Source organism: Triturus cristatus, chromosome 2_1 (assembly GCF_964204655.1).
Source record: "Triturus cristatus chromosome 2_1, aTriCri1.1, whole genome shotgun sequence".
NCBI classification, from domain to species: domain Eukaryota; kingdom Metazoa; phylum Chordata; class Amphibia; order Caudata; family Salamandridae; genus Triturus; species Triturus cristatus.
In genome coordinates this window covers 395,719,132-395,791,220 of record NC_140581.1, presented here as the reverse complement: position 1 = coordinate 395,791,220, position 72,089 = coordinate 395,719,132, and positions in this window count along the sequence as shown.

Genomic DNA, 72,089 nt, shown 5'->3' with positions numbered 1-72,089 from the left:
TTTTAATGCTTTCTTTGGCCCTGAGGGTCCTTCTGTGACCCCCTGAGCAGGCCTAGAGGGTCAGGGTGTTTCTACCCTGCCCGCTTCTCTTGTTTTATACCTTTGTTTCTCTTGTGACTCGCTTCTACCGAGTCACAAGATGGCTGCCAACACTTCCTGGTTTGGAGTGTTGACAGCCAATCACAGTGAAGCTCGTGCACGGGACTTAGGCTCCGCCCAGATATCGAAACTTTTAGTTTTCTAATTTCTCAGCAACTACTGAACGGATTTCCACTATTTATAAAAAGGTCGCTTTCTGATCCAAGCACTACCTTTTTGCCAAATTTGGGGTAATTCCATTCAGTAGTTTCGGCTCTAGCCTTGCACAAAGTTTCCTATGGGAAATTGATTTTTTGACTCTTATTCCTTGAATTTCTTATAAACTACTGAACAGATTTACACCATTTAAAAAAAAGCTCGCTTTCTGAATTAAGCTCTACCTTTCTGCCAAATTTGGGGTAATTCCGTTCAGCAGATCGGGCTGCAGCTCGTCGCAAAGTTTCCTAAAGAAATTAACATGGGGAAAACGTGTTTTGGTTCCCATCTTTTTTCTCAGCCCCCGCTTGATGAATCACCCCCAAACTTTCAGGATAGGAGCTGACCTGGATAGACTTTTTTTGGGCAGAATGTCGGAAAGATTGGTCAAACGACGCCAAAGTTATTAGCAAATCAGAAAATGTTTTTCCTATGGAAACTAGGTTGTAACTATAACTACATACTGGCAACCCCCAGTAGGTAATACATATATATATATATACATCCAAGTATCACCAACTCTTCTTTGAAAAAGACAACGGAGCACGGACCTCAGGTAAGGTGCAGATTTTCAGTTTATTGAGTTCACCAACAGCACTAGCAGCATTACGCGTTTCGGCATATATATATATGAGGAGTTAAGTACATTAAATCCATTAAATCTATGCATATATATTTACATTTACAATAATTTGGTGCTTGATATTCTGGCTATGATAGAATACTGGCATAGTTACGATATGGGCGTTTTAAAGTTATTCCCGTTGTCAGAAAATTAACTGTTCTCTTTCATGCATTTGAAGGTGTAAAATATTGTATTTATTTTAACGTGAACTAAGTACATTAAGTTTTATTCTTCAGATTTTATGCACAATTTTCTCAGAGACATATTTTGGAAAAGAATAGCTTATCCTTAGTATATAAGCCTATTTAATTTATTGGTATTTACTAATATAAAATATGCTTTCCTATTGGGTTGTAGATATACTGAAATATCAAAGACTGACATCTCTGAATCAAAATTCCTGACAATTAAATGGAGAGTTTTTGTTAACTTTTCATTCACACATTCAGTCAACAGCAATACAGTCCAGTTAAGAGGTAACTGGCTCTTCTGTCAAAATGAAGGGCATTATACCTTACATTAATGTTGCGCAAAGTGGGATTACAGTGGTGCACAAGCAATTCTATTGATTACAAGGCTCACTTATTATCTTGACAGTACTTACCATGAGTCAAGGTTTAGGGACCTATTTATAACCAAATATATTAGGGGATCGAGATAGGTGTCTATCACAAAATCTTTACCCTAGGACCACCTGCATGAACTATTCTCAGGGAAACTGGTGACAGATCCCTCAGACCTCTACTGCAGTCGGTCAGTAACCCTGGAAAGGGCCATAAAGACCTACGAAAACCATGACACCGGCACAAGTGTGTGGCTACTGTGGAGGCCCAGTCCATCGCCCAGCAGAGTGTCCGGCGAAAGGCAAATGGTGCGTCGGTGTGGAAAGTTCAAGCACTTTGCAAAAGTATGCCACTCCTGCAAAAGTCGAATGCCCCGCATGATGGTCAATGCAATACCGGAAGCACAGGAAAGCCACAGTAACATGGACGATGATGAGAGTGTGGCACACACGGTGTACTCTGTCTTCACAATGGGCAATGCAGTCAAGCCACAATGCCACTTCCCACAGTGTCAAATAGAAGTGGGAGGGCACCCACTCTTAGCCATTGTGGATACTGGTGTGGCTATAAACATTACGTCAGCCAAAGCATTCAAATCCATACTGCCAGCTCCATCCATTCAGAAGGCAGCAGTCTGTGATCGCATATGGGCAGGATACACCACTGCTTATGCTAGGAAAATCCAACCCGTCTATCACCCATGGATCCCAGACAGTTGACTCATACATTTACGTCACCGAAGGTGGCAATGACATGCTGCTTGGTTGTCGCACAGCCAAGGCACTAAAACTCGTCACCTTTAGATTTGGGGTTCATCTAGAAAGAGTGTCCCAAATACTGGCCGGCTTCCCAAAAATATTCGATGGCATTAGATGCTACAATTACAGGAGTACAACTGTGAGGTGGAGCATCGCCCAGGGACCACCAACGCTGCAGACTATTTGTCGCACCATCCATGAGCAGCAACTCCATAGGAAGAAGAGGAAGCCAATGAGGCCAAGGAATACATCAGGTACATAGCAGACAGCTCCTGCCCTCTACTCATGTCCATGGACACCATATGCCCAGCTACCGCACAAGATGATTGTCTTCAGAGAGTTCTGCAAGCTCTCCGATCTGATCAGTGGATTCACTTCAAGGCTCACTGGGCTCAACGTATGCCTGTTGCACAGTGCATCCTGGACAATCTGTACCACGTCTGCAATGAACTGGCTGCGGATCCAGGTGGCTGTCTCTTGCAAGGCCCTTGGCTTGTCACTCCTAGAAGTCTCACCAGTCAAGTAGTGCAGATAGCACAACCTGGCATTAAGGGATGGTTAAAACAAAGGGTTGTCTATGCACTAAGGTGTGGTTCTCGCTAATGGATAAACTGTTCGAGACAGTGGTGTGCTCATGCCCGTGGTGCCAAGCCTTAGGAGAGCTCTCCTCCATTGGCACCAGTTATAACCGAATGAGGGTCTCAGCTGCCCTGGGTGTGCCCCAGTTTGGACTTTGGGAGGCTCCCAGACAGGAGGCATGCATTGGTCTTCATCGATGACTACTTGAAGTATCTAGAGGTGGAGATACTAAACTGCCAAGGAGCGCATGAAGTGCTTCTCAAGTTGGAAAAGATGATGGCCACACATGGCATACTAAGGGCAGATAATGGCCCGCCCTTCCATGGACAAGAAATGGCAGCATACCTGCAATCTCTGAATATCAGAGACAGGAAAGTCACTCCTTGTTGATCACAAGCCAACGGGAAATCGGAATGCTTCATGAGGACGCTGAACAAAGTCATCAGCATCGCACAAGCCACTCAGCAGTAACTTGAATGGGCCATCTACTGTTTTTATGAGAGTATCGCCAGACATCACACTTCACCACCAGGCAAGCACCTGGCCATCTTGTCATGGGGCGAGTGGTCCAGGACTCCCTTCCCCCACCCCGGAGTGGACACCACTCCTCATGATGATCAACATGTACTGGAGAAACGATGTACCAGCAACAACCGGACCAGCAGGAGAGCCAGAGTCCACACTGAGAGTTGGAGACATGGTACTCGTTTGATCCCCCAGGAGCATGTTTCGTCTTCTATTAGAACATCATCTCTGGATGATCACTCATATGCATGGTACCAAAGTGATTGCCCGGTGGGATGAAGAAGAGGTCACAAGAAACATTTCTTTTTTAAGCGCTATCATCCATGTGTCTACCCTGTCAGATAAGGAAGAAGGTCCAAGGGGAACCTGGGTAGCCAGGATGACACATAGGTAAGCGCTGGTTCCTCAACTGACATCCCAGAACTGGTGGGTGCAAGAGGTAGTGAAATCACCCCTACTGTACCTCCAAGGTCCAACAGTGAACCCGTCCAGCCCGAAAGGGTGGGGAATTGGAGTACCCAAAAAAGGTTTGGACTGAGAGGAATTTTCTGCTCCTTCCACTCGGTTGAGCGACATGTAATGAGACTTCCACGTTCCAATTAAAGCATCTGATAAAAGTGGGAGAGTAGGAGGAATATGTTCATTTTTGAGAAGTTCTTGAACAGCCCAGTCAAGGTGAGCTATAGTATCGGTATTGCTCGACGCAGAGAAGGCATTCAACTCCTTGGAATGGCCTTTCCTCGTCGAAGTGATGCAGCGCATGGGACTGCCTTACGGCTTTATTGCCACGGTGACCCTGCTCTATCGTAGCCCCTCGGCACGCCTCCGCTTGAATGGTACCCTTTCTAGACCATTTCAGCTCTCTCGAGGGACTAGACAAGGCTGCCCATTGTCCCCGCTCTTGTTCATCTTAGCCATGGGCCCACTAATCAGGCATTTTCAAGAACGTCACTTGCACCAAGGCCTGCAGTTTAATACAGGCCCACTCCTGGCCTCCCTATATGTGGACGATACCATCCTCTACGTCCAGGAGCCCGAGCTCAACCTGTCACCTCTCATCCGGGAAATTATCAGTTTTGGTAGATTCTCAGGGCTGGGCATCAATTGGCACAAGTCCATCATATTCCCGCTAACCGCAGGCACAGCCTAATGGGACTGCGAGTTCCCCCTCTCATGTGGTGCCACGATTCTGTGAAGTATCTGGGAATACACATTCATCTGGATACCGCTCACATCATCCGCTTAAATTATGGACACGCCGTCCAAAATCTAGAAGATCAGTTCGACAGATGGCTGAGGTTGCCATTGTCCCTGACAGGCCGAGTGGCACTACTGAAAATGGTGGTCCTTCCCAAATTTCTGTACCTTTTCAACAATATCCCAATACACCTCACGGATGTTTTTTTTCATACCTTCCAAATATACATGGGCTGCTTGGTCTGGAGCAATAAAAGGCAGCGCATTCGCTGGCCCATTCTGACCTTACCTTATGACAAAGTGGGGTACAATGTCCCGGATTTCCAGCTGTAATATTTAGTAGCGCAATGCCGTTATGCATTCGCTTGGTTTCATCCAGACGCACGTATTCCGTTTTTGCGGCCTGCGGCCGACCTGGTTCTCACTGACAAATTGTCCGAGGTACTACCCGGGGGCTTCCCGCGAGATAGACGCGACATCCAGACAGTGTCCACTACTTCCTGGGTGTGGGGAAAATTGAGGAAGCGCACGGGCGCCTCGGCCCTATATTCTTCTGCTCTGCCACTACCTAATGCCAGATGGCTTCCAATCACTGGGGAGGGCCTAGTATAGCGCACTTTGACCACATTAGACATTGTCAAGATAGGGGATTTATTCCCGTGAAGGCATATTGTTTCACTGGATGATGACGCTAGGTTCGCTGACTGCAGCTTCATGACCCGTTTCCTCATGACCCGCATGCGATCGGCGCTGCGGGCTGCGATCCCCAAATTCCCCGTTGAACCTGATTCTTTCCCCCCGCTCACTCTGGTTATAGAGAACCCGAATGGAGCACGCCTCATTTCCAAAATGTACAAGGCTAGCGCCAATATGCAACCTGTGAACGATTCCAAACTCCGACAAGCGTGGGAAGCGGATATAGGCGGGCCTATAACAGACGATCAATAGGCAAAATGTTGCGAAGCCAGCAAGGAAATTTCACTCAACAGCCGCCACAAACTGCTTCATTTTAAATTTCTTCGCCGCGACTACTTCACACCAGCCTTGGCACATAGGATAGACGCTGCTAGGCCTCATGCCTGTTTAAAATGTGCTGCCCCGCATGCCGGCTTTCTGCACTTGGTGTGTTCCTGCCCCCATTTACATGCCTACTGGTCGGCTGTGCACAAGACGCTGGGGAAATTAATCGGCCTTTTACTTGATCCTCTCCCGGAGATTGCATAGTTAGGCTACACTGTACAGATCCCCAAAAAAGTCAGGAGGCTGGCATCGCTGGGGCTACTTCTAGCTAAGAGAAAAATTGCATCCACTGGGGCAGGAAAACCGCTCCTAAAGTACAGGACTGGCTAAACAGCTTAGTGTACTGTAACATCAATGCTGAGACATATGCCAGTTTTGTGCCATCGACACCACGTCCCAGGGATATATGGGGGCCACTGAGGGACTATTTAGCTGCCGCTCGGCAAGATCCTAACCCTCAGGCAGATAACGGCATAGTGCCGGAAGGAGTGGGATGAGAGGGCGGGTCTTAGGCCCTGAAGCCTCTTCTGCATACACTACTGGGGGGGATGTGTACTTGAGCAGCTCTCCTAGTGATGTAAAGTTAGTTGTAATATCTATTAGTATGAAAGGGGGTGGGGGATGGGTCAGGGTTAGGGTGAAGTAACATACGAAACCACATTACTGACTGTGAACGAAAATACTGCTGTTATGGAACTGTCAGGGGCAACATTCTCTGTTTGGAAACGAATTGTTTGCAATGCTATGTGACTCATATTCTCGATTTGAAAATAAAGTGTAAAAAAAAAAGGTGAGCTATAGTATGACAATCATAAGTGGGGCAGGGCGTTATTTCGGCTGTTGCTATGTTTTGTTTGTTCTCTGTTGAAATAAAGGAGGATTGTAATGGCCTACCAGTGACGTAACTCGTACGCCGTGTTGGTGGGACACGCCCATTGAGTTAGAAGGGTGTACTGAATATGTTACCCATCATGCCAGTCTGTTGGTGTGGTCCCATGTCTCATGTGGTTCGAAAATAATAAATATCAGAGCAGGCAAGCAGGTTAGGGAGACCACCTAATCCACGATCGAATGATACAGTGATTCCACAGTCACCTGTGTGGCTTATTCCTATGCCCGCCTTTTCGCTTACAATCGCCGCCTAGCAACCTTTGGTTGGAGCTCATGGTACCGCCAACATACCAGGCACCGGCACTTATTCTTTTACAATTTAAACACTGATAGGGCTAGTAATATTTGGTACCTCATTTAAGGGTATTCAGTTGTGGATCGAAGGCAGATATAGGGCTGATTGGCCCAGCCATGCCAGATACCAATATCAAATGCAAAACCACCTTGCTAGCTGTAACATAGGGGCATCTCTGAGTGACGTAACCTGTCGCGAGCACACAGCACATGCCCTTTTTCTCTTTTTTACTTTATAAAGCACACAGCTACCCCTGGGGATTTCCTGGTGCTAAACGTCAGGCAAGGGACCCTCAGGACCAGCAACTCAGTCATAAATTCAGCTGTGTTCTGTGGATAGTGAGGATATTGTCTTAGCTCTTTAGTGAGGGAGTTCCATAGCTTGCAGCCCTCCCAAACAGGACTGTTTTACTGATGGGATTGCACACAGTGGCAACCCATTAGAGTGAAGAGGCCGGGATGGCTGGCATGATTTAACAAAATCCTGCAGGTAGCATGGACCAACCCCTGCTCTTCCTCTGTGCATGTAACAAAAGGTTTTGAACTGGATTCGCTTCTCAACTGGGAGCCAGTGCAGCTCCCATAACAGACCATCCAGCTTGGTCCGCCTCAGAAGCCTGTAGAACATCCTAGTCACAGAGTTTTGGACCACCAGCATCCGTCTAATAGAGGGTTTGTTCCCCCCCAAATAGAGCACATTGCCATAGTCCAATCTCGACATAAGTGCCTGTATCACTGTCCTTTGAGGTGAGAATGGCAATAGTCAAATGATCTTCCTCAGCCACTTCAAAACCGCAAAACATGGGGCAGCCACATTTATCACCAGAGTCTTCATTGACAACTTATTGTCGAGCCAGAACCCCAAGTTCTTGACCGTAGGGGTTGGATCTGGAAAATAACCTTAATTTCTGGGCCAAGAACGGGGTCCCCACAGCGAAGAATTCGTTACCAGCATTAACATGTCTGTCTTATCTCCATTCACTTTTATTGAGTGGTACTTCATCCACTCTGCCACCTCACTGAGGCAGGTGTTCAAGGCTTCCAAGTTGTGGTGCTGTGCAGTTGACAGGGAGAAGGTGATTTGTGTGTCATCTGCATAAGAGAATAACATGAGACCACAACTTTCCACTAAGTCCACCAACGGGTGCACAAAGATATCAAAGAGTGCTAGACTTAAGGAGGATCCTTGAGGAACTCCTGAATTAGGCACATACTGCTCTTGAGGAGTCTGTGGCAGATATCACCTGGAAAGACTGATCTTCTAGAAAATATATCAACAAATCAAGGGCCATTCCCTGTATGCCTATCTGGACCAGTCTCTCAATAAGTTAAACATGGGGCACAGTATCAAAGGTCACGCTAAGATCAAGAAGGGTCAGCGCAGCTGTCTCGCCCACATCCAGGAGCCATCCAAGATGTTCCATGACTCCTAGCAGGGTGGATTCAGAACTGTGTCCCATCCTGAACCCTGACTGAGAGGGATGAAAATGCTCTTGAGATTCTACAAAGTGGCAGAATTGTCTGTTGACTTGCTTCTGCAATACTTTCACCAAAATGGGAAGCATTGAGACTGGTCTGTAATTAGACCCATTTTTAGGGTTAAGATTCTCCTTCTACAAGAGGAGTTTAACCAAGGCATGTTTTTATTCCTGTGGAATCTTACCTTGCATAAGGAAGGTGTTAAGGAGTGCCACTAGAACTTGCAAAATCTCACGCTCAAGAGAACTACATTTTTCTTGAGTGAGAGGATCTCCTGGTAAGCCTCACCTAACTAAGGTCGGTAACACCAAGAACGTAGGCAGATACAGTGTCCCAGCAATTCAGGATTGGCCCATCTTGTTCCAAGATCATTCCAGTCTTGTACTTGATCCCAGAAGGACAGTCAGTATAATTGGCGGCCCAGCATTCTTCTGTCCGATCTTAAGAGAAGCCTGAATATTTGTCACACTGAGCCACAGGTCAATTTGTCACACTGAGCCTGAGGCAAAACTGGTGTTGATATGATTTTCTTGGGGGTCAGAGAATTCTTTCACTACTCTAAAAGGTTTTTTTGGTAGTTTGGGGCAAAGCCTGTGATACTTTCTGAGGGCCATTTTATATATGGTCTTTCTCTCCTCATTATAGGCCAATCTCCAGGATCTCTCTAAGGCTTTACACCTTGACTTCTCTGCCCATAATTTCCTGGTAAACCAAGGAGCTGGTGGGTGAGATCTGACTAAGCGACTAACTTAGGCTGACAAATCTAAGTCCAGCGCTTCCCTCAGCCAGACGTCCACCCTAGGTTGGTCTAATTCAATCCCTTGATTTGGTTCCAGCAGTGTATTCCTCAATTGGCTATTGAGGCCTGGTATATTTATTCATGACCATGACCTGACCTTAGTGTTGGACGCCCTCCCTACACTGGTCAGAACTTGACCTGTATGGACCAAAAACTGTACCGCATAGCGGTCTGACCATGCTAATGGCAGAGGAGGGGCTGATTCCAGTGAATTAATACTGGAAAAGATTGGGTCCAACAGATGTCCTTCTTTGTGCGTGGGTGATGAATTGGCTACATTCAAAATTAATGAGCACTCTCAGGTCCTCGGTTAAGGTGTGGTCACACCGCCCGCACTACCCTCACACTGGATGTTCAGGTCACCCAGTAATACAAAATTAGAGGATCTCAGAATATGTGGAGCCAATAAGTCTGGAAACAAAGAGCACCATTTTACGGCATATTCTGGGGAGCGAGATATCAAAGCGCCTGAGAGGGGTAAAGTTATCTGAAAGTTTCAGTGCAAAACTAATCGCTTCATAGGCTGGGATTGTAAACTCACAGATACAACATATCAAAGTTTTCAGTACTATGGCGATTCCACCACCCTGTTTCCCCACTATGTCCATCCTCACTATCGAATAGTTAGATGGCAGGGCGACAACGACGTCCGGGGTGACGCCTCGTGCAGCCATGTCTCTATCAAAAATACTGCATCAGGTGCGTGGTCAAAAACAAAGTTTAAAAATGTTTTCCTGTTGGTGGCGTGGAAGCGAGCGAACGTTGGTACAGAAAGAGCGACACGTTGTACCTGTCTTTTTCCCAAAGCCTGTAGATGTCCGGCTCCCTATAGATAGATGGGATACCCAGACTCACTTGTGTCAGCGGCCTTCGTGTAAACAAAAGAAATATTGGAACGTTCAAGTTTCTGTCCAGAGAATCGCTTTGTAAATTGAAAATGAGGAGTGCAGAGGAACTCCACTTTGCAGTACTTTAATGGGAAATGTGTCACACTATTGCAGGAAGATAACAGTAAGTCAATAGAAAGTGTGTTCAGAATGTACCACAGGATATCACTCGCTCCCTTTTTCAAAGACGAAGACAAGCACTTTGTGGCTTAAAAAGAATCTGAGCTAAAAATGGTGCTGGCGCTTTAATTCCAATTTAATCAGAGTAATGAAACATCGCCATCAAACGTCCATTTGGCGCAGTGCAGTGGGTTTGGATAACTAGGTTTCTGCGCGAGAGGAATAAGAAGAAAGCAATCAATGGCCCGTGATAATGTAATATGTAAAACGCTTATTTTCGGCAATACAAAACACTGCCAACAAATGGGGCAGTAAATGTGAAATCCTCTGTAAAATGCACACATCTTGATATCTTGATAATGCGTTTTGAACTGAAGTGACTCTAGTAAACTCAGCACATATGTTGAAAACCCTTTGAGCAAAACGTGCTGGAGCAAGAATGTTTGACAGTCTCACATCTACAGTAAAAAAAACAAAATAAAACTGCAATGCATTTAACTACCTATTTTAGAAATGTGATCGCCATCTGCGTTGTGCATGTGGAGGTTGATCGGTATTGTTTAATCCTGTTTTGCTTGGTTTACTGTAAGCCTGCAAAGTTGGAGGTTCTCACCAGAAATAGTTTAGAGCTCAACTGCCTTGTAGCTCAAACATGATCCAAGCATTTAAACCAAATGTTACGCGGAGACTGTCCTGAAATCATGTATTCTGCTTGCAAGATACAGCAGTATGTTAGCACTGTATGTGTGAGGAGGAATGGGGAACAGACGATAGAACATTCGGATTTCGACTATATATTGTACGTGTGGCTATGGCAAAAATATTGTCAACATTTTGGCAATCAAAATAAGTTGATGCATAATTAAAAAACAGCAATGTTAATGTGTATTAGCCCCTATCCCTTCCAGTCCCGGCACATCCCCATCCCCACGGACGAAAATTAATAATACATATGGAAACTCGCTCCCTGCAAGCTCGATGGCATCAAAGTACCTGAAATGCACACAAAACCCGGCCCTGCTGCCCCCTAGAGCCCGTGCAAGTCTAGTCCGTATATGTAAGTGTTGGACAGGCCTCACAGACGGCTTGCTCCCCCCCCGCACGACAGGGCCCGAACTCCGGCCCACCTGGCATATCCCCGCGACCAGCACCCGTACTCCGTCTCCCGACGGACCCTCTGCCCTCGGACCCCTACTCATCACGGGGCCCAGCCCCACCGGCTTCCCCGGCCGAGTCAAGCCGCCCTCTTGGGCCCTGCACCACGCGGCCGCATGGCCTCACCTCGACCCTAACCCCGGGCCTGGCCGGCCCCGACATCCCGGCACCACCATCCACCCAGGAGGTGAGCGGACCACTTGGCAGGTCAATGGGAGAACGAAGTATCAAGGACTCTCCCCCGCCAGGTGCCGATCGCCCCCAGCTCCCCCAGGCACTGGCTCCACCCCCTGCTGGGTGTCTGGACACCTTCATCCCGGACCCTCCGACCTCCCAGTGCGAGGGTCCGGACATCAAAGGGCACCAGCCCTATAACTGAGGCAGCTCCGGAGCAGGAAGGCAGTTGTATCCTGGAGTCGAGAGACACCGAGTGAACTCAACCTTGACGGTCTACTGGCGCTGCCGTAGCCGCTCTTGTGAACCATCGTCCTGCCTGCTGGCGCTGCCGCGGCCTTCTGCAACCTTCGTCTTCCTGGGACCTGCTGGCGCTGCCGCGGCCCGTTGTAACGACCATCCTCACCGGGACCTGCTGGCGCTGCCGCGGCCTTCTGCAACCTTCATCTTCCTGGGACCTGCTGGCGCTGCCGCGGCCCGTTGTAACGACCATCCGCACCGGGACCTGCTGGCGCTGCCGCGGACCGTACATCTTCCGGGGACCTGCTGGCGCTGCCGCGGCCCGTTGTATCGACCACCCGCACCGGGACCTGCTGGCGCTGCCGCGGTCCGTACCACCTAACCACCAAGCTCGAGGATTGTGAGCTCGTCATCATCTCATCCGAACTACCTGATTGGTAAATAGACTGTCACGCTACCCCCTTCCCTACCTTGCGAGACTCTAATCGAGGGGACCCCTGAGTCCAGACCTCCTTGTACCATTCCACCGTATCTTAAATAAGTGCTTATAAAGAACACTGAACCTTATCCGTGTGTGATACCTGTCTGTGGGGGGGAAGTTACTTGTCTGTACGATCGCTGGAGACGGCTCTCCCCGGAGACCTCTCCCCCTGACCCCGGCCGGCCCTCCCGGTCCGTCTACCTTTTCTAACATTGGTGGCCAGCGGCGCGATCCGAATCAACGCGTAATCGTACAGAGAGTAGCTCACCCCACGACATAAGCACGATGTCGACCAAAGATAGCAGCTCCACCGAGAAATTCCAAATGGAGAAATTAGAAGAATACAACCACCGCGAACTGAGACAATTTTGCATAGAACTTGGCATTGCTACCACCGGCCTGAGTACCAAGGATGATCTAAAGCGCGCTCTTGAGTCATGGACAGAAACTGGGGTCACAGGGCCCTCCGACCAAAGCAGCGTCACACCAGACCAAAACAGCAGCACACCAGAAGGGAACGCCACGGCTCCCGAGGAGCGGGGAACGGGCCTCTCGCAAGAGGAGATCCGAGAAAGAGACAGAGTCAGATTACACGAGTTGGAGATGGCACGACTCAAGATGGATGGGGAACTCAAGTTAGCTGAACAGAAACTCAACCTCGAGCATATGCGGCTTCGAGAGGAACGAGAAGAAAAGCAGAGACAGAGAGAGCTGGAAGAGAAGAAAATAACGCTCGAGCACGAGCGCCGACTAGCGGAAATAGAACTGCGCAAACAGAATAAGGAACTGGGGGTGCCTGAGCGACCACACACCCCGGGGCCAAGTGAGAAAAAAGTTCACATCCCCAAGGATGTTGTCCGCGAATATGTCCGAGAAGATGACATACAACAGTGGTTTAAAGCCTATGAGATCGCAATGACCTCCCACCGGATCGACCGGAGTGATTGGGGAGCCGGACTTTGGGGGAGATTTATCAACGAGGGTCGCGATGCCCTGCTGCAGCTCCCTGATCACCAAATGTCGTCCTACGACCACATGAAGGCTGCCCTCCTCACCCGCTACGGCCTCACGCCCGAGATGTACCGCCAGAGGTTCAGAGATTGCACCCGGATCCCAGGTACAACTTGGGTAGAATACGTGAACTATTTCAGCCGGGCCTTCGAGGGTTGGATCAAGGGAAGTCAGGTCACCACCTACGAACAACTCTTCAACCTTATGGTATGGGAGCACCTGTCAAACAACTGTTTCGTCGAGCTCAGGCAGCACCTACTCGACAGTAAGCTGACTGACCCCCGGCAGCTCGCCGCCGAAGCTGACCGGTGGGAAAGCACCCGAGTGGGCCGGAGAGGGCCACACGACCAGAACAGAAGCAACCAAGGCCAGCACCGTCCTCGGGGAGGAGGAGGGGGCCAGGGGCGAGGGAGAGACGCCTTACCAGCAACACCCGTGGCCAGCACCCCGCCTCCGGCCGGCCGGGGCAACCCCCCGTTGCGGCCTGGTTACCGAGCCAACGTCACGTGCCACCGATGCCAGCGACTCGGCCACTACGCCAATGACCCGAACTGCCCGCTAAACCAAACACCCAAGCCCCGCCAGGTAGCTGCCGCTGCCCTAGGGGAAGAGCAATCATCGGAGGGACCCGAAGAGTACGAGCCGGCCCAGCAAGGGTGGGAACCGGCCGCCATGGTCCTGGCGTGCTTAGGGGGAAGAGACATGGTTCCGCGGGCTCCCCTACCCGCCAACACCAGAAAATACGGTCAGTGGGTGACCATTAATGGACAGAGAGCCGAGGCCTTGCGTGACACCGGCGCCAGCGTGACGGCCGTCCGCTGTCATCTGGTGAAGCCCGAGCAGATCCTGCCGAACATTCTCTGCCCCGTCCGCTCGGCAGATAACTCTGAGAGTATGTGTAAGATGGCCTGCGTCCCGTTTGAATGGGGAGGGGTCTCCGGCCTACTGAAGGTGACGGTCCGGGACGATGCCCCCGTGGACTGCCTCCTGGGGAATGACCTCGAGAGTTCCCCGTGGGCCACCGTCGAGAAAAGAGAGCACCTGGGGATGCTGGGCCTCCCGGACTGGGCCTGCATAACCACCCGATCCATGGCCGCCCGGGCCGCCCCCCGATCAGAAGAAACCGAATGGCCAGCACCTCCGCCCCCGGTTGCCCCCGTAGAGGACAACGGCGAGTCCGACCTCCCGGACCCGACTACCGAGGAAGACGCGCAACCCCAGGACCTTCCGGATCTGGCCCAGTGGCGTCAAGAAGGGGGGCCCACCCAAGAACAGTTCCGCCAGGAACAAAAGACCTGTCCCTCCCTCGAGGGACTCCGCCAACAAGCCAGTACCCAAAACGCCGGGGACACCACCGGATCCCACTGGGTCTACTGGGATAACGACCTGCTCTACAGCGAGCAAAGAATCGCCGAGCTGGGGGCCGGTCGAGTTCTGGTGGTACCGCTCCGCTTCCGAGACTTTCTGCTCCACCTGGCCCACGATGTCCCCCTGGCTGGACACCTGGGCCAGGACAAAACGTACAGTCGCCTGGTGACCCACTTTTTCTGGCCGAAAATGAGGAATGACGTCCTGAACCACTGCCGATCTTGCCCCACATGCCAAGCCAGCGGGAAGAGTGGTCGGAAGCTGAAGGCCCCTCTGCAACCCTTCCCGGTGGTCACCACCCCGTTCGAGAGGGTGGGGATAGACATTGTGGGGCCTCTGGACCCCCGCACGGCACAAGGACACAGGTTCATCTTGGTACTAGTGGACCATGCCACCCGCTACCCCGAGGCGGTGCCCCTACGGACAGTGACAGCTCCGGTGGTTGGCCGGGCCCTGATGGGGATCTTCTCCCGGGTAGGCTTCCCCCGAGAAGTCGTCAGCGACCGAGGTACGAATTTCATATCTAAATACATGAAGTCCCTCTGGCAACAATGCGGGGTCACCTACAGATTCACGACCCCCTATCACCCCCAAGGGAACGGACTAGTGGAGCGTTTTAACCGCACTCTCAAGGGGATGATTGGGGGATTGGAAGAGCCTCTCCGTCGCCAGTGGGATGTACTGCTCCCGTGCCTCCTCTTCGCCTACCGGGAAGTTCCCCAGAAGTCCCTCGGTTTTAGCCCCTTCGAACTCCTGTACGGGCACCCTGTGCGAGGGCCCCTCAGCCTAGTCAAGGAAGGTTGGGAGATGGCCCCCTTAACGACCCCTCCAGACGTCGTCAAATACATCCTGGCCTTACGAAACCAGACCCGGCGCTTCCGGGAGATGGCCAAGGCGAACCTCGAGGCCAGCCAGGAGGACATGAAGAGGTGGTATGACCACAATGCCTCCTCCGTTGAATTCGAGCCTGGGCAGCAAGTATGGGTGATGTCCCCCACCGAACCATGTGCCCTGCAAGATAAGTGGACGGGGCCCTTCAAAGTGGTCGAGCGTAAAAGCCCCGTCACTTACCTCATCGACATGGGGTCCTCCCGGAACCCCCTTCGGGTCCTCCACACCAACCGGCTCAAACCACACTTTGTGCGCTCCGAACTAAGCCTCTTGATGGCTACAGACAGTGGTACAGAAGAAGACTCCGAGCCCCTCCCGGATCTCCTGAAGACTCAGGAGAAGGACGGCTCCGTGGACGGGGTCCGGCTCTCTGACGCCCTCACCTCGGAGCAACGCCAGGACTGCCGGGACCTCCTGCTGCAGTTCGCTGCCCTGTTCTCCCTCACCCCCGGGGTCACCCCTTGGTGTTTGCACGACGTAGACACCGGGGACAGTCCCCCTGTCCGGCACCGGGCCTACCGCGTACCAGATCGGGTACGGGCCTGCATACAGGAGGAAGTGGCCAAGATGCTCACGATCGGGGTCATCGAGCCCTCAGACAGTCCCTGGGCCAGTCCGGTTGTATTAGTTCCCAAGGCCGCTGCCCCCGGCACCGCACCTGAACTGAGATTCTGCGTCGACTACCGGGGCTTGAACGCTGTCACCCGGACCGACGCTCATCCCATCCCCCGAGCAGACGAGCTGATCGACCGGCTGGGGGCCGCCCGCTACCTTAGTATCTTCGACCTAACGGCGGGCTACTGGCAGATCGGCCTCACCCCCAGGGCTCAGGAACGGTCAGCCTTCTCCACCCCCGATGGCCACTATCAATTTAAGGTCATGCCCTTTGGCATGAAGAATGCCCCCGCCACGTTCCAACGCCTTGTGAACCAGGTCTTGGCGGGGCTCGAAGAATTCAGCGCTGCCTACCTGGACGATATCGCTGTATACAGCCGCCACTGGTCCGACCACCTCCGTCACCTCCAAGAGGTCCTACAAGCCCTCCAGCGGGCCGGCCTCACCATTAAGGCCGGCAAGTGCCAAATTGGCCAAGGGTCTGTGACCTACCTTGGGCACCAAGTGGGAAGCGGACTGGTGGCCCCACTACAACTTAAGATTGCGGCCATCCAGTCCTGGCTGCCCCCCGTCACCCAGACCGAGGTCCGAGCCTTCTTGGGGCTCACCGGCTACTACCGGCGGTTCGTGAAGGACTACGGCAGCATCGTGGGGCCCCTCACGGGTCTCACATCCAAGAACCAACCGAAGCGGGTCAATTGGACTCCTGATTGTCAAGCGGCCTTCGAGGAGCTGAAGGCCGCCCTGTGCACCGCCCCTGTGCTCCAGGCCCCCGATTACAGTCGGGAATTTGTGGTGCAGACCGACGCCTCCGACCACGGCATCGGAGCCGTCCTCTCTCAGTTGAACCCCGAAGGTCATGACCAGCCGGTGGCCTTCATCAGTCGACGTCTCCTGGCCCGAGAGCAGCGTTGGAGCACCATCGAGAGGGAGGCATTTGCAGTAGTGTGGGCCCTCAAAAAGCTCCGACCCTATCTCTTCGGTACCCACTTCCGGGTACAAACCGACCATCGACCCCTGCAATGGCTGATGCAGATGCGGGGGGAGAACCCGAAACTCTTGCGCTGGTCCATTTCCCTGCAGGGAATGGACTTCACCGTGGAGCACCGACCAGGCCAAGACCACGCCAACGCGGATGGCCTGTCCCGCTTTTTCCGCCTCGACGAAGAGAGTCCCCAAGGAGATGGGTGACTCTCCCCGCCTTCAGCTGGGGGGGACGCATGTTGGACAGGCCTCACAGACGGCTTGCTCCCCCCCCGCACGACAGGGCCCGAACTCCGGCCCACCTGGCATATCCCCGCGACCAGCACCCGTACTCCGTCTCCCGACGGACCCTCTGCCCTCGGACCCCTACTCATCACGGGGCCCAGCCCCACCGGCTTCCCCGGCCGAGTCAAGCCGCCCTCTTGGGCCCTGCACCACGCGGCCGCATGGCCTCACCTCGACCCTAACCCCGGGCCTGGCCGGCCCCGACATCCCGGCACCACCATCCACCCAGGAGGTGAGCGGACCACTTGGCAGGTCAATGGGAGAACGAAGTATCAAGGACTCTCCCCCGCCAGGTGCCGATCGCCCCCAGCTCCCCCAGGCACTGGCTCCACCCCCTGCTGGGTGTCTGGACACCTTCATCCCGGACCCTCCGACCTCCCAGTGCGAGGGTCCGGACATCAAAGGGCACCAGCCCTATAACTGAGGCAGCTCCGGAGCAGGAAGGCAGTTGTATCCTGGAGTCGAGAGACACCGAGTGAACTCAACCTTGACGGTCTACTGGCGCTGCCGTAGCCGCTCTTGTGAACCATCGTCCTGCCTGCTGGCGCTGCCGCGGCCTTCTGCAACCTTCGTCTTCCTGGGACCTGCTGGCGCTGCCGCGGCCCGTTGTAACGACCATCCTCACCGGGACCTGCTGGCGCTGCCGCGGCCTTCTGCAACCTTCATCTTCCTGGGACCTGCTGGCGCTGCCGCGGCCCGTTGTAACGACCATCCGCACCGGGACCTGCTGGCGCTGCCGCGGACCGTACATCTTCCGGGGACCTGCTGGCGCTGCCGCGGCCCGTTGTATCGACCACCCGCACCGGGACCTGCTGGCGCTGCCGCGGTCCGTACCACCTAACCACCAAGCTCGAGGATTGTGAGCTCGTCATCATCTCATCCGAACTACCTGATTGGTAAATAGACTGTCACGCTACCCCCTTCCCTACCTTGCGAGACTCTAATCGAGGGGACCCCTGAGTCCAGACCTCCTTGTACCATTCCACCGTATCTTAAATAAGTGCTTATAAAGAACACTGAACCTTATCCGTGTGTGATACCTGTCTGTGGGGGGGAAGTTACTTGTCTGTACGATCGCTGGAGACGGCTCTCCCCGGAGACCTCTCCCCCTGACCCCGGCCGGCCCTCCCGGTCCGTCTACCTTTTCTAACAGTAAGGTCCTATCCTCTTAAGACTCTGCAAATGCCTCTCGGCATGATTCATACTGTTACACATCCACCTCACAACATCCACATTGTATCACGTCAGGGTCGTAAACCCCACTACGGCGAAACCTTTCCAGAGATCGTCTCCGATCTCATTGAATTCAGGCCCATGTCCAACACTGACTACGCTGACCCTGATGTGTTTTACCTTCCTGACTCCTTCAACCTCAAAGTTATTGGCGACTCTCTCCTGAACATCCCATCTGTAGAGTGCCAATATCGGCAACTGTAGTCACATAACACACATAATACATCAATAAACCACACGACACTTTTATAAGTGGAGAAATATTGCTGCAGGTTTATTAGCATAACCAATATGCAAACATGGTGGGTTATTTTACGGGCGATCCGATCCCAGGGCAGGCCAACCCCTATGCAGCCTGCCCGTCTGATAACCCTAAATTACACCGTGGCAGTCGCCAATTGGTGCATACCAAATCTTGGGAGGGGCCACCCCTCCCATCCGTGGACCACCAGTCCACTCGCTTACTCACGCCCCCCCCGAAAGAGGTGGGCGGAGCGTCTTATGGCAGCCCCCGGTTGCTCAGACCCACAACCGCCCGTAGGACTAACGGGGCGCCGTAGTTCTTCCAGGGGACAACGCTAAACATCCCTGGGTATCCTGGCTTAGCACAACGCTGTGCTGCTGCATGAAGTACCCCTTGGTATCTGCAGACTCTGGATCGCCCTGTAACTCCTCCACAGCCTTGGGAGTGGCCACCGTCACTACCAGGGCCCCCCACCAAGGTAGGCCTTTTAAATTACAACATGCTGATAACCGGGCTTCCCCAGGTCCAGCCAAAACAAATCTTAGCCCCTACAGGACCGGAGGCAGCATGCCCCATCAGGACAGGTGCCCCCATTCTTTCAAAACTCCCCGTGGATTTTGACTGATATGACCTGAACCTATAAATAGGCGTTGGTCCAATGTTACCTTTGCATGGCTGAAAAACAATACCTATGACAGGCCACTCCTGCCAGGAAGTGCCAATGCGGGTGGAGGTAAGAGTTGACAAGCCCGCTCTACTTCCTCTTTCCTCAGTTATCTGAGTCTAGCACTACTTTTAGTATGACCATCACCTTCCGACAGTCACCACCCTATGTGAAGCATTGCCCTCCCAAACTTCTGCTCGCATACCAGGGAGCAGACAGGACAGCGTGACCCAGGGGGGAACCAAAGCATAAAATACCTCTCTGTGTTGAATACTGGGAATGCCAATAGTTCTCCTGCTACTTTGTAGCCCAAATATGTTTCCCAGGAGTTTCCCCCAATCATATGGACCAAATCGCACCCGTTGAAAGGCCACTTCCACAAACTGCACAGCTGCCAGCCAGTGCTGGAGGGCGGGAGACATTACCCGTTACCGTTACTCACATCAATGGTACCGTTTCGTCAAACTCAAGGACGGGCTACTAAGTGAGCTTACCAGGCTCTGCCCTTGAAACCAGAGGTCAGACCCAAGCCCCTCTAAGTTCTGCTGCTTCACCTGCCTGTTAACACGAATCCCAGGGCAGACCACCGGCCTCTAACCCATGCTTGGCCATGCCTGAGCTAAAACACCTCTGAAAAGCATGACAACAGGCTAACCACCAACATTGCATTCTGAATGTTCCTGACACTGCCAAGGAACATGCGCATAACTGAAGCAACTGGCACCATGCCATAAAAGTATCAATTTAGCCTTATATGAATGCAAAATGTGCTCTTGTGGCTATCCGTATTAGTGCTCCCTCCCAACAAGCAGCCCTAACCAGGCAACCCGCACCCTCTTGGCACTGGCACACTCCCGCCCCAGCTGCCCTAGAGTGCCTGTTCGTGTGTAGCCACAACCTTACGTTTTATCACTGACGGATACCAGGGTATGAAGAGACTCAGCTGACTCTACTGCTGAGTGCCCGTTGCACCATCGCAAGTATGTCTTTGCCTATTCAGTGTCTGGCTGCAAAGATGATGACATTGCCTCGTTGGATGACCACTTCCACAACCTGCATAGCTGCCAGCCAACGCTGAAGGGCGGGAGAAATTACACGTTATCGTTACTCAAATCAATGGTACCTGTTTAAATAGAACTCAGGGACGGGATACTAAGTGAACCTACCAGGATCTGCACCTGAACCAGAGTAACCAGAATCCCAGGGCAAACCACAGGCATCTAACCCATGCTTGCCATGCCTGAGCTAAAACACCTCTGGGAGGTAAAACACAGGCTAACCACCAAAAATGCATTCTGAATGTTCGCCGACAACTGCCAGGAAAACGCGCATAACTGAAGCACTGTTGCCCTGCCATCAAATATCAATTCCCCCTTATATGACTGCAAAATGTGCTCTTGTGGTTGACCGGATTAGTGCAATATGGCGCCGCTGCAGATGCTGATGATGGGGAAACGAGCACCGCTAAACAGACAGGGAGTGGTCCTGAGAAAGAAAAGGTTGGACCACAACCACCCCCATGCCCCGCCTGTAATCAGTAAGGTTTACTTTGCCATCTGCAACAGTGCAGCCACAAATTGGCCGGCATCCAACCTGTGCAGTATCCCGTTCTGGGCAGCCCCTTACATTCTTCCACTGGGCATCTCTGCCTGATGTAAGTGACCTAGGTACAAAGTCTCCCTGCCTGGCAGCCTGCCAGTGAAAAATACATCACATACACCATGAGTACCCTACCTGCCTTTGCGATTTCGCTGAATTCTTGCCTGGATTCCTAAATTCCCAGATGTATCCAGCAAACTTTGCTGTACTCGGTCGATTGACCTGACCAAACATCCAACCCACCAGTTTGGGCCACATGACCTGCCCCCAGACTCTGCTGCAACAACCAATAGGCAGGATATGACAGAAGGGAAGGGGCTCCTGGTAGTACTTTAAAGTTTCATACTGCCCAACCAGATGTGCCCCTCGGAAGGCTACCACAATCGCTTTGGATTTGAGCTTCACTCAGCACAACCCTTTCATCCTCGACCTACCTCCAACATGATGTGTAATTGAGCGCGCTGAACCTTAGGGGTCAGCATCCCATCTGACCAACAGTGGTGGGACCACTCCTGTCTATTCTAGTACTCGTCGTCCCTGTTAACCTGGCACTGCCTGATGTGTGCCTAGGTACATGGTCCCCTTGCATGGCGGCCTGCCAACTAGACAAACATCCAATACACGATGAGTACCACTCCCTGCCTTCACTAGAATCCTGCCTGGCATTCCTGCATGCCCAGATATACCAAGCGATGACGGCTCTTCTCATTCAATTGACCCGACCACAGGAGCTTGTTGACACCCCCCCCCCGCATAAAACCAAGGTGATAAACAGGGAGATTACAGTCAGGCTAACCCCAATCTGTCGAAGAAGGACCCACCACACGGCTGTGCCCCAATAACAACCATCCCGCAGCAAACCGACACTGTGGATGACAACAGGAGTCTCACACTCTACACCCGCGGAAAACACCGCAAGTAACTGCTCGTCTACGATCGAATAAATAACAACGGACATCCTTTCAGCATCTGACGCGAACGCGGTTTCAGAAGCGAACTGGGACCCCAAGGCCTCTAGCATCGGTGCAGACCTTGGCCCTTACGGTGTGTGTGATCTTTGCCCCCTTAGTGTGAGCCTGGCCCCGCGATGCATACTTTCTTCAAGACGATAAGCCCACGTAGACCACCTTAGCTGCACCTTGCTGCTGGGACATCCTACAGCGCACCGTAAATTTGCTAGGTGTCCCGCTCGATGAAAGGCCTGACTGATCACCATTCATAGCGTTAATCTAACGCGCATTGAGAATTACATCTCAGTTATACAAATGTAAATGTGTGTGAACACAAAGGTGTAGAGACGTTAAACATGAGCGCCAGATGCATGCCATACTGAGCACATGTCGCTGCATCCCTATATTTACTACAAATAGCACCACCTACAAGGCCAACTATTGACTAACCAGCTGACCAGCAGAAGCGAATAAAGCACAGGGTCACAGTGCGCATGCCCGGACTGGAAAGCAGCAGCAATACTGGAGCCGAACCTGCGATGTGCACCTAGCGCTGGCGATGACGCCGACCACCTTCTAGCCGGCTGCCGCTAAGAGCCCCTTCCTTGCCTGGGGGACCCTGAAGCACCGCCTACCTTACACCACAAAGATCCAGACAGGCTGTGCGTTACTGCACACCGGAAAGAACATACACCGCGGCTTCGTTGCCGGGTTGAACGGTCACCAGCCCCTCCCCCTCCAGTCCATAATTAAAGCAGGATAACCGTAGCAGGCTGGAAATGAGCAAAAACAAGGAGTCTGGGCGACGCGACAGCAACGTATTCGTGCATGTTCAAATCTGACGCGCAGACACGGGCACCAAGCTCATAACGACAGATAAAACCAATTAAACGAAGAGCCCACCTCTTTGCTGACACTAAATTATGTCAAAATTCCCCTAAGACGGGTGCTGACCCAAGCAGATTAAACCTCCGGCCTCACCTATGAGGACCGCACAGCCAATCCACTCCCGCTGTGCTGACCAGAGTACGCAGATGACATTCTCAGCAAGGCACTCGACCATATATGTACGCACACCCCTTCACATTAATCTGGGATTGGCCGTAAATGACAGAACAACCACAATACCAATATTCTAGTCGAATTCCCCGCCGACTGTGACGAGAAACGCACGCGGCCTGCCAATGGACAAAGCACGCCTCAAGTAATTCCAAAACCGCGAAGCATGACCGGGTGCAGGGCAGGAACATTATACCCCCGCTGCTCATGCTCAATGTATGTGAAGGGAACACAACATTAAGTACAATGTTCCAACCGGGTGGGTAACTGTGCCGAAACACCCAAGGCTTACCCCCCGGACAGAGCACCTAACCATTCCCGTTACCGTGCGGCACGCCAAACTGCATACGCGGGCCATCTAGCTGGTCCTGACAGGAATCGGTGGGCGCCCCAACAATGCACCGCCAGCCGAGCGCATCCACGCTCCCATGGCCCAGCGAGCTGCACTGCGCAATGTCCTTGGAAACTACATGCACTGCAGGCTGACATTGCCCCCCAAACTTACTATGCACAGCGCGGAGAGTGATAGCCGTGTCTTGTGCTCCTCCCCTGCGTAACAAAGCCCCCACGTAGTCAAAGCCCACTTAATCACAGAACAATCAAGCCTCAACCGTCGGTGCCTTGGCGCACAGGGCTACAACACGGCGTCTCTGAACGTTGGTGCTATGTATCAGCCAATAAACCAAATAAAAAAGTGCGCAGGCAGGCCTAACTCGCCCCCTCCGACAAGAACCTCAGCAACCCATGAATGTGCAGGAGTTGGCGGTACCCACATCACCTAGGTTTGGCATCTGGAACACCTAACCCGATTTCAAATAGTCCGCTGGCCCTTACCTGCGTAACCCCCGGCCACAATAACCCGGGGAACCTGATATGCGCCTACATGTCTGGCTGCTGAACATCGTGTCTGGCCAAGAACGCACTTACAATGAGGTAGATGAACACAAATACGGCCGCCGGCTGCAGCCACCTACATGGCTTCACTTCATGCAAGGGGAGGGATAAAATCAGCACAACAATGTGTCGACGGTCTAAGTTTCCGCTGACAAATATAATCATCTCTGCCGATCACATCTTTTGTCTCCACTGTGGAACACACACCTGTGAAAAGTAGAGACTCGACAACTCAATAGAACGGTAAGCGCCGAAAGAACACAATGTGGCAGTGCCACCCGGTGGCCAGTACACCACTAGCCTCAATCCTACCAGTCAGAACTATAGACTTCGTCAAAGGTTGTTCGTGCATGAGAAAATTAAGCAGCAACGAAGGCTTGAGTATACTAGAGGAAAGCTTACAACTTGGCCGCAACAACCCTGATATTCCCGAGGCCAGGAACCAGACAGCCTGAGATCAGGTCAGAATTGAAAGAAAGAGAAAAAGTTAGATCCCGCGCCCACAGGCGAGCTTACGCCTGTGCCTGAAGGCCGTTGGCTTGCTCTCCGTGTCCCCCACTGTTCCCACCGAGCCAACTCACTCTCCTGTTCACTAGCGATATTCTTTAAAAAAAATTCCCTAGAATTCTGTGGCGTGCACCTGCCGCATTTAAAAGATAATGGTGAACCACCGGAGAACCACGTGGCCATACAGTCATTAGCCCCAGCCTAAGGCGTACCACTCCCCCAGCTAGAGCTCTAACCGGTACCCCCTGCGGGGTCGGCCGGCCACGCCGCTCGACTGGGTCATCTCAGGGGGGTACCCCCCTCCCCAACCTGCTGCTCCATCACCTCTGCCGATGGTTACATGGGGCCCCACAGACCCCCTACCGGTGGAATCAGGGGGGGGTAACATTCTATACTTTTGCACCCTATTGTGTCACAAGAGCAAGATTTCTACAGGTGTAGTAGGTAGCAGTCAGGTTGCCCATAAGTTGTGAACTGAGCCCCCCAAAGACAGACCGGCCCCCCAGCGTGTCAGACAGTCCCACAACTGCGAGTGGGGGTAGCCCAGAAAGGCCTGGAGGGCAGAGGCGGCCTCGAGCCTCACCGCAATCCCCGTTCCCGGCAATAGGTGGCGCTCTCGTGCCGCCGGTATACTCCCAAGCCTCGTTCTCGGGGGAGCCGGGTACTCTTTGTTGCATCGATGGACGCGCTGACTCGACCTTAGGGTGTTGGGGCGCTTCAATGGCACTGAAAGTAAGTTTGATGCCTTATTGGTTTCGGACCCCGAACCAAAAAGCCAGAATTTAGAGCTAGTCCTTTCGGGCAAGTTGTTTTCTTTTTTTTTTTTTATTATTGAAATGGCGCAAACTCGACCCGAAGGAAAAGGGCATGGTGCCGGATTTGCATTACACCTGGACGCAGAGATCAGAGATTTGCCCAGGATCACAGGGTGAGTACGCGGCCTCGAGGCTCGAGCCCTGGTTTCCCGCACCAGAGGCGGCAGCGCAGGCGGCGGACCTCGATCTCCCCCGGAGGAGTGGAGACAGGCGACACCCAATAATACACATGCCAGACGTGGGGGCGGGGGGGGGTGGATGAGGCCCAGATCCCAGGATGTGGCTCGAACCCTGGATCCTAGCTACTGAGGCAGCAGCGCAGTCGAAGCCCCACCGGAGCGCTGAACGAGGGGTCCGAGCAGCACTGGCGAAAACCCGAGGGCGCAGCGAAGGGAAGCTGAATCCCACGACAGAGCCACACGTTGCACGGGCACCTGCAACTGCGTGTGGCCTGCCGCTGACGCCGGCTCAGTGTCGCACCTCGCCCCCCCAGCGCAGTCGCCATGCCGGGCTAGCGACCAAGTGCACGCCGGCCGAGCGCTGTCCCCCCCCCTGGTATTATGACCAGCATCGCGGGAGGAGAAGACGACACCGGGACCCGAACCCAGATCCCCGCGGACGATGGAGAGCCGTGCCGCGTGACGACCGCAGCGTGGACAGGGAAGGACCCCGGGCCTTCCCCACAGGCGCCCGCTGGGCGGAGCCCACCAGGGGGTTGAGAGGGATCGAGCAAAATGGAATTCAAGGGTTGTCAGAAGTGGGATCGAACCCACGCCTCCAGGAGAGACTGCACTGTAAACGCAGCGCCTTAGACAACTCGGCACGCACGAAAACCTGGGGACGACCCCAAGCCCCATCCCGGACACCGAGTCGCTGCCGGCGGCCCAACCGCCCACCCGGAGCACAGGGACAGCGTCCCGGAGGGCTAAGATGAGAGGGCCTGCGTGAACCCTGATAGCCGCAAAGCTCGCCTGTTCGACCTCTGCCCTATCCCACACCCGCTCCCACCCGGGCGCAACGGCGCCGGCATGCTCCGATCGAGGTGCTGACCAGTGCCATACACCTATCATATTCCGCGGAGGCACCCACAGCCGGGAGCGGTGAGAGAGGGGGGGTAAGCATTCCCGGGAGGCCACGCAAGCGAGCTACCAGCATAAAAACAGTTACCCCCCACCACACCCGCAACCGCATGTCCGATGCCTTGAGCCTGGCTCCGAGCACGGCACCCCCCCGCACCCGTGGTACTCCGACCACAGGGCCCCGTCGCCTGGAACTGCCCAAGGACAGGGGGGTAGTCACCGGCAAACTCACCGCAAAGGATGAGCAGAGGCAGCTGGGCGCACAACGATCAGCTGCGACCTGCGATCAAGGCGAGACGTCGAGGGACAAGAGGGCGAACATCGCGGGGGGACAACCTAAATACCCTTGTCCCCTCCCCCTTTCCCGGAAGTGGGTCAACCGGACGTCCTCCCTGGCCGTGGCCCAGGGACTAGACCGGTGCCGCCCGTGCCTTCCTGTGGCACTAAGGTGGCCGCCCTTTTAGGGGGTCTACTGCGCAACCCCCTCCGGGCAGCCTTGCAGAGTGCCCCCACGTCTGGCATGTGTATTATTGGGTGTCGCCTGTCTCCACTCCACCCGGCCGATACTCTACATTGTAGTACCACACCACACCAGGAAGCTTGTTTCCGGTCCAGGGAAGACATGGCTTGGCAGTTCGGGCTGGACTCTTCCCATGAGGCACAGGGTCAGACTGATTTGCATATGGCCATGTCTGAACTGGGGTGGCAGAGTGGGCTAAAGAACGGTGATGGATTAAACCCAGATCAGTTGACTGGGGGTGAGTGCTTGCAATGTTCAACACTCCGTCCATCATTTCCTTTGGTTTTTGCTTTGTTCGCCATAAGTTGGCAGGGTATGCTCAGACGTGAGTCCCTTGCTCACTTTGCCACTGGATTCAAGCAAGCCTGGCTGTAGACGGCTGAAATGCCAGAAACCGGTCCTAGGAAGCTTGTTTCCGGTCCAGGGAAGACATGGCTTGGCTGTTCGGGCTGGACTGTTCCCATGAGGCACAGGGTCAGACTGATTTGCATATGGCCATGTCTGAACTGGGGTGGCAGAGTGGGCTAAAGAACGGTGATGGATTAAACCCAGATCAGTTGACTGGGGGTGAGTGCTTGCAATGTTCAACACTCCGTCCATCATTTCCTTTGGTTTTTGCTTTGAGTGACAAAAGACCTTTGCAACGCTACGATGAGGTTGACACCATGAAAAGAGTGAAGGAGGCCCTGGAAAAGGGGCAGTGGCATTGGTTCCTGGATGAAGTCTCTCTGCTAACCGCAGAGGAACAGAACTCCTGATGCCAACTCTGGAGGGTGCGACACGACCTCAGCGTCAGTGGGTCCAGACTAATCCTGAGGGGACAGCAAATTATTGTGCCGAAGAACTTATGCCAGCGAATGGTCGTACTCATCCATCAAGGCCATCAAGGCACTGCCAAGACCAAGTCCAGACTCCAGACGAAGGTGTGGTTCCCCAGCATGGACAACATGATGGATGAGGAATCCCGGCGCTGCCACCCATGCACCATCACCGGAGGCAAAACTGCTCCAGCGCCCATAATCACTGAAGAACCGTGTTGCACACCCTGGACGGAGGTCAGTGTCAACTTTGGGAGCTTCGCGGATGGGCGGCACACCATGGTCATCATGGACTCCTTCTCAAAGTTCCCAGTGTTAGAGCTGGTGCCATACACAGCGTTCACACATGTTCAACTAGCCTTGGAAAAGATATTTGCCATGTACGGGCAGGCTGAAGAAGTAAAATCGGACCACGATCGGATCCATGATTTCCTGGAGCGTAGAGCCATTTGACACCGCCGCATAACACCGCAGTGGCCTCTAGCCAATGGTGAGGTAGAGCGGTACATGAGGACCCTCAACAGAGCCCTCATAATTGGGGTGGACCAACACCAAGATCCCAAGGCCTGTCTGCATCAATTCCGGCCCGCATATCGGCAAACGTCCCACTTAACAACCGGGTGCACCCCAGCCTTGCTCCTGCTAAAGCGCTCACCATGAGATCTGTTCCCCGAGGACCCCGAGTGGGTGCTGCCATGCCTGGATATCAAAAGAGCGCAGCAGAAGTGGAAGATAACCAACAAGAAGGCGACCGCAAGCCGGGGAGCCAAAGCTCCAGCCTTGCGCGTAGGATCCAAGGTGGTCCTCAAAGATCGTCACCGGGGCTGGAAGTTTCACACACCGTATGAACCGGAGGTGTAGACAGTTACTCGAGTGGATGGCCCCATGGTCACGGCTCAATGAGGCCGACACGCAGTGGTGAGAAATGTATCCTGGTTCAAAGAAGCACCAGGTGTCCCGACCGTTGACCACTCGTCTCAGGAAGAAGGCGACGAACTGGCGAGCATGCCTGTGGGAACCACCGCAGGCACCAACCCAGGGCACGCGCCCGCTTCTGTGCCAGACAGAGCGAGTGCCCCAGGGGGCAGCCCCAAAGATCAGTCGCTGCCTGGGTCTTCAGCGAGGCCACCGGAGAACACCGCAGGTGACACAAGGGAAGTGCCCACCCAAAATCAACAGTACCTGCTCCAACTCAAACCAGCACCCAGCCCAAGGCTGAAAGACTTTGTGTGCTGAATGAGCAGTGCACCCGCTGGCTCTTTGTTAAGGACTGCACCACTATGATATTTCAATGTGTGATTTACTTTTCTTCTTATGTTCCTCTACTCTCCTCTCCTTCCTTCCATTTTCCTTTCCCGTTAACATTACATCTAAAAGAAAGGAGGGATGTAAAGTGCCACCCAGGAAAATACTCTACATTGTAGCACCGCACCACTCCTCATGAACGGGCTCGGTCCAAGGGTATAATAAATGGGCACCAGGTCGCACGTGACCTTCGGCTGAGAGATATCCTCGTGCCTGTGCGTATGTATTTATAGCGCGATGGCTAGGCCCTGCTGCATATCTGCACCAACGCGCCACACCATCTCACTCCTCAACTGAATACTTTGACCACCGGTTCCTCCAAAATGATCCACTTATCCTTATCAGTGCTTCACCCCTGTCCAACAGGTGACATTGGCAGTATCTGGAGACCTCTCTCTACTCTCACAGCCACAGGCTATTTAATACGATAAGTGGTTCACAAAATTCACCAGTAGTATGGAAGTCAAGGACATAAATGCCATATGCAGTGTATATTTACATTACCAAACTATATGACTAAAGTGTTTGGCATCAAACAATTCCCTTGTTACCTGGTGTGGCTGTATTTTGTAAACCACTGCAGTGACATATGGCAAGGAAAAGTGCATTGTCCATTACAAAATATTTTTTTAGAAAAATTGGTACGTCACCTTTAAGTGACCTGTCCAAGCATGAGCCACAATCCTAGTCAGGGTAAGCAAGATACACACCTTAAAATAACCTGTGCTCACCCTCTGGTAGCTTGGCACATAGCAACACCTATCCTTAATTTCCTCACTGATGTATCCCATTAGGCAGACAGTACCACCATGTCCAACAAGGTGACGTGGCCATTTTACCCCTTGGGTCTGACATCTGTTCCCAACCCAGGGAAAACTCTGTCCACAAGGACAGCAACCAACAGAGGCCACTGATAGCTGTCATTGGCCAGAACCAGGCCCGAGGCCATCCCGGGGTGTCTGACCTCTGTAGTTTCTTAGCATGGGGGGTGGTAGCCCCTGGTGCCTTGCACCCTTTTGCTACTCCACCTCCCACCAGTTATGGGGTGGTATCCTGAAGCTGGTCCTTCAACCCAGAGTCTGTATCCTTAGGCTGAACATGTGTTTGTGTAGCCAGGACTTCCAGGGGAGTGCCACTACCCCCCTCAAGGGGAACACACTTTGTGTGTGAATGAAAGCATTTGCCTGGCGCAGGACCCCAACCCTCGATCCCTGTGACAGTGTATGGAGCCCCCGCTGCCAGAAGTGGCCTCACCAGGGTCAGTCTTGTGGTGCTCTGTTCTCAGAGCAGCAACCCCTGACCCACTGGTACTCCCACTGTGGACTGTTCCCACCTCCTGCCCCTCAATCTGGGCCTCTATAACATCCACTGTGAAGTGGTACCCGCATAAACTAGATATGGTAAGGTGCTTGTGGCAGCAACCCAGCCCAGCTCCCCTGACACTGTGGCACTCCCATCAGTGGATGGTCTCTTGGTACAGACCAGGTCCCCCAACTGAGAACAATCCACCCACCATAACCCCCCCTCCTGTCTGCATCACTGCATACCTCCCCCACAATCTGATGGGGGGAACCTGAGCCCCTCTCCTTGAGATCACTTCCTAATGCCTTCTCAGACACTCTGGTACTCACCCAGAGGTCTGCCTCCTTTGCAAGCTCCCTGGGGTCAGCAAACTTGCAATCTACCAGGTGTTGGTGTAGCTTTGGAAAACTGTGACTGAACATGTGCTCTCTACCAATTAAATTGTACAGCCCCACAAAAGTGTGTACCTTACTACCCTTCACCCAACCATCCAATGCCTTGCAGACGTACCCCACAAAATCCCCCCTGGACTTGTGAGAGTTTCTGACTGCCCCTGAATCACCCCAGAATCTGCACTGTTCTGGGGTGGATCCATAACTTGACTACGGTCTCCTTCAGGGTTAGATACCTCAGCCTGTCCCCCGCCTCTAAGGCCAGTAGGGATTCCCTACCACCACTAGGCATATGGCAGCTCCCCAATCCTCCTTAGGGAACCTGTGTAGTCTCATATGCGTCAAACACCCTGTCTATGTCACCCCCCTCTTTGAAGTCAGGCACCAAGCCCATGAGTGTGTGGATCCTTCCTCCACCTCTGAACACTGTAGTTTTGCTGCTACCATTCCTGCTAGACTCTACCCGCTGTTTGGCTTTCATGTCCAGCTCTCTCAGACTCAGTTCATGAGCCAGCAAGATCTTTTTTTCTTCTAAGGTTCTTTCGGCCCAGCTGCCTTCATGGCACGTTTTTCTCTGGCTAAGCCCTCTCAGCCCTCCTCTCTTCTGCCAGGCCTTTGCCAGCCTCAGCCCCTTCTCTCTTCTGCAGCCAGTTGGGCCAGCTGCAGCCTAAGATCCCTCTCAGCCTGTCTGTCCTTTAACTTTTCATGAGACAGGTTTTAGGAAGAGACACTGTGGCCTGCTTTGGATCCAGCAGGGTACTCCCTCTCGGTTGGCTCCCCTTTCTCCTCTGTAACCTTTGCCAAGTCATTTTCCTTCTCCTCCTTATCCTTCTTAGGGCAACTGCCCTCTTGGGCCTCTGGTGGTGAGCCCAGTCATAACCAAGACTCTGCATTCTCTAATCCTAGAGCTGCAAAGGGGTGCTCCTCCTCAGACTCCTCCCAGAGTCATTTTTTGGAGCCTCATAAGCATACAGGGCTGTCTGGAGATCCTGCCTTGTGGACTTCCTCATCACAGCCAGCCCCCTTTCATTGCAGAAATCATTCAGCTCTTTCATGTTTTAGAATGATAGGCAGTTGAGATCCAGGGTTACCCCCATTCTGTCAAGGTATCACTGGTGCAACAACAAGGTTCTCAGATGTATGTGGATTAAGCAGGACTCAAATTTAGAAAAATGACCAACTGAGAAAAAATAAGAGAATTTAAAAACTCGGAATGGTCTCAGGTATGGGATGGTAGTGTATATTAATTACTGTATGGCACTGCACAGACACACACCCTATCCCACCACTGCCACCAATGTTAGACATTAGGTTCCTAGTTGGCACCCTGTCCAAACAGCAACCACAAAACTAGTCAGGGTAAGTCAGATACACACTCTAAATTAACCTGTGCTCTCCTTCTGGTAGCTTAGCACAGAACAGGCAGGTCTATATTAAGAGGCAATTTATTATGATCAAAGCTCTGAAACGTACATGTTAGACCTGGCACCATTGGCGTGGGTCTCTCTTCCATTTTGTTCGCTGTTGACTTCTATGTTTTGCTATGTTTTTGCTGGTTTAGATGCTTTGGGCATTTTGCCACTGCTGTTCAGTGCCAAAGTGCAAGTGCTCACTATTGTAAATTGTTGTAATGTTAGTGACTCCATGATTGGCTATTTGATTTACTTGTCAGACCCTAGTACAGTGCACCATGTGTGCCCAGGGCCTGTAAATCAAATGCTGCTGGTGGGCGTGCAACACTGGTTGTGCCACCCACAGAAGCAGCTTATAAAATATGGCTCAGGCCTGCCATTGCAGATCCTGTGTGAAGTCTGGGAATGCCATGTCGACTTGGCAAGTGCACCCACTTGCCAGTCCCTAAACCTGCCCTTTTCTACATATTAGTCACCCCTAAGGTAGGCCCAAGATACTCCTGTGGGCAGGGTGCATTGTATGTAAAAGGTAGGACATGCCCTGATGTGTGTGGCATATCCTGATAGTGAATTACAGCCAATTTCGTTTTCACTATTGCAAGGGTACCTGTTCCCATAGGCCAGAATGGGCAGTTTGATTAAAACATTTTGTAATCCTAACTGACGCAGGGAACAAGGTGGAAAAACGAGTTTAGTATGCCTGAACTCAGAATGTTAAAATACGTCTTTTAGTGTGGGTGATTTTTACATACTGTGTTTGAAAATACCACTTTTAGAAAGTAGGTATTTTCTTGCCTAACCATCCAGTATGCCTCTGCTAGGTTTGTGTATTCCATGTCTGGTTTGTGAGTGACAGGGGGCTGGAGAGGGCTTTGGCTCCAGCAGTCAGATGAGTCAGGGCTGGACTGAATAGGACCTGCATTGAATATAGAGTAGGGGGAGGAGATTTCCTTTCACTTGCCTGAGCCTACATAAAATAGAGAGTGGGGGGGGAGATTTACTTTCAGCTACCTGGGCCAGGTCTCCTTTCAACAATGCTGTCTCCACCTCCTACCAGGAAGCTGTACCAGGGAGGACAGAACTGGTTTTGACTAGGTACAGACACTCTCTGCCTTCAGAGAACAAAGGACTTAGTAGTATAAATATTGGGGCTCAGACCCCAGAACTTTAGATCACTTCTGGGAATCAAGACGAACCTTTGCCAAGGAGAGAAACCAAGAAAGCTGAAGGAGGAGACTGCCCCTGTGCTGTGTGCTGTTGGGGTTGGCCTGCAGTGGTTACTTATTGCCAAGGAAAGGAGAAAAAGGAATTTTGTGTGTACTTTATCGTCTTGAGGAAGATCTCCAAGGGCTTGAAGCTGAGCTTGCCTCCTGTTCTGAAGTCTCAGGGACACAAAGACTTCACCACCAGCTCCCCTGAATTTCCTTGCTGGGAATTCTACCTGTAGAGAGGTGGCTGCTGCGGTTTTTGGGACCTCTAGATACTGCGTGTCACTGGGAGCTGGAAGCACGACGCAACGAGGAAGAAGCATGTCGCCACAGCAGCTGTTGCTGTCGCATCACCGAAGAAGCTGCCACTGCAGCTGTTCACCGTCGCATCGCCTAAGAAGCATGTCGCATCACCAGAGAAGTGTGTCAACACCACAGAGGTTGCCGTCGCAGGGCCTGTCGCAGCTCAAGAGTTTGCTGCATGGCCTACGAGCGTGCACACATCGCATCCAAGTTGTAGCATTGCATCAAAGATGCCATTTTGTCGCATCACACCGGATCATCGCATCGAGGTGCCATCTTGTTGCATCGTAACCGGAACGCTGTAAGAAACCGACGCATTACCTCCTCTCCGGTAAGGAACCGACGCATCACCTCCCCTGCGCTGCAGTAATGAACCGACGCATCACCTCCCCCACAGCAAGGAACCGACGCATCACCTTCCCTGTGACCCTTTTGTTTGTTTTGCATGACGCATCCAAGGTACTTTGAGAGTAAAGTGTCGCATTTACCATCTATATTGAACTAAGCTATTTCTACCATTTTGAAGTCATATTATTGACATTGTATTGTGGATTTTTGTCGTTTGGTCTTGTGTTAAGTCTAGTAAAGATTACTTATTTTTCTAAACTGGTGTGGTGTCCATTTGTAATGTTTTCACTGTATTACTGTAGTTGTTCACAAATGCTTTACACAATGCCTCTGAGATAAACCTGTCTGCTCGTGCCAAGCTACCAAAGGTGTGAGCAGGGGTTATTTTAGGAGTGTATCCCCCTTTCCCTGACTAGAAGCAAGGGTCCCTATTTGGACAAAGGTGCAAACCATTGCCAACTAGAGACCCCCATTTCTAACAGTTCGTTATACTGTCTATTTTTTGCACAACTCTCTTAGCCCTGAAGAAGTCACGGGTTATTGTGCCCATATCGCGACGAAACACTTGTTGGCTAAGGAACATAAACAACAGAACAAAAGACAAAATAAAAGAAGATATATAAGGAAACAAAGATTGTTCACACTGAAATGTTATATTTTTTGTAGTGACTATATTTGCGTGTTCTTGGGGGACTGTGTCAAAGTTGATCTTACCACGTAGCAGAGAGGAGGGTGATTCTCTCTACCTCTGCAGCACCGCTTTCTAACTTAAACATTTGACATATTGTACTGTGAACTTCCCTGTGAGGTGCCACTTCCCCACAAAACTTACCGCCCCTTTTCCTTCACTTTGTTTCCAGGTTGAAGAGATGCAGGTCCAGCTCTTCTCACTCCCAGGAAAGAGGGCAGCAGGCAGCAGGTCAGTACAGCAGAGCAAGAGTCTAGCAGGATGATAGTCCTTTCAGCAACACAGCAGTCCTTCTTTCTGGCAGAGAATCCACAGGTCCAGAAATGTACTGAGTTTGTGGTGTCAGAGGTCCAGTACTTATATCCAGTTGTTCCTTTGAAGTGGGGGATATTTCAAAGAGAGGCCTTTGAAGTGCTCAGAGTGCCTGCCCTTCTTCTTCCGGCTCCAGAATCACTATAGGGGGGTTGCATCTCTTTGTATTGGGACGGGACACAGCCTATTCTAGTTTAAGGGTTGTCTCCCCCTCCAACCCTGCCCAGGATGGCCCATTAGGATGTGCATGGCCCATCAGTCACACCATAGCTCCCTTTGTGTGACAGTCGAGAGGGAACAAACAAAGCCCAGATGTCACTCACCCCAGATATGTATTCAGAGAAAGGCAGAATGCAAAAAATTGTTAAAGTAAGACAAATCCAACTTTCTAAAAGTGGCATTTTCAGTATTACAATTTAAAATCTAACTTCACCATAAGTTGGGATTTTAAATTGTGATTCCAAAGACACCAAACTTAGGGGTCTCCTCTCTTCCCAATTGGAAATTACACTTAGACGATGTAATAAGATAATCCAAATGTTAACTCATGGAAGAGACAGGCCTTGCATTAGTGAAAAACAAATGTAAGATTTTTTCACTACTAGGCCAGGTAAAACGTAAAAGTCCTACTTTTTAAACACACTGCACCCTGCCCTTGGACTACCCAGGGCCTAAATAAGGGGTGGCTTATATGTATTAAAATGGAAAGTTTGGGCCTGGCAAGAGTGCTAACTTGCCAGGTCGACATGGCAGTTTAGAACTGCACACCCAGGCTCTGCAATGGCAGGCCTGAAACATGTTTAAAGAGCTACTGGAGTGGCAGGCACAATCAGTGCTGCAGGCCCACTAGTAGCATTTACATTACAGAAACTGGGAACATGTGGTACACTCTATTAGGGACTTATAAGTAAAATAAATATTCCAATTGTAGATAAGCCAATGTTACCATGTTTAAAGTAGAGAAAACATGCATTTTGGTACTGGTTAGCATTGGTTAAGTGCCCAGAAACTAAAGCTTACAAAAGCAAATTCTGCAAAAAGGGAAGAAGGGAAGAAGGAAGGCGAAATGTTTGGGGTGTCCCTGCAGAAAGGGCCATTTCCAACAGTTGGATATACAAAATATTAAAGAACAAAATGTCCCAACAGCAAAATTGTGCCTAAGCTCTTTGGCACTTTGTAGGCCAAGTTAAAATTTTCTCTCTGAAGACATAGTTCTAAATAAAAACCTAAATGTATGACTTCATTTAGGAAAATAGTAGACAAACTTTTTATTCACTTTTTGTCTAAATCCAAACTCAATAGCAAGCATAGATTTTTATAGGCATAATGTGAAAGTAACTTTTAAGGAACTGGCTGGCTGTGTTCTCTCCAGTGGCTGTAATCAGCATCCTAATTAGAAGTACTGGCCTGCTAGAGAAGAATACTGCTGCTTTTAGGGGAAGAAATGCTGGTTTTGTGTTGACATCTGACCACTTGTCAAAGATGGGTCAACTGGATGTGTATAGGAACAGATGTTTAAACAAAGGACTACCACAACAGACTTCTCTTTCAAGTGGAAATCCCAATTGTTGATCCAGGTGACGGAAATGTATTCAGACACGAAGCACTTTCAGACATTTCGCCCTGTCCACAGCAGGAGGGAAAATTGTCCCTAGAACAGGGAGAAAGAGTGTTTCTTCATTTACGTAGGAATGGACATGATAGAGAGTACCAGGCTCCTCCAAGGGGAAGAAGGCTCCGGTCATCTTGAATGAGGACTCCTGGACGGTTTACAATAAAGGAGGCAAAACAGTGGAGCAAAGGAAGGTTAGATTTCCTTGAGAAAGTAACCCAGATTGGGTATATTAATTTTTCAATTAGTGGCAAGAATAAGAATGCTAAAATATCACCAACTCAGAATGTTCATGGGCCTGGAAGAACACCTGAAGGAAAAAGGACTGATTGGGAAAAGAACACTGGAGGACGCTACTGGCACCCAAGAAAGAACACTGGAGGACTCCAGTGGCACACAAGGACTGGAACTACTCTCAACGTAGTCGGGCTGGCCTCCTGTACACTGATATACAGACTTAAAAGGTGAAGGGCTCCCTCCAGTGAAGAAGATACATCTGACTATTTGTGAGTTGACTGCAGTGGATCTTTGTAGAGCTCTTAGTGGAGAGAGATCAGGGGCCTAGAAGCATGTCCTGAGGATTTGGAGGCTGTAAAAGACACTGCAGTCTGAAAAATGGCTGTGACAAGGTACCAAAGCTCTCCAGAGAAGGTGCAACCTACCGGCTACAGAATGAAGTTTCGCCCTCTGATTTTTAGCCTGGTATTCAAGGCTACTGTGTGGCCAATGAAGCTTGTCGAACCACCATCAGCTACAGCTTCCTCCTGCCTTACACGCTGAAGGACAAAAGAGAGCAAAAAACATGACCAGCTGTGAACCCGTGACTTGAGATTTGGGACCAGGGTAAGGTAAAAAATTCATCCCAGCAGTGAAGCGATGTCAGCAACTATGATTAACCCAATCACACCTTTTGGCACAAGAAGTGATTGCTTCAGTGGGAGCTTGATGAAGACTTATCAGATGTTGTGGAGTTCTTGCTGATTTCAGTACCCTGCCTTCCCCTTGGTGGAGCGTAATTACCTTAATATGATTGTCTCAGTCAATTTCTGCTCATTGGATAGTGTGATACTAATACATACTTAAGAAAACATGACTAACAGTGTGATTCGTAAAACACATGAGAGTTCAATCTGCAAAGTAAAAGCATGCAGTATGATCGCAAACCAGTACGAGATGAAAATTATTCATGAGAGTGAGAGAAACAAAAAAAAATGTTACTGAATTCATGGTGAATCCATGATTAATAATGTGGAATGAAAATTCAATAAAAGTCATAAAGTGTGATGTAATGATGGTGTTTTTAAACAGATAATTATATAAAACATGTTAAAATAAGTGCTCATTTAGTAGATAAAATGGTTTAACTGAAGTCGAGAATGAATAAAATGATTTCAGCTCATGTAATAGTTCCATTATGAAAGCCTGAAATGTCAAAATATCAAGAGAAAATGTTTTTGTTCATACATCAATGACATTGCAAATAAGTTGATGCTTGATGGGATACAAAATGGTGTTTGACACATTTTACTGACCTCTATGGTAATAGTACAGAATCATCTAGTGGCATTGATACTCAATATGAGGTATCTCCCCTGCAACCCCCGACCCTAGATGAGTTAGATAGGGCGCTCAGCCAGACTGCAAAGAATAAGGCTCCTGGGCCTGATGGGGAACCTGCAGATTTATTTTTAGCAGATACAACCTTGTGGCTACCAGTGTTAACAAATATACTAGGCTGCTACGCGGCACTAGGCCCACCAGATTCCTGGAGATCGGTAATAATAGTGCCCATATATAAAAAGGGTGACAGTTCAGACCCCAAATGCGATGGACCAATCTCCCTAATTGATTGTTCTTGTAAAATTATGGGTCGAATAATATTGGAGAGATTGGAGGTCTGGATGGCAGAAAATGGGAAATTTTCCAATATTCAGTATGGATTTAGAAAAGGTCTGGGAACAGTGGAACAGTGCGTCAATCTGCACCTAGTCATCGGCAAATATACCATGGCGAAGCCACGGACCTTATACCTTGGGTTTATGGACCTGACTTCTGCCTTTGACTGGGTGCAGAGGGGGAGACTGTGAGAGAAAATGCTGCTTATGGGCATTGACCCATCTATCTTTACTCAGCAGCAACGCACCATGGAGTCACAGGGAGAGTACGTTATGGAGCAGCTGGCGAGCTTACCCCACCAATAAAGATGGATTGTGTGGTTCGCCAGGGATGCGTACTTGCTCCATTTTTATTCTGCTTATATATAAACGACCTAGAAAGTAACATCAGAATTGGCAACAAAGATGCACCAATAGTAGGTACCAGGTCTTTACCGGCCCTACTATACGCTGATGATTGTGTTTTAATGTCGAGAACTGGGGTGTGATTACAAAGGCTTTTAACTGGTTTTAACGATTTTATGAGTGACCTTGGCCTAAAAACCAATGTTGCAAAATAACATGTAATGGTAATAGGTAAATCTCCAACAAAAACAAAAACTTTTTATATAAATAATGAAACACTGTCCCGGGTATCAATTTTTTCTTATTTAGGCATACTTTTTAATGAAAAAAATTCATGGACACATCTAGTTAATGCAAGGATTGGAAGCTTTAATAGAAACGCCGAGGCCATCTTCAGATTGACAAAAAAATTAGGCTCTCGCCCAATCAAAGCCTAGACATTTACAAAGCACGGACATGTGCTGTTGCTTTGTATGGTGCTAGAGTATGGGGCTTTACCAAAACTTTGGAGCTTCAGAGATCGGAAAATATGATGTTAAAACGCATATTGACATTACCGAAAAGCACTCCAGCTACTATGTGTCACAACGAACTAGGTGTAACACCGTTGACTTTTTATGCGCAATTAGCTCCTCTGAAGCTCTGGCACAACATATGGACTAAGGAGGAACCAGTCCTGAACCGTGATATCATTTTAGATTGTTTGAAACTAGACTCTGTAAAACAAATTCCCTGGTTATCTTTTATACATGAATAACTAGGGAAGCTGGGCTTGGAGGACTGTTTCAGCACATCGGGTGATATTTCTGCAATCTCAAAATATAATCTGAAAAAGGATTTTCTCTTTTACTGGAAGCAAGTAAGAGTTAGCAAAGAGAAGGCAAAAAAAAGGGTTGTAGAGCACTCACTATTAGTTAGCTCCCCAAAAATCGAACCGTAGCTATCCTTCTATTTTAATCAGGCCTAGATGTTTTAGCTGATTAGATTCAGGATGGGTATTGCTCATCTCCTGGTGTCGTATCCATGTGATGTATACTGTGATACTAAGCTTGAAATGTGTCCATGTGATTCACTTTCTGCACAGAGCACTTTACATTTCATGTTTTTTTGCAAATTTCATTCCAGCCCGAGACGTACCTCTTTAAAACCATTATTAAGAATTTTAAATATAAGAAAGTGCCAACCTACGCTACGCCATTTACTTCTCCGAAACGATGAATTCATTTGTTTAATGATTTGTAGGTTTATTTCCTCTGCAGTTTGGCTTCGTAACATTGTAAAAAAATGATTCCTGTGTTTTGATTTTGTCAAAGATTAATTTTTCTATGTATATTTATGTAATTCAAATGTTGTTTACAACTCTTTTATGGCTAATTTAGCCGAATAAAGATCTTTGACTGACTCACTGGTGTTTGACTATTAATTTTTATGAAGAAAAATTAATCACTAATGATACAGCTTCATCTATATTCAATCAAACATTTGAAAGGTTAGCACCTATTCGGTAAACCATAATGTTTTAGTAGGTTTATTTGTGCGGGCCTTAACATGCATTTTCATCTATTTTTCATCGCATTAAAGTCTAGAATGTGCTGACATGACTTCACAACCAGTTATGAGAACTTTTATTAAAGTTTATTTTCTCTAGTTTTGAATAAAAGACACTCTCCCTCTGCTCGAACAAAACTCTGTCGACTTTCAGGCACATGCATCAAAGCTTTTTGCGCTCGCAAACGGAGCGAATCGCAAAAATCGGCCGTTTGCGATCGCAAAAATAGCTTTTGCGATGCATGAAACAACTTGCCACTCGCAATTTAAGAAATCGCAAATTTTTGTGATTTCTTAAATCGCGATTGCATTTAAGGAATCGCAAATTGCGATTCCTTCACTGCAATGCAAGATGCCTTTAAAAATAGCGATTTCGCTATTTGGGCCCGCTATTTACTGTGGAATCATACCACATGGTAAATAGCGGAAACTTTGAAAAATGCACTAAAGTGCATTTTTCAAAGTCGTACGTTACACACACACATGTCCTCTGGACATCTGTGTGCGCAACATTTGTGCACAGATCGATTTCAGAGGTGCAACGGGGTGTCGTCTTGACACCCTTGCACCCTTGAAATTGCATTCTCAATTTGCGATTCTCTAATTGAGAATCGCAAATTGAGAAAGTCTTCCCATTGATTCCTATGGGCCTCTTGGCCCATAGAAATGAATGGGGAGGTATTCCTTAATTGCGACTCGCAATTTGTGAGTCGCAATTAAGGAATGTTTAGAATTCGCAATTTTTCAAGCAATTTCTACATGCATAGGCTTTTGCGATTCCTTAATTGCGATTCCTTAAAAATCGCAATTAAGGAACAGCTAATATTGATGTATGTGCCAGTTTGTAGCAAGCTCATAAGTGAGCGCTTGGGAATGAACATGATATGATACAAATAAAATCTCAGCTCCAAGTAGAAACTAAATTGAACTTTTATTAAAGGATGAACATCAAATGAATGGTATTACGTATAATTTCCGGATCATTTGGGTAAAGGTGATGATCACCCCATGGACAAACCGTAGACTTTGACTAATGGAAATCGTGCAAACTGTGTAAAGGATACTTTTGTGGGAAGGAACTATGCATAATCGGAAGTATAACTGCTCGGTGGTAAAAAGGACAGGGGCTGACTATCTTTGGAATTTCCTGTATACCTGGCATGCTGTTGGACAGAACTCTGAGTTTCCCTTGAACTGAACTTTCCTGATTACCTGAACCTTGCCGGCTGGTGAGGTCGAGCAGGCAAACCTTTCGGCTGAAGGGTTAAAGACTCTGGCTATTGCCAGCTGTGCTCTGGTGACTCTTTGGGCTCACCTTGAGTCTCCGTATTCCTGGCAATCTGCAACCGATTTGTCTGTATGATTCATAGCTTTACTCTGACATTGTGCTTATATTCTCTCTCTCTCTCTCATTCTCACCAGGTATTTGAATTGAAATGTATTTGACTCTTAACTGTAATGTATTGTGATTTTACCTGTACCAAACGATAATCGAAATTAAAGATTCAAAATACATTTTTGTGCTCTGACCATTCAAACTGAAGTTTAGATGAAGATTTGCTTGTTATAATCATATACGTGTGTGTTATTCTCATTGTCAAGTTATTGACTATGTTATAAGGTTTATGCATATTAGGTAGGCACTTCTCTATTCCAGGTCTTCAGGAGAAATGGCCATTCTTCTCTGATTACCTGAGTCCCTATTAGCTCGATTAAAAGATCCATCAGAGAACCTAGATGGTCTGTGGAAATTTAAGCAAAATGGTGTTGTAGAGTTTTTATGGGCCAAACCCTAGGATGTTGTAAGTTATGGTAGTTGAGGTGAATAGGTCATATAACAGGGTTGAGTAGTGATTTAAGTAACCAGAAAACCTGTTATTTCACAATGCATCACCCTGATGAAGAATTTTGAGAAACAGAAAAGCCACGAAGTACCAAGGTAAAACCTTTGACTGGTGTGACCCGATAAGTTTATCTGACCCCCACTCAATTACAGTAAGCCTGAAATCAAGCATGCTGAGTTATGGTATGAGTTACAGACAGCACAGCTGAAAAAGCTGCCAATTGCAAATAGGTGTGTGGCAATACAGCGGCAGGTGTTGCTCAAAACACAAGCAGTTTCAAGAGACAAGCAGACCCTAGGGGTATAGGTTTTAAAAAGGAGAGGCAATGAGTGAGTGCATGAGTAAACGCTTAAGCAGAAGAACATCATAACAGTCAAACATGTATGCTAAAGAATGTATATTTTGTGGAAAGATAAAATAATCCCATGCCTGATACGAAGTGCAGCGGACGCGCTTGAGTAAGGTTACAGACTTTGTTTTAATTCTTTTGTCTGGTCACAGACTTTGCTTAATTCCTATTTTAATTATTCATCTTCAGGAAAACAACAAGCCGGTATGCTTTAATCACACTTCTTGCAACTGAATTGACTTTTTAGTACACACCTACCTACTGTTTGCTGCATTTGCACTGCTCTCCAAATTTTTCCTCGGTCCACCGTGGGTTTTCCCGTTTGAGTGGAGGGAGATTGCGCGAAGGCGGAAGCAGTTTTCCTGCATTTCCGGGCGGAACGGAGGTTAGCAGTCTAGCTGCTCGCCTCCTCCATTTAATCCCATGCCTGACACGACAGGCAGCAGACACGTGCAGTGGGCATTCAGCTTGCGCGAAGGCACGCTAAAGCAAACTCATCTGCGACCGTCTGTGCCCAGCCGTCGCCAGGACCCCTGCATGTTTCACACCAGAATCAGGAACCAGACAGAGGCATACCTACACTAACCAGGAAATCCTCGATATTAGACGAGGTAGTTCAAATAAATGTACTCATCATCCAAATGCTACACTTAGAGCTCTCCCAGTTATGGAGGGGCCCTCCGTGTGCAGGTCCTGTCAATTTCATAGCCTGGAGGTGGAACAGCATCACATCGCATTGCGCTACATTTATAGTACTACACCTGACCTAGGCAAAAGTCAGCACAGTCCCTGTGTAGAGGTAGATTCCCTTCCCCAGACCCCCTCAGGAAACCAAGGTTGGAATTGCTTTTTCAGCAATGTTAGATCTTTGCCTAAACACGCAGTCGGAATCTGGGAACTATTTACTTCCAAGCTCCCTGACATTGGATTCCTGACCGAAACCTGGATTAAACCCAGCTCCACCCCTGCCATAGCAGTGGCACTCCCGGAGGGCTACCGCATCCAAAGGCTGGACAGACTATCCAAGGTGGAGGGGGTATAGCCATCATTCATAAGGAATCCATCTAAGTGTCCATACGTGAGCAACTAGGCAATGAGAAAATTAAAATCCTAGTCTTCAGAATTGACCTGCTTCCCCAACACAGCTGGAAAGGTGCCCTTGTATACCCGCCCCCAGGTCCCCTCTTAGACTTTTCACTTCAACTAATGGAATTAATTTCCTCTCATGTCATTTCAACAAAACATTTCTTGCTCCTGGGAGACTTTAACATTCATAGTGAAATCACCGCAAATCAGGATGCCTCTACGCTCCTGGCAGATTAGCCACTCTTGAACTAAGTAAGATCAACGACGGTCCTACTCACTCAGCTGGACACACGTTAGATCTTATTTTTACTAACTCTTCTAACATTTTCTGCGGAGCTCCTTGTCTACTCACATGGACTGATTGTGAGAAAGTGGCTCTGTATATACTTTTCCTTAATAGGTACAGGGTTTACCAAGTCCACAGTCTCCAAGGGTTTGACAGAGGCTAAAGTTCGATATAACCTTACTCTCTAAAGTGGTAGCTTGGTCGAGCAGTAAGGCAGTATCAGAGGACAGTGTAAAGCATTTGTTGTACACACTCAGTCAGCAAATGGTTTCACACACTCAATAACTGAACTCTAGGCCAATGGTTTATATATAAAAAAAATGTATGCTTGTTTTATTTTAGAACCAACACTTGGCATTAAAATATACTTTCTCAGAATGAGATGCTTTATATAAATACTTTTGCAATATGCAATTGACTTTTGTAAACAGTTACAATTGGTTGCAATAGGCAAAACTATTTTAAACACAACAATGCATTGAGCTCAATGGAAATTTCAAGTTATTTGCAACAGATTACTTTTAGGATTACTTTTGGAATTCCAGGACTGGATCCTAGATTCAGTCCTGGGTCAGTACTTAGAATCAAGTGATGAAAGTCGACTTAATTACTGTGATGATTTTTAAACAATATTTAGCTATTTTAAAAGTTGACAGAAAATATTTCAAAGAAAACAGTCAATGATTCCCTATGGAAGAAAATTCAAGTTGCAGGTACAGTATGTTCTCGTTACTTTTGTAATCCAGTACTGGGTACCTAGACTCAGTACTGGGACCTTTATCCAAAACAGGTAAGTAATTACATTTTCCGATATTATATGATTTTTAAAGAATATTTAAAAATTGCAGAAATTGACACAGAAGAAATTTCACAGAAAAACAGTAAATGATTTCCTTTTTTTTTTTTTTTTTTAATTTTTTTATTTTCTCAATTCAGCAGCGCAATCATTATTTACAGACCATTATTTGTAACAAATAAATAAACATAACCCATATATAGACACAGAATAAAAAACAGTATAATCATACCACAAAAAGCGTTATTAAATACATCATATCGTATCATATCATTGCTGTATCCAAGTTCTGATCGGTTCCCAAATAGCCACCCCCAGCTTTTTCTTTGCGATCCCTTTCAATTTATATAATGCCCATTCCATGTTATATATAGCAATAAGTTTTGCTCTCCAGCTTGTGAAGACTGGTGATTCAGAATCCAGCCACTGGGATGTTATGCAAGACCGCAAAACTGACATCCAAATAAATTTAAATCCTCTATCCGATATCGTCTGCCTCCCCATATCTGTACTGAATTCTATTCCAAACAAAACCAGAGAGGCTGTGATAGATATTGGTATTCCCAGAGATTGTGACAAAAACCGTTCAATATCCAACAAGAGTGGCTGTAAGGCAGGAAAGGAGTAAAACATATGTAATGAGTCTGCAGCGTAGAGTCCACACCTTGAACAATTAGTACCCTTACCAGCCTTCCATTTTGCTATTCTTCCTGGCGTATAATATAAATTAAACGTGGCCATATATGATTGACTTCTGAGACTACCAGAAAGCAAGATAGAGCTAGCCGTTCGCATTACTAATTGTAAGTCCAAATTAACCATCGACAATTTCTCCTCCCATATTGCCTCCTGTCTTCCTAAGTCGTCAGTTTGTATTAACATAAGCTCTGCATATAATTGCCCTATTTTGCATTTACCTTTTATTAAATCCAAGACATGGATTTGTAATGGGTAGCATTTTCCCCCCACAATTGCGGCCTGTAAAGCACTTCTTAGTTGCAGATACTTAAAGAAATCCGCCTTTCCGACCCCGAATCTGCTTTGTAGGGTTGAAAAAGATACAATCCCGCCCTGCTCTAGCAGATCACCAACTAACCTAATACCCAGGTGCGACCACCTACGCATAACAGAGTCCTGAAACACCACATAGGATAAAACTGACAAATCTAACGGTGTATACCATGTAATACAAGGAATAGAAAACAGTTTGCAAAATCTCTTCCAAACTACATAGGCCGCCTGAATGATTTTAAACCTAGTCTTTTTGTAGTAGCTTGGCTCTAATACTTTTAAAAGTAACCCTTGTGCTGAATTTCCCAAACACCACTCATAAATAGATGGGGAGAAAGCAGAGTCCAACACCGTCATCCTACCCCAAATCAAGACACCCATTAATTGAAACAGTGTGACTGAATAATACAAATAAAAATGTGGGATAGCCAGACCTCCACGTTCCCATGGCAAGTAAAGCCATTTAATTGCCCTTCTAGAGCGGTGGTATCCCCAAAGAAATCGTGAACACATCCGTTCTATTCTGTCAAATAACTCTTTTGGAAAAAGGATAGGGATAGCCCTAAACAAATACAACAATTTAGGAAAGATGGACATTTTCAAAACATTAGCCCTTCCATATAAGGAGAGATGCAGCCGATTAATTCTCTCCAAGATTTTATCTGAGGAAGCAAGTATCGACTCTACATTAATACCCGGAATGTTTTGAATTTGAGATGAAACAATTACACCCAAATACATAGCTTCTGTGGCCACACCCACCCCTAAGTCCACTGGATACCCAGCTTCTGAATGTAGTACTTGAGTCTTCCCCAAGTTTAGTTTATAACCGGATACTATTCCGAAATCTCCAGTGATAGTCTCAATCCTAGACATAGCACTGCTCATATCTGATGACAATACCGCAAGATCGTCAGCATATGCTAGAACTTTTACTGAATATAGGCCTGAAATTACTGGTAAAATAACCGGGTCCGACTCTAGCCTTGCAATGAGAGGATCAATAAACAGAGCAAACAGGAGCGGTGAACAGGGGCAACCCTGACGAGTTCCTCTACTGATCGAAAAAGTCTGTGTCTCCTCCCCTCCTAATCGAACCCTTGCTCTCGGGGTTAAATACATTGACTGTATTGCTCTTATATATCTACTAGGAAACGACTTCCATCTCATTATGGCCCATAGAAACTCCCAAGAGACCCTGTCGAATGCTTTTTCAGCATCCAACAGGGCCACCCCCACGGAGGCATTTGTTGCCTGAGCCCAGTCAAATATCGTAATAAGTCGCCTAACATGATCCGTGGTCCCCCTCCCAGCTATAAACCCATGTTGTTGTAATGAAACAAGGGGGCTAATCACGTCTCACAATCTCGTTGCCAAACACTTCGAATAGATCTTATTATCGGCATTGATTAACGAGATCGGTCTATACGAGGAGAGCTCCTGAGGATCCTTTTTTTTTTTTAAAAAACTACTATTATAGTTTCCGACCAGGAGGCCGGAGGAATCCCAACAAATGCTGATTGAAAGACTAAAGTCATTATCCTCTCTAGTTCCCTCTTAAATTTTACATAAAACTCCAGGGGGTTCCAATCTGATCCCATAGCCTTCCCTACTGCCAATGACCTCATTGCCTTTTCAATCTCTCCTGCAGACAGCTCCTCCGTTAAGGCCCTTTTATCCTGTTCCTTTACCCCCACACAGGCCAGTCCTGCTAAGTACCTCTCAGCACTTGCGACTGATTCGGATGTATATAATTTTTCATAGTATTTTTTAAAAGCGTCCTGGACCAGGGAAGGAGTCTCCACCATATTTCCCTCAAGATCCTTAATCTTATCAATCCTCCCTTTGACGTAACCTATTGGCAAGCACCTTACCCACCTTTTCCCCGTACTCATAAAACTCTCTCCTATGTATTTGATAGCTAGCAGCCGCCACATCTGCATAGCCCTGATAGATTTTCGCCCGACAGGCTGCCACCTCTGCTTGAACCTCCTTTACCCCCCCACCGGTCTTTATCTCTTGCACCAATTTTTGCTCCAGCCGAGAAAGAGTCCCTAAGTCGTCTAGAACCTTTAGGCGCTCTATCTTGCGCTTCCTTGCAGCAAATCTTAAAGTCTCCCCTCTTATCCCTGCCTTCAGCGCATCCCATACAATATCTATCCTTGCCGACCCTATATTCGTCTGTACAAATTCGGGGATCCATTTTGCCATCCAAATACAATAATCCTCACTAAGCAGGAGCTTTCTATCAAATGTCCATTTTTTAGACCTGACCATTAAGCCCGAGAATTCGAACTCCAAGACTACCGGATTGTGATCTGATATAATATTGCAGAAATTGACACAGAAGAAATTTCACAGAAAAACAGTCAATGATTTCCTATGGTAGAAAATTGGGTTACTGGTAAGTATAGTTGTAAGTATTTTTCAGAGTCAGTGCTGGGCACCAAGATCCAGCACTGGGAGCTCACCTAAGAGCAGGTGAGTATTTTCGTTTTCGTTACTCGGCTGATTTTTGGTGAATATTTTAAGATTTGAAAAGTCCACACTTAGAAGAAATTTTAGGAAAAAGCCAGACAATCTTACCATATGAATAAAATCGAGTTATCGGTTTAAAGGTAAGTACTCGACTGGCAGAGTTGAGGTTCTGGACATAGACTCAGGGGTCCCCCAGGGTCAGGTTGGTACAGTCGGTTCACCCTCAGCGACTCTAGGACGGCCTGGTGCAGAGAGAGTTAGGCCCAATGTTATCCTATGAGGGATAGGGGGGCCTTGGTTGGTGGCTGCTGACTAGCAAGCCACGCGGCTGTGGGAGCTGGGCTCCTGGTCACTTACTCAGGGCAAGTGGGGAAGTAGGTAGGTGTAGAGGTAGCACTGCCAGGGCCACTCGGGCGGCTGGGTGCAGGGTGCTTTTGAGCCTTCGGGCGCTCAATTGATTTCAATGGGAAATCTCTGGTTTAGAAAAAGACTGCAAGCTCGGGGATGAGGATTCTTCAGGTGCCACCACCACTTCGAGAGGTAAGTTGGGTAGTTGGAGGATAGGTAGGTACCCCGGGATTGGGCACCGGGGGCCGCGGGCGCCGCGTGTAGGGGTGCCTTTTGGTGTCGGGAAATCTTACCCTCTGTTGATCGCGGTAGGGGGGGCACCTTGTTCTGAGGCTCCAGGCTTCTTCAGGAGTGTCGAGGAAGGTCCTTGGGTGCCGGACTCGGGGTCACAGTCGCCGTGGGGTCATCCTCGTGGTCTTTGTTCACTCCGGCACTGGCCAGATTTGGATGGTGCAGAGTGTGCTGGGTTCGCGGTTCCGGGCTGCTGCCAGGGATTAGAGGTAGGTTTTAAGTAGAGCCTCTACTCATGGGAGTCCCAGGGGCTTAGAGCTAAAAGGTAGCCAGGTCCTCCGGGGTTTGTGAGGTTGCTGGCCACAAGAGATGCCGGGTTGGAGCAGGAGCAGGTTCGAGGGTCGACAGGCCGGTAGGGCTGGGGCCAAGGCAGTTGGTGTCTTCCTCTTCTTAGCAGCTGCAGGGCAGGTCTTCTTTCTTCTTGCTCTTCTTTGTATTTCGGAATCTGGAAACTGGGGAAGGAAGGCTCAGGGTGCCCCTAAATACTAGATTTAGGGGTGTTACAGGTAGGTGAAGGGCAGGGACCAATGGGTCCCTGTCCTGGGGTGGGTACACCCCCTGGCCTGCCTCTCTCCTGTGGGAGGGGGGCAGTAGCTTAGTCCTGATAGAGTAGGGCTTCCCATCTTCAAGATGGCGAGAGCCCGGAGATGTGCTTCACCTCGCGTCCCCCACCTGAGGGGTGGGGTTGGCAGGCTGGCACATCCCCTGTCCTTATTTGGGGTTTCCGGCCAAGCTTCCCACCAGAGTGGGGGGTGCAGTGGCCTGGGGAAGCTCACAGAGGCGGCATGCCTTTGAAGCTTCCCCCTGCCCATCCTGGGGGAGGAGATTTAGCACCTCACCCAGGATGTGCATTGTTGCAGGCCCAGGAGAGCAGGGGCTCTCCCACCCAGGGGTCCAGCAACATGTCTGCTGTGTGGCAGCCTAGGCACCCTCAGAGCAGACGTGGATTTTAGGTTAGGTTTAAGGGGGCATCTCTGAGATGCCCTCTGGGGTGCTTGGTACATTAAATCCCACACTGGCATCAGTGTGGGCTTAATGTGCTGAGAAGTTTGATACCAAACTTCTCAGTCTTCAGTGTTGCCATTATGGTGCTGCGGAGTTCGTGTTTGACGAGCTGTCAGCACCATGTACTCTTAAATGGCAGCACTGCACTTACAGTGCTCAGGAATGGACCTGGGTACTGTAGGGGCACAGGACTCCTGCTCCTGTGCCCACACCATTGGCATAAGGCACCCAGCTAGAGGGGTGGCTGATGTATGCCATGGCAGTGTAGGTGATGGGCATGGCACACAGGGATGTGTGCCATGTCGACTTTGTTTTGTCTTGCACCCAGACACCCAGCCTGCAAAGGCAGTGTGTGTGTGTAAGGGTACAGGGCCTCTAAGGGTGGCACAATGAGTGCTGCAGCCCTTAGAGGCCTTCCCTGGTCACAAGGCCCTGGGTACCTAGGGTACCATTTACCAGGGGCTGACATGTGGCCAGGGTTTGCCAATTTTGAGTTTTGTGTGTTTTAGGGAAGGAACATAGGCCCTGGGCACCTGATTGGCAGGAGTCCAGGGCACACTCAGTCAAAGTACATTCAGCAATTCAGCAAAAAGTGGTGGCATACCATCCAAAAAAGATGGCACTTTCTCACACTGATCACACATTAATAGATTTTCAAATCAAGGGTCCCAGGGTACATGACATTTCCCCTATGATCCCCCTTAGCTTTCACAGACAGTGGCATAAAATCACTCCTGACCATTTGCAGGATATAATTCCAGCACTCTGGAACCTTGAATCAGATAATGTGGAGGAATGCCTGGCTCGCTATAATTCTACAGTTCAAACTGCCATTGATCACCTGGCTCCTCTGAAACAATGCTCTAGTTCGGCTAGGTGCCCCAGACAGTGGGGTTTTCCTCCAACCTTAAGACGGAAAAGCGTGTCTGCATAAAGCTGGAATGATGCTGGCACCATTCCAATAATGCACAGGATAAAGAGAGATATAAGACTGTTTTGGCTCAATATCATAAAAATATTAAAAAAACACTTGCAGAGCCCATATTGCGCTGCAACTTGATCTGGCAGGGAACGCCTCCAAAGTTCTCTACCATATCTTAAAATCCTTCACTAACCCAAAGGCATGCAACAATGAAGCAGCTCCCTCCCAAGCGCTCTGCGATGAAATAGCAACACACTTTACAGAGAAAATTAGTTGATCTACGACAAAATCACCTCTGTCGGTAGCTCTCTGCAGGATCCTATAGCATACTACTCTCCTGCTTCTCCTAACGTTCAGACGTTAGAGAATTTTCCAACGCTTACTCCCGGTGATGTAGAGTTATTTTGAATACAGTAAAATCAGGCTCCCCATTGGATAATATTCTGGCTAAGACCACATCACTGCTCTCCAAACAGCTATCCACCCCAATTTGCTCGATCCTCAATCTCTTTAGGAGAGCAGTCCAACTTCCCTCTATTTGGAAGGCGGCACAAAAAATCCCCATCCATAAGAACCTTAAGGCCCCCATGGAAGACTTATCCAACTATCGCCCAATTTCTCTGTTACCTCTCCTGCGCAAGATATTAGAAAAACATATCAACAAACTCCTGTCTGACTACGTTGAAGCCTCAAGCTGCCTTGATCCATCTCAGTCTGGTTTTAGGCCCAGGTACAGCACTGAGTCAGCTTTGATTGCTGTCACCAACAATTTTAGACAGTCCCTGGACAACGGACAAGCAGTACTTCTCGATTTGTCAGCTGCTTTCGACACGGTCTCTCACCAGATTCTGCTCAGGAGACTCAAAGAAATTGGGATACACGGAATAGCCTTAGAATGGATGTCGAGATTTATCTCTCATCGAACTCAGACTATCAACCTACGCCCTTTCTGTTCAAAGACCATGGGACTGACTAAGGGAGTACCCCAGGGATCCTGTCTCAGTCCCACCTTATTTAACATTTATGTTGCTCCCTTAGTGGGTTTTGACAGGAAATTAGTATTTGTACCAATCTCGTATGCTGATGATACTCAGCTCCGACCTTTCCTTTGACAAACAATGTCCCAATGCTCAGTCTACCTTCTCGGATGGCATGATGGCAATCGCTAGCTGGATGAGGAACTATTTCCTCCAGTTTAATTCGAGGAAAACTGAGATCATGTTGTTTAAAGATGCCTCTATGATGTGGCCAGAGGAGTTGGGCGCCATTCTGGCTCCCAAGACTGTGGTCAAAAACCTGGACGTACGCTTGGACCACAAATTGATAATGAAGGAGCATGCTGCAACTACCGCCGGCTCATGCTTCCACATGCTAAGCCTTCTTCGTAGGGTATTTCCCTTTCTCCCTATGACCACTGAGGAAACCCTTATCCAGGCATTAGTGCTGAGCTGCCTGGACTACTGCAATGCCCTTCTGATTTCAGCTAACGAATCATCACAGAACAGATTACAAGTAGCCCAAAACTCCACGACTCGCCTGCTCTTGAATGCTCCCCCTCGAACTGCCTCCCTCCCTCTCCTACAGCAACTGCATTGGCTTCCAGTGCGTGAGCGAATCAGGTTCAAGATCTGTTGCATTGTGCATACATCCTTGAATTGCAACAGTCCAAGATACCTGGCAGAAAAATGTACTAAATATCTGCCATCCAGGTCCCTACTTTCAGGGACTAAGTCTCTACTCCTTATTCCATGTTGCAAAAAAACGCATCTAGGTGGTAAAGCTCTCTTCCACCTAGCCCCCTTCTATTGGAACCAACTCCCCATCCATCTGCGGTAATGCCCAGATCACCTACAGTTCAGAAGGCCCCTCAAAACTGTACTGTTTTAATCTGTATCCCATCTCTGGCCTGCTGCAGCATTTCCATAGCATGGAGATACCCCTTGGGGGTGATTCGGGTGCTATATAAACAAATAGATATCAAATAAAGGCCTGTGAGGAATCAGATACAGTGCAGTGCTTGCTGTTATTATTGAAGGTGTCACATTCAAGGGCTTGGCTCAGAGAACTACCACCCATGACCTGCAGTTACACCTATGTGCCAACTCTCACTTCTCTACACCGATGTTGAGCATCGCTACTCAAAAGCGCTCCATGATCAAACGGCTGAACACAAGAGGACAGACCCTGGGATGCCAGGTTAAAAAAATACAAATACCCCAGCTTCTAGCAACTGCAAGCTGAGCAGGAAAGAGGAGAAGCTGGTACTGTAGGGAGGGAGGGAAAGAGTGGGAAATGTGCAGATGGAAAGTTTAGTGAGTGTAACAATCTGTTAGAAATTGGGTTGCTGTTTGGCAGAGTTATGCACCCTGTCCAAGCAGGAACCACAATCCTAGTCAGGGTAAGTCAGATAGACACTCTAAATTAACCTATGCTCACCCTCTGGTAGCTTGGAGCAGAGCAGTCATGCTAAATTTAAGAGGCAATTTATAAAGTATTTGTACGATACAACACACAGTAACGAAATGAAAACACCACAAAAAACACTCCATACCAGGTAAGAAAAATAGATATGATTTTTTATAAATAAAACGACAAGAATCCAATAATTAGTAGTTGAGATATGAATTTTTTAAGAATAAAAATGTCTGTAGCACTCAGAAGCAATAAGCTCCAATGGGGGTTATCTGGTTGTGCTGGACTGGGACAAAGTCAAGACTTCAGGTCGAACACGATAGAGCGCGGGCTGGATACAGAAGGCCTGCAGGGCCACTGAACACAGCACCTTAATCCTGGTTGCAACATTAAGATGCAGGGTGCAGCCGAGTGATGCATCAATACTGATGTCACAGGCAAGGTGATGTGTCGATTTTCTTCAGTCAGTGTTGTGATGCATCGGTTTCGAAGACAATGCACTGACGCGATGAGGCATTGTTCTGTAGACGATTTACAGGGTTTTTCCACAAAGTCAACGGGATGTGTTGCTCTTCCCACACTGTAATGGTGGTGATGCGTTGGTTCCAATGCATTGGTTCTTTAAAGTGATGCGATAGTTCTAAGTGTAATGCACTGATTCTGCTCCCGTAACAGCGTCTATGCGTCAGTTCTGTTACATGCAGACAGAAAGATGCGTTGTTTCGACTGAAGCAAGCAGCTGGGTCCACTTCCAATGGACCAGGCACAGGAGCAGCTGGTGAGACCATGATATTTCTGAGTCTCAGGAAACAGGAGGCAAGCTCTTCCTTAGCAGGGTCAGAGGGTAGCAGCAAGCAGGGCAGCACAGCAGAAAATCGTTTTTTCCTGAGCAGCAATCCAGCAGAATGACAGTCCTAGTAGCAGCACAGCAATTCTTCTGACAGAGGTTCTTTACAGGTCCAGAAGTGTCTGATTTGGTGGGGTCAGACACCCAGTTCTTATACCCAGTTGTGCCTTTGAAGTGGGGGTTACTTCAAAGAAGGGTCTTTGTAGTGCACAGAGATCATTCCTTTCTAGCTCTGGCTCCAGACTCACTACAGGGGGGTAATCAATTATTTGTGTGGGGACAAGATACTGCCTACTCAGGTGTAAGTGTCAGCTCCTCTCTCCCATTCTGCCCAGGATAAGCCATCAGGATGCAGATGGGCACTCACACACCTAACCTTTCTTTGTGTGTGGCTGTCTAGAGGGAATGCATAAAGTCAAGCAGGCACCCACCACAGAGCTTTAAGAGGAGAGAAATATGCATTTTCTAACAGAGGTGTATTACTATAGTAATGTTAAACCCATCATTACCAGTAAAAATAATGTATCATTACCATTCAAAAGATATGAAACATGGCATGGCTACTCCTTTCCAATCAAGAATTACAGCTTAAAAGTGTAATAGAAAATTCCCAATATTAAACCATGGGATGAGTAGGCCTCATAGTAGTGGAAAACTAATGTGGGGGGTGTTTTTCGCTACCATGACATGCAATACTTAAAGGTACATGTCCTACCTTTTACTTACATAGCACCCTGCCCTATGGGCTACCTAGGGCGTACCTTCAGGGTGACTTATGTGTAATACAAGGGGAGTTTATGCCTTGACAAAGGATTTTAAATGCCTAGTCTAAGTGGCAGACTAGAGACAGGGTTAAAGCAGTACTTGTGTGAGTAGCACAATCAGTGTATCAAGCCCACTAGTAGCATTTAATTTACAGTCCCTGGGCACAGGTAGTGCACTCTACTTTACTGTTTCACTGCTTGAAGTGTTGCACAACTACTTTACACATTGCCACTAAAGTTAAACCTGACTGCTCTGTGCCAAGCTGCTAAAGGGTGAGTGCAGGTAAATGTAGGATATGCCTGCCTCTTACTATGACTTGGATTGTGGTTGCTGCTTGATTAGGGCTCATACCCCAGTCAACCTACAACCCAGTGTGTAAAAATCTCACTTTTAGTTTAACAAATCAAATGTTTAACTCATTTTATTTACAACATCATAATTCTGTCTTTTTCATACACATACCTTTCATGTTTTAATAAACTTCCTCTTTAGTTTAAATGCTATTCTCCCCATACTGGCATTGAAAAAAGGAAACCGAGATGAAACTTAATGGACTGTAAATTAAACATACAGAGCCCTAGAGTACCTTTTTTTTAAGCAAGTGTTTTCTAAAAGCAGTGTTTTAATAAAATAGCTACTTTCAAACTACTGTAATTGCAGATTTGGGTATTTTCCAGATTAGTATTTTTAAATGGCTAAAGAGAGGCTACTCGTGCACGTTTCAAGTTAAGCTGCCACAGCCTTCCTTCCACAAAAACTGAAACATTTTCTTTAATTCGATTAGCTTCTTTTTGCCCCAAGTCCCTGCTAATTCAGTTTCAGGTGCAAATCTGTTTCAGGTGCAAACTCCCTGGTACACAGATAACCGTACAGGTATACACCGCCTTCCTCCTTCTATTTTCCAGCAGGTTTTAAAGAGATAAAACCTGTCGAGAATTTTGTTTGCATATAGTACGAAATTATGATTTGTGCATCGTGAAATGTGCTTAGGTATTTCAGTATGCACACCTTGGAATGAATTTGCAAATTGAAATCTGAATCTCTTTATATACATAAAGCAAATACATATAGTGAATACTAATAATGTGAAAGAGTCCAAATCAAAATGTGGAAGGTTCCATATCTTCTTTATTGTGCTTGTACAGTAGAGCTATAGATCCAAGTGATACAGCAAAATAACACAGCCAACGCGTTTTTTTTACCTCTGTGAACATCTTCAGCACTGTAATTTAACAAAGACAAAAATGTATTTTTATAAAATCACAAATACAATACATAATACGCCAAAACTAAAATCCACCCAAAATAAAAAGATCAATGCCCAGCTTCCAAAAACAGAGAGAGGGTATTTTTCTCTCAAATTATTATCCTACTACTGTGAGAAGATGGCTTGGTATATGGAGTACACTTATGTAAGTGGGCATCTTGCACCAATACAGACAACCCTTATTGTGATTTTAGTGGTCTTAGACAACCCTAGAAAGCTCTCTAATTGGTAGCTGTGGATAGCAGCCTTCAGGCTTAGTCCAGAAGGAGTGTAAAACTGCGTGTTTTACCAGAACATAATCTTTTTGTATAGCTTAAGTGAAAAAAGACCACACAATGTATTTATAAAATAGGTATTTATTATAAGACACTCACTAACACATACAGATATCCCCTAGCCAGAGATATACACAATGCACACAATACTTTTCAATAGAAATGGGTAAGTAGCATGAATACACAGTGGTCACCAGGGGGAGACCAAACCATATACTAAAAGAGTGGTATGCGAAACATGACTCGAGTCAAGACTCTACCCAGAAGACTTAGAAGTGCCAGGGACCCAAGGAACCAGGAACCCCAACTAGGCCGTGTGCAGAGTGGGAACATGACTACGGCTCAATACATGTCAATGGGTAAGTCGCGGTTGCAATTTTAAAGAAGAAGGACCCTGCCCAGTGGACCCTGAAGAAACCCTGTGGAGGACAGAAGGTTGGAGAGCCACCCCACCCATGGAAATCCTAGGAACCAGGATACCTACACCAAGGAAGCCGGGTGCATAGGTGTAAAGGGGCGTCAGAAAGCGCTGTCGAACTCAATGACTTCGGGAAGAGACCGCTGTTGGAGAAGGTGAAACGGTCCAGTGACACCCAAAGGTGGATTCAAGTTGAGAAGTACCTGCAATCAGAGGAGACAGAGTATCTGCCACTCAGGAGTGACCAGGAGCCATGGAAGACGAATGCCCACATATGTCGAGTGTTGTAGGAGAGATGATGGTGACCTTGAAGCTGCACCTGTGAGGATCAGGTAACGCTGTGGAAGATCAGGAGCCATTCAGGAGCTGTCCCACGTTGGATGTCAAGAGTTGAGGGGTTTGTGTCCATCGGGAGCACCAACAACCCTTGGCAACTACAAACGTGGAAAGTGAAGATGGTGTCGTGTCGGGACCCACAAGGTCCAGGTGACTCACCACAAGCAGGGTAGTCAGGGCAGGCCCGAGCAATCAGGGGAGCCCACAGAATTCAAAGATGACCCTCAAGAGGACTCACAGGCTGGAGGGACTGGAGTCGCGAGGGGACCTCGAGCAGCTCACCAAAGATCCAGGCCCATGGTGAAGATCCTGGTCCCAGTAGATGCTTGAGGTGGGGGCTACTTGGAGCCTGAAGATCTTGATGGAAGGAAGCCAACAAGTCTTTGCAATTGCAAGTTGATGCAGTGCACAGGGGTTCGGTTCCTGTGGCTCCGACGAAGGATACTGGCCTCAAACTTGGTGAGAGGACAGGGTGGGCCTTAAAGGATGTGAAGAACTACCACCTGTGTTCCTGAGCCTTTTGGAGTCCTTGGGAGCCCAGGATCAAGCAAGTAAGAGTTAGCAAAGAGAAGGCAAAAAAAAGGGTTGTAGAGCACTCACTATTAGTTAGCTCCCCAAAAATTGAACCGTAGCTCTCCTTCTATTTTAATCAGGCCAAGATGTTTTACCTGATTAGATTCAGGATGGGTATTGCTCATCTCCTGGTGTCGTATCCATGTGATGTATACTGTGATACTAAGCTAGAAATGTGTCCATGTGATTCACTTTCTGCACAGAGCACTTTACATTTCATGTTTTTTTGCAAATTTCATTCCAGCCCGAGACGTACCTTTTTAAAACCATTATTAAGAATTTTAAATATAAGAAAGTGCCAACCTACGCTACGCCATTTACTTCTCCTAAACGATGAATTCATTTGTTTAATGATTTGTAGGTTTACTTCCTCTGCAGTTTGGCTTCGTAACATTGTAAAAAAATGATTCCTGTGTTTTGATTTTGTCAAAGATTAATTTTGCTATGTATATTTATGTAATTCAAATGTTTTTTACTACTCTTTTATGGCTAATTTAGCCGAATAAAGATCTTTGACTGACTCACTGGTGTTTGACTATTAATTTTTAAGAAGAAAATTAATCACTAATGATACAGCTTCATCTATATTCAATTAAACATTTGAAAGGTTAGCACCTATTCGGTAAACCATAATGTTTTAGTAGGTTTTTTTGTGCGGGCCTTAACATGCCTTTTCATCTATTTTCCTTCGCATAAGACTAGAATGTGCTGACATGACTTCACAACCAGTTATAAGAACTTTTATTAAAGTTTATTTTCTCTAGTTTTGAATAAAAGACACTCTCCCTCTGCTAGAACAAAACTCTGTCGACTTTCAGGCACATGCATCAAAGCTTTTTGCGCTCGCAAACGGAGCGAATCGCAAAAATCGGCCGTTTGCGATCGCAAAAATAGCTTTTGCGATGCATGAAACAACTTGCCACTCGCAATTTAAGAAATCGCAAACTTTTGTGATTTCTTAAATCGCGATTGCATTTAAGGAATCGCAAATTGCGATTCCTTAACTGCAGTGCAAGATGCCTTTAAAAATAGTGATTTCGCTATTTGAGCCCGCTATTTACTGTGGAATCATACCACATGGTAAATAGCGGAAACTTTGAAAAATGCACTAAAGTGCATTTTTCAAAGTCGTACGTTACACACACATGTACTCTGGACATTTGTGTGCGCAACATTTGTGCACAGATCGATTTCAGAGGTGCAACGGGGTGTCGTCTTGACACCCTTGCACCCTTGAAATTGCATTCTCAATTTGCGATTCTCTAATTGAGAATCGCAAATTGAGAATGTCTTCCCATTGATTCCTATGAGCCTCTTGGCCCATAGGAATGAATGGGGAGGTATTCCTTAATTGCGACTCGCCAAGCCATGTCTTCCCTGGACCGGAATCAAGCATCCTAGGACCGGTTTCTGGCTATCAGCCGTCATCAGCCAGGATAGCTTGACTCCAGTGGCGTAGTGAGCACGAGTCCCACGTCTGGGAATACCCATCCCACTTATGGCGAAAAGCGTTACAACAAACAGATGATGGACGGAATGCTGACAATGCAGACATTCTCCCCCAGGGAAGACATGGCTTGGCAGTTCGGGCTGGACTGTTCCCATGAGGCACAGGGTCAAGACTGATTTGCATATGGCCATGTCTAAACTGGGGTGGCGTAGTGGGCAAAAGAACGATGGATTTAACCCAGATCTCTTGACTGGGGGAGAATGTCTGCATTGTCAGCATTCCGTCCATCATTTGTTTGTTGTAACGCTGGTGACTCTTTGGGCTCACCTTGAGTCTCCGTATTCCTGGCAATCTGCAACCGATTTGTCTGTATGATTCATAGCTTTATTCTGACATTGTGCTAATATTCTCTCTCTCTCTCTCATTCTCACCAGGTATTTGAATTGAAATGTATTTGACTCTTAACTGTAATGTATTGTGATTTTACCTGTACCAAACGATAATCGAAATTAAAGATTCAAAATGCATTTTTGTGCTCTGACCATTCAAACTGAAGTTTAGATGAAGATTTGCTTGTTATAATCATATACGTGTGTGTTATTCTCATTGTCAAGTTATTGACTATGTTATAAGGTTTATGCATATTAGGTAGGCACTTCTCTATTCCAGGTCTTCAGGAGAAATGGCCATTCTTCTCTGATTACCTGAGTCCCTATTAGCTCGATTAAAAGATCCATCAGAGAACCTAGATGGTCTGTGGAAATTTAAGCAAAATGGTGTTGTAGAGTTTTTATGGGCCAAACCCTAGGATGTTGTAAGTTATGGTAGTTGAGGTGAATAGGTCATATAACAGGGTTGAGTAGTGATTTAAGTAACCAGAAAACCTGTTATTTCACAATGCATCACCCTGATGAAGAATTTTGAGAAACAGAAAAGCCACGAAGTACCAAGGTAAAACCTTTGACTGGTGTGACCCGATAAGTTTATCTGACCCCCACTCAATTACAGTAAGCCTGAAATCAAGCATGCTGAGTTATGGTATGAGTTACAGACAGCACAGCTGAAAAAGCTGCCAATTGCAAATAGGTGTGTGGCAATACAGCGGCAGGTGTTGCTCAAAACACAAGCAGTTTCAAGAGACAAGCAGACCCTAGCGGTATAGGTTTTAAAAAGGAGAGGCAATGAGTAAGTGCATGAGTAAACGCTTAAGCAGAAGAACATCATAACAGTCAAACATGTATGCTAAAGAATGTATATTTTGTGGAAAGATAAAATAATCCCATGCCTGATACGAAGTGCAGCAGACGCGCTTGAGTAAGGTTACAGACTTTGTTTTAATTCTTTTGTCTGGTCACAGACTTTGCTTAATTCCTATTTTAATTGTTCATCTTCAGGAAAACAACAAGCCGGTATGCTTTAATCACACTTCTTGCAACTGAATTGACTTTTTAGTACACACCTACCTACTGTTTGCTGCATTTGCACTGCTCTCCACATTTTTCCTTGGTCCACCGCGGGTTTTCACGTTTGAGTGGAGGGAGATTGCGCGAAGGCGGAAGCAGTTTTCCTGCATTTCCGGGCGGAACGGAGGTTAGCAGTCTAGCTGCTTGCCTCCTCCATTTAATCCCATGCCTGACACGACGGGCAGCAGACACGTGCAGTGGGCATTCAGCTTGCGCGAAGGCACGCTAAAGCAAACTCATCTGCGACCGTCTGCGCCCAGCCGTCACCAGGAGCCAGGACCCCTGCATGTTTCACACCAGAATCAGGAACCAGACAGAGGTATACCTACACTAACCAGGAACTCCTCGATATTAGACGAGGTAGTTCAAATAAATGTACTCATCATCCAAATGCTACACTTAGAGCTCTCCCAGTTATGGAGGGGCCCTCCGCGTGCAGGTCCTGTCAATTTCATAGCCTGGAGGTGGAACAGCATCACATCGCATTGCACTACATTGGTAGTACGACACCTGACCTAGGCAAAAGTCAGCACAGTCCCTGTGTAGAGGTAGATTCCCTTCCCCAGACCCCCTCAGGAAACCAAGGTTGGAATTGCTTTTTCAGCAATGTTAGATCTTTGCCTAAACATGCAGTCGCAATCTGGGAACTATTTACTTCCAAGCTCCCTGACATTGGATTCCTGACCGAAACCTGGATTAAACCCAGCTCCACCACTGCCATAGCAGTGGCACTCCCGGAGGGCTACCGCATCCAAAGGCTGGACAGACTATCCAAGGTGGAGGGGGTATAGCCATCATTCATAAGGAATCCATCTAAGTGTCCATACGTGAGCAACTAGGCAATGAGAAAATTTAAATCCTAGTCTTCAGAATTGACCTGCTTCCCCAACACAGCTGGAAAAGTGCCCTTGTATACCGGCCCCCAGGTCCCCTCTTAGACTTTTCACTTCAACTAATGGAATTAATTTCCTCCCATGTCATTTCAACAAAACATTTCTTGCTCCTGGGAGACTTTAACGTTCATAGTGAAATCACCGCAAATCAGGATGCCTCTACGCTCCTGGCAGATTAGCCACTCTTGAACTAAGTAAGATCAACGACGGTCCTACTCACTCAGCTGGAAACACGTTAGATCTTATTTTTACTAACTCTTCTAACATTTTCTGCGGAGCTTCTTGTCTACTCACATGGACTGATTGTGAGAAAGGGGCTCTGTATATACTGTTCCTTAATAGGTACAGGGTGTACAGAGTCCACAGTCCCCAAGGGTTTGACAGAGGCTAAAGTTCGATATAACCTTACTCTCTAAAGTGGTAGCTTGGTCGAGCAGTAAGGCAGTATCAGAGGACAGTGTAAAGCATTTGTTGTACACACTCAGTCAGCAAATGGTTTCACACACTCAATAACTGAACTCTAGGCCAATGGTTTATATATACAAAAAATGTATGCTTGTTTTATTTTAGAACCAACACTTGGCATTAAAATATACTTTCTCAGAATGAGATGCTTTATATAAATACTTTTGCAATATGCAATTGACTTTTGTAAACAGTTACAATTGGTTGCAATAGGCAAAACTATTTTAAACACAACAATGCATTGAGCTCAATGGAAATTTCAAGTTATTTTCAACAGATTACTTTTAGGATTACTTTTGGAATTCCAGGACTGGATCCTAGATTCAGTCTTAGGTCAGTACTTAGAATCAAGTGATGAAAGTCGACTTAATTACTTTGATGATTTTTAAACAATATTTAGCTATTTTAAAAGTTGACAGAAAATATTTCAAAGAAAACAGTCAATGATTCCCTATGGAAGAAAATTCAAGTTGCAGGTACAGTATGTTCTCGTTACTTTTGTAATCCAGTACTGGGTACCTAGACTCAGTACTGGGACCATTATCCAAAACAGGTAAGTAATTACATTTTCAGATATTATATGATTTTTAAAGTATATTTAAAGATTGCAGAAATTGACACAGAAGAAATTTCACAGAAAAACAGTCAATGATTTCCTATGGGAGAAAATTGGGTTACTGGTAAGTAGAGTTGTAAGTATTTTTCAGAGTCAGTGCTGGGCACCAAGATCCAGCACTGGGAGCTCACATAAGAGCAGGTGAGTATTTTCGTTTTCGTTACTCGGCTGATTTTTGGTGAATATTTTAAGATTTGAAAAGTCCACACACAGAAGAAATTTTAGGAAAAAGCAAGACAATGTTACCCTATGAAGAAAAAAGAGTTATCGGTTTAAAGGTAAGTACTCAACTGGCAGAGTTGAGGTTCTGGACATAGACTCAGGGGTCCCCCAGGGTCAGGTAGGTACAGTTGGTTCACCCTTAGCGACTCTAGGGCGGCCGGGTGCAGAGAGAGTTAGGCCCAATGTTATCCTATGAGGGATAGGGGGGCCTTGGTTGGTGGCTGCTGACTAGCAAGCCACGCGGCTGTGGGAGCTGGGCTCCTGGTCACTTACTCAGGGCAAGTGGGGAAGTAGGTAGGTGTAGAGGTTGCACTGCAGGGCCACTCGGGCGGCTGGGTGCAGGGTGCTTTTGAGCCTTCGGGCGCTCAATTGATTTCAATGGGAAATATCTGGTTTAGAAAAAGACTGCAAGCTCGGGGACGAGGATTCTTCAGGTGCCACCACCACTTCGAGAGGTAAGTTGGGTAGTTGGAGGATAGGTGGGTACCCCGCAATTGGGCACAGGGGGCCGCGGGGCGCCGCGTGTAGGGGTGCCTTTTGGTGTCGGGAAATCTTACCCTCTGTTGATCGCGGTAGGGGGGGCACCTTGTTCTGAGGCTCCAGGCTTCTTCAGGAGTGTCGAGGGAGGTCCTTGGGTGCCGGACTCGGGGTCACAGTCGCCGTGGGGTCGTCTTCGTGGTCTTTGTTCACTCTGGCACTGGCCAGGCTTGGCTGGTGCAGAGTGTGCTGGGTTCGCGGTTCCGGGCTGCTGCCAGGGATTAGAGGTAGGTTTTAAGTAGAGCCTCTACTCATGGGAGTCCCAGGGGCTTAGAGCCAAAAGGTAGCCAGGTCCTCCGGGGTTTGTGAGGTTGCTGGCCACAAGAGATGCCGGGTTGGAGCAGAAGCTGGTTCGAGGGTCGACAGGCCGATAGGGCTGGGGCCAAGGCAGTTGGTGTCTTCCTCTTCTTAGCAGCTGCAGGGCAGGTCTTCTTTCTTCTTGCTCTTCTTTGTATTTCGGAATCTGGAAACTGGGGAAGGAAGGTTCAGGGTGCCCCTAAATACTAGATTTAGGGGTGTTACAGGTAGGTGAAGGTCAGGGACCAATGGGTCCCTGTCCTGGGGTGGGTACAGCCCCTATCCTGCCTCTCTCCTGTGGGAGGGGGGCAGTAGCCTAGTCCTGATAGGGTAGGGCTTCCCATCTTCAAGATGGCGAGAGCCCGGAGATGTGCTTCACCTCGCGTCCCCCACCTGAGGGGTGGGGTTGGCAAGCTGGCACATCCCCTGTCCTTATTTGGGGTTTACGGCCAAGCTTCCCACCAGAGTGGGGGGTTGCAGTGGCCTGGGGAAGCTCACAGAGGCGGCATGCCTTTGAAGCTTCCCCCTGCCCATCCTGGGGGAGGAGATTTAGCAACTCACCCAGGATGTGCATTGTTGCAGGCCCAGGAGAGCAGGGGCTCTCCCACCCAGGGGTCCAGCAACATGTCTGCTGTGTGGCAGCCTAGGCAGCCTCAGAGCAGACGTGGATTGTAGGTTAGCTTTAAGGGGGCATCTCTAAGATGCCCTCTGGGGTGCTTGGTACATTAAATCCCACACTGGCATCAGTGTGGGCTTCATGTGCTAAGAAGTTTGATACCAAACTTCTCAGTCTTCAGTGTTTCCATTATGGTGCTGTGGAGTTCGTGTTTGACGAGCTCTCAGCACCATGTACTCTTAAATGGCAGCACTGCACTTACAGTGCTCAGGAATGGACCTGGGTACTGTAGGGGCAAAGGGCTCCTGCTCCTTTGCCCACACCATTGGCATAAGGCACCCAGATAGAGGGGTGGCTGATGTATGCCATGACAGTGTAGGTGATGGGCATGGCACACAGGGATGTGTGCCATGTCGACTTTGTTTTGTCTTGCACCCAGACACCCAGCCTGCAAAGGCAGTGTGTGTGTGTAAGGGTACAGGGCCTCTAAGGGTGGCACAATGAGTGCTGCAGCCCTTAGAGGCTTTCCCTGGTCACAAGGCCCTGGGTACCTAGGGTACCATTTACCAGGGGCTGACATGTGGCCAGGGTTTGCCAATTTTGGGTCTTGTGTGTTTTAGGGAAGGAACATAGGCTCTGGGCACCTGATTGGCAGGAGTCCAGGGCACACTCAGTCAAAGTACATTCAGCAATTCAGCAAAAAGTGGTTGCATACCATCCAAGAAAGATGGCACTTTCTCACACTGATCACACATTAATAGATTTTCAAAACAAGGGTCCCAAGGTACATGACATTTCCCCTATGATCCCCCTTAGCTTTCACAGACAGTGGCATAAAACCACTCCTGACCATTTGCAGGATATAATTCCAGCACTCTGGAACCTTGAATCAGATAATGTGGAGGAATGCCTGGCTCGCTATAATTCTACAGTTCACACTGCCATTGATCTCCTGGCTCCTCTGAAATAATGCCCTAGATCGGCTAGGTGCCCCAGACAGTGGGGTTTTCCTCCAACCTTAAGACGGAAAAGCGTGTCTGCAAAAAGCTGGAATGATGCTGGCACCATTCCAATAATGCACAGGATAAAGAGAGATATAAGACTGTTCTGGCTCAATATCATAAAAATATTAAAAAACATTTGCAGAGCCCATATTGCGCTGCAACTTGATCTGGCAGGGAACGCCTCCAAAGTTCTCTACCAAATCTTAAAATCCTTCACTAACCCAAAGGCATGCAACAATGAAGCAGCTCCCTCCCAAGCGCTCTGCAATGAAATAGCAACACACTTTACAGAGAAAATGTAGTTGATCTACGACAAAATCACCTCTGTCAGTAGCTCTCTGCAGGATCCTATAGTATACTACTCTCCTGCTTCTCCTGACGCTCAGACGTTAGAGAATTTTCCAACGCTTACTCCCGGTGATGTAGAGTCATTTTGAACACAGTAAAATCAGGCTTCCCATTGGATAATATTCTGGCTAAGACCACATCACTGCTCTCCAAACAGCTATCCACCCCAATTTGCTCGATCCTCAATCTCTTGAGGAGAGCAGTCCAACTTCCCTCTAAATGGAAGGCGGCACAAAAAATCCCCATCCATAAGAACCTTAAGGCCCCCATGGAAGACTTATCCAACTATCGCCCAATTTCTCTGTTACCTCTCCTGCGCAAGATATTAGAAAAACATATCAACAAACTCCTGTCTGACTACGTTGAAGCCTCAAGCTGCCTTGATCCATCTCAGTCTGGTTTTAGGCCCAGGTACAGCACTGAGTCAGCTTTGATTGCTGTCACCAACAATATTAGACAGTCCCTGGACAACGGTCAAGCAGTACTTCTCGATTTGTCAGCTGCTTTCGACACGGTCTCTCACCAGATTCTGCTCAGGAGACTCAAAGAAATTGGGATACACGGAATAGCCTTACAATGGATGTCGAGATTTATCTCTCATCGAACTCAGACTGACTAAGGGAGTACCCCAGGGATCCTGTCTCAGTCCCACCTTATTTAACATTTATGTTGCTCCCTTAGTGGGTTTTGACAGGAAATTAGTATTTGTACCAATCTCGTATGCTGATGATACTCAGCTCTGACCTTTCCTTTGACAAACAAAGTCCCAATGCTCAGTCTACCTTCTCGGATGGCATGATGGCAATCGCTAGCTGGATGAGGAACTATTTCCTCCAGTTTAATTCGCAGAAAACTGAGATCATGTTGTTTGGAGATGCCTCTATGATGTGGCCAGAGGAGTTGGGCGCCATTCTGGCTCCAAAGACTGTGGTCAAAAACCTGGACGTACGCCTGGACCACAAATTGATAATGAAGGAGCATGCTGCAACTACCGCCGGCTCATGCTTCCACATGCTAAGCCTTCTTCGTAGGGTATTTCCCTTTCTCCCTATGACCACTTAGAAACCCTTATCCAGGCATTAGTGCTGAGCTGCCTGGACTACTGCAATGCCCTTCTGATTTCAGCTAACGAATCATCAATTAACAGATTACAAGTAGCCCAAAACTCCACGACTCGCCTGCTCTTGAATGCCCCCCCTCAAACTGCCTCCCTCCCTCTCCTACAGCAACTGCATTGGCTTCCAGTGCGTAAGCGAATCAGGTTCAAGATCTGTTGCATTGTGCATACATCCTTGAATTGAAACAGTCCAAGCTACCTGGCAGAAAAATGTACTAAGTATCTGCCATCCAGGTCCCTACTTTCAGGGACTAAGTCTCTACTCCTTATTCCATGTTGCAAAAAAACGCATCTAGGTGGTAAAGCTCTCTTCCACCTAGACCCCTTCTATTGGAACCAACTCCCCATCCATCTGAGGTAATGCCCAGATCACCTACAGTTCAGAAGGCCCCTCAAAACTGTACTGTTTTAATCTGTATCCCTTCTCTGGCCTGCTGCAGCATTTCCATAGCATGGAGATACCCCTTGGGGGTGATTCGGGCGCTTTATAAACAAATAAATATCAAATAAAGGCCTGTGAGGAATCAGATACAGTGCAGTGCTTGCTGTTATTATTGAAGGTGTCACATTCAAGGGCTTGGCTCAGAGAACTACCACCCATGACCTGCAGTTACACCTATGTGCCAACTCTCACTTCTCTACACCAATGTTGAGCATCGCCACTCAAAAGCGCTCCATGATCAAACGGCTGAACACAAGAGGACATACCCTGGGATGCCAGGTTAAGAAAATACAAATACCCCAGCTTCTAGCAACTGCAAGCTGAGCAGGAAAGAGGAGAAGCTGGTACTGTAGGGAGGGAGGGAAAGAGTGGGAAATGTGCAGTGGGAAAGTTTAGTGAGTGTAACAATCTGTTAGAAATTGGGTTGCTGTTTGGCAGAGTTATGCACCCTGTCCAAGCAGGAACCACAATCCTAGTCAGGGTAAGTCAGATAGACACTCTAAATTAACCTATGCTCACCCTCTGGTAGCTTGGAGCAGAGCAGTCATGCTAAATTTAAGAGGCAATTTATAAAGTATTTGTACGATACAACACACAGTAACAAAATGAAAACACCACAAAAAGACTCCATACCAGGTAAGAAAAATAGATATGATTTTTTATAAATAAAACGACAAGAATCCAATAATTAGAAGTTGAGATATGAATTTTTTAAGAATAAAAATGTCTGTAGCACTCAGAAGCAATAATCTCCAATGGGGGTTATCTGGTTGTGCTGGACTGGGACAAAGTCAAGACTTCAGGTCGAACACGATAGAGCGCGGGCTGGATACAGAAGGCCTGCAGGGCCACTGAACACAGCACCTTAATCCTGGTTGCAACATTAAGATGCAGGGTGCAGCCGAGTGATGCATCAGTACTGATGCCACAGGCAAGGTGATGTGTCAATTTTCTTCAGTCAGTGTTGTGATGCATCGGTTTCGAAGACAATGCACTGACGCGATGAGGCATTGTTCTGTAGACGATTTGCAGGGTTTTTCCACAAAGTCGACGGGATGTGTTGCTCTTCCCACACTGTAATGGTGGTGATGCGTTGGTTCCAATGCATTGGTTCTTTAAAGTGATGCGATAGTTCTAAGTGTAATGCACTGATTCTGCTCCCGTAACAGCGTCTATGCGTCAGTTCTGTTAAATGCAGACAGGAAGATGTGTTGTTTCGACTGAAGCAAGCAGCTGGGTCCACTTCCAATGGACCAGGCACAGGAGCAGCTGGTGAGACCATGATATTTCTGAGTCTCAGGAAACAGGAGGCAAGCTCTTCCTTAGCAGGGTCAGAGGGTAGCAGCAAGCAGGGCAGCACAGCAGAAAATCGTTTTTTCCTGAGCAGCAATCCAGCAGAATGAGAGTCCTAGTAGCAGCACAGCAATTCTTCTGACAGAGGTTCTTTACAGGTCCAGAAGTGTCTGATTTGGTGGGGTCAGAAACCCAGTTCTTATACCCAGTTGTGCCTTTGAAGTGGGGGTTACTTCAAAGAAGGGTCTTTGTAGTGCACAGAGATCATTCCTTTCTAGCTCTGGCTCCAGGCTCACTACAGGGGGGTAATCAATTATTTGTGTGGGGACAAGATACTGCCTACTCAGGTGTAAGTGTCAGCTCCTCTCTCCCATTCTGCCCAGGATAAGCCATCAGGATGCAGATGGGCACTCACACACCTAACCTTTCTTTGTGTGTGGCTGTCTAGAGGGAATGCATAAAGTCAAGTGGGCACCCACCACAGAGCTTTAAGAGCAGAGAAATATGCATTTTCTAACAGAGGTGTATTACTATAGTAATGTTAAACCCATCATTACCAGTAAAAATAATTTATCATTACCATTCAAAAGATATGAAACATGGCATGGCTACTCCTTTCCAATCAAGAATTACAGCTTAAAAGTGTAATAGAAAATTCCCAATATTAAACCATGGGATGAGTAGGCCTCATAGTAGTGGAAAACTAATGTGGGGGGTGTTTTTTCACTACCAGGACATGCAATACTTAAAGGTACATGTCCTACCTTTTACTTACATAGCACCCTGCCCTATGGGCTACATAGGGCGTACCTTCAGGGTGACTTATGTGTAATAAAAGGGGAGTTTATGCCTTGACAAAGGAGTTTAAATGCCTAGTCTAAGTGGCAGACCAGAGACAGGTTTAAAGCAGTACTTGTGTGAGTAGCACAATCAGTGTGTCAAGCCCACAAGTAGCACTTAATTTACAGTCCCTGGGCACAGGTAGTGCACTCTACTTTACTGTTTCACTGTTTGAAGTGTTGCACAACTACTTTACACATTGCCACTAAAGTTAAACCTGACTGCTCTGTGCCAAACTGCTAAAGGGTGAGTGCAGGTAAATGTAGGATATGCCTGCCTCTTACTATGACTTGGATTGTGGTTGCTGCTTGATTAGGGCTCATACCCCAGTCAACCTACAACCCAGTGTGTAAAAATCTCACTTTTAGATTCACAAATAAAATGTTTAACTCATTTTATTTACAACATCATAATTCTGTCTTTTTCATACAGATACCTTTCATGTTTTAATAAACTTCCTCTTTAGTTTAAATGCTATTCTCCCCATACTGGCATTGAAAAAAGGAAACCGAGATGAAACTTAATGGACTGTAAATTAAACATACAGAGCCCTAGAGTACCTTTTTTTTAAGCAAGTGTTTTCAAAAGCAGTATTTTAACCCTTTCATCGTGGCGGGAATTCCGCCGCGGTGCTGGGGGGTGCGAGGGGGCAGCGCGGTGGCGCTGTGCTCATGACAGAGCCGCTCCGTCATGAGGCACGGTTGAGCTGTGCTCATGACGGAACGGTTCCGTCATGACTCCGCCCATTTGCGTTGTCCCCCCGCACAGGCGGGGAAACAGCACCGCATAGGCGGAGCGGCCGCCAACGGCCGTAACATGACGGAACCGTTCCGTCATGAGCACACGGCAACCGTGGCTCATGACGGAGCGGCTCCGTCATGAGCAGGGAAGGGGTTAATAAAATAGCTACTTTCAAACTACTGTAATTGCAGATTTTGGTATTTTCCAGATTAGTATTTTTAAATGGCTAAAGAGAGGCTACTCGTGCACGTTTCAAGTTAAGCTGCCACAGCCTTCCTTCCACAAAAACTGAAACATTTTCTTTAATTCGATTAGCTTCTTTTTGCCCCAAGTCCCTGCTAATTCAGTTTCAGGTGCAAATCTGTTTCAGGTGCAAACTCCCTGGTACACAGATAACCGTACAGGTATACACCGCCTTCCTCCTTCTATTTTCCAGCAGGTTTTAAAGAGATAAAACCTGTCGAGAATTTTGTTTGCATATAGTACGAAATTATGATTTGTGCATCGTGAAATGTGCTTAGGTATTTCAGTATGCACACCTTGGAATGAATTTGCAAATTGAAATCTGAATCTCTTTATATACAGAAAGCAAATACATATAGTGAATACTAATAATGTGAAAGAGTACAAATCAAAATGTGGAAGGTTCCATATCTTCTTTATTGTGCTTGTACAGTAGAGCTATAGATCCAAGTGATACAGCAAAATTACACAGCCAACGCGTTTTGTTTACTTCTGTGAACATCTTCAGCACTGTAATTTAACAAAGACAAAAATGTATTTTTATAAAATCACAAATACAATACATAATACGCCAAAACTAAAATCCACCCAAAATAAAAAGATCAATACCCAGCTTCCAAAAACAGAGAGAGGGTATTTTTCTCTTGAATTATTATCCTACTACTGTGAGAAGATGGCTTGGTATATGGAGTACTCTTATGTAAGTGGGCACCTTGCACCAATACAGACAACCCTTATTGTGATTTTAGTGGTCTTAGACAACCCTAGAAAGCTCTCTAAGTGGTAGCTGTGGATAGCACTCAATACACAAAGTTCTCACAAAAAGGAAAAGGGTGGGGGAGGGTCCAAGGGAGAAGTTTAAAGACCAACTACAGTATAAATCCCCTAATCAACATATACTCTACAAAGATACTGTGGGTCTAATGTTCTGTATAAAGAAAACACTGACAAGACAGGCAAGTTGAAACCCCAAACAAATATTGGTAAGAAAAATATCAAAAAGGTTTAGTTCCCATCACCCACAAAAAGGTGGCTTATCATCATCTGGGAACTCAGGACTGTACTGAGAGAACCAACCACTCTGATGGTTATGGTGGTTATCCAGTTGTCCCAGGCGTGAATACAAACGGTAGGGTGATGGTTGCAGTGCAAAAAGGTAAAATGAATAATAAAGAGAAAAAGTGCTATTAAAAATGGCTACCAAGATGCTGTAAGTTTTATTCTGGCGCTATCTTGATGTCACTTTAAAATCAGTGCGTAGACAGCTTAACAAATAACTGTCAGATCGACGGTCTACATGTTTCGGCTTCTGGACATTAGAGTCCAAGCTCTCATCAGGACCATATTGTCACTACTGCAAAGAGGTGTATAAAATAGAAAAAACAAAGGTTATAAACCAAGTTGGTGTACAATACAACCTGATTGGGTCTGTATGTCCCTATGGAACTGTTACATGGTCCTGATGAGAGCTTGGACTCTAATGTCCAGAAGCCGAAACATGTAGACCGTCGATCTGACAGTTATTTGTTAAGCTGTCTACACACTGATTTTAAAGTGACATCAAGATAGCGCCAGAATAAAACTTACAGCATCTTGGTAGCCATTTTTAATAGCACTTTTTGTCTTTATTGTTCATTTTACCTTTTTGCACTGCAACCATCACCCTACCGTTTGTATTCACGCCTGGGACAACTGGATAACCACCATAACCATCAGAGTGGTTGGTTCTCTCAGTACAGTCCTGAGTTCCCAGATGATGATAAGCCACCTTTGGTGGGTGATGGGAACTAAACCTTTTTGATATTTTTCTTACCAATATTTGTTTGGGGTTTCAACTTGCCTGTCTTGTCAGTGTTTTCTTTATACAGAACATTAGACCCACAGTATCTTTGTAGAGTAGCTGTGG